The sequence below is a fragment of the Helobdella robusta genome, assembly GCF_000326865.2.
Source record: "Helobdella robusta unplaced genomic scaffold HELROscaffold_8, whole genome shotgun sequence".
Lineage (NCBI taxonomy): Eukaryota > Metazoa > Annelida > Clitellata > Rhynchobdellida > Glossiphoniidae > Helobdella > Helobdella robusta.
In genome coordinates, this window is record NW_008705459.1 from 3,431,799 (window position 1) to 3,494,223 (window position 62,425).

General features: G+C 32.8%; 3 protein-coding genes across 3 annotated transcripts; all 3 read left to right on the forward strand.

The window, feature by feature from the left end:
• Positions 1-24,715: 24,715 nt before the first annotated feature.
• On the forward strand, positions 24,716-36,282 carry HELRODRAFT_132264 (hypothetical protein; the record flags this gene model as incomplete). Its single annotated transcript, XM_009032183.1, has 4 exons — positions 24,716-24,840; positions 32,860-33,022; positions 33,511-33,662; positions 36,090-36,282. Coding segments are annotated over 4 exons (633 nt in total), but the record flags the coding sequence as incomplete, so codon positions are not given.
• Positions 36,283-45,002: 8,720 nt separating this feature from the next.
• Positions 45,003-49,531, forward strand: HELRODRAFT_165655 (hypothetical protein; the record flags this gene model as incomplete). Its single annotated transcript, XM_009032184.1, has 3 exons — positions 45,003-45,457; positions 46,004-46,180; positions 49,486-49,531. 3 exons carry the CDS (start codon positions 45,003-45,005, stop codon positions 49,529-49,531), a joined length of 678 nt encoding a protein of 225 aa, XP_009030432.1.
• A 3,859-nt stretch (positions 49,532-53,390) lies between these two features.
• HELRODRAFT_165656 (hypothetical protein) lies at positions 53,391-59,232 on the forward strand (the record flags this gene model as incomplete). Its single annotated transcript, XM_009032185.1, has 7 exons — positions 53,391-53,408; positions 55,040-55,111; positions 56,572-56,793; positions 57,954-58,346; positions 58,399-58,616; positions 58,705-58,907; positions 59,075-59,232. 7 exons carry the CDS (start codon positions 53,391-53,393, stop codon positions 59,230-59,232), a joined length of 1,284 nt encoding a protein of 427 aa, XP_009030433.1.
• Positions 59,233-62,425: the final 3,193 nt, after the last annotated feature.

Consider the following 62,425-nt stretch of genomic DNA (forward strand, 5'->3'; position numbering starts at 1 on the left):
TTCGCTTGTATTTCTTGTATGTTTTGTATTGGTGGTATGTTTTGTGTTTGTTTTATGCATGTTTGTATTTGTTGTATGTTTTGTATTGTTATGATTTTGTTGAAGGTTTGTTTTTGTTGTATGCGTTGTATTTGATTAAATTTGTTGTTTGCCTGCATCCTTTTCTATTTGTTTGTATGTTTTGTATTTGTTGTTGCTTGTTTGTTTTCATTTTTTGTTTTATTGTCTGATTTGAGATCTGTTTTGAAGTTTTCATTATTAAATTTTGTTGCATGTTGTTGTTGAATTTGTACGGGTGTTGTTTGAATTGCGTTGTTTAGTGCTGGTGAATAACAACATGTTGATATGTGGGTTATTGTTTGTATGTTTCTGTCAGTTCTTATGCACGTGTGCGTGTGTTTGTTTGTGTCTGTGCATCTGTGTGTGCATTGGACGTATATCTATGCGCGTTTGTATGTATTAGTATTAAATGTTTGTATGTGTGCCAGCGTGTGTATATGTATGTGTGTTTTTGTAGGTGTTTGAATTTGTGCGTGTGTGTGTGAATTTGTATGTACATACTTTAACGTGTATGTATTTTACTCTTAAAATGTTGCAGTTTTTAAAGCTTTATGTTGCCGTGTTCTGTAATTTTTATTTCTCCAACTGTTTTTCCACCTACTGTTAATTTGCATCCTTTTTAAATCCTCGCTTCTTCATTATATTTCCAGCTTCTGGTGATTTGCTTTTGCAAATTTAAAAATTTTAGTTTTTCCACTTGATTAATTTGTTGTTTTTGTTGTTTGGTAGTGTTGTTGTTGTTGTTGCTGTTGTTGTTGATGCTGTTGTTGTTGCTGTAATTGTTGTTGTTGTCGTTTGGTAGTATTGTTGTTGTTGTTGTTGCTGCTGCTGTTGTTGTTGTTGCTACTGCTGCTGTTGTTGTTGTTGCTGCTGTAGTTGTTGTTGTTGTCGTTTGGTAGTACTGTTGTTGTTGCTGCTGTTTTTGTTTTTTTCGTTGTTTGGTAGTCTTGTTGTTGTTAATTTTAATATTTTAATTTATTAATTTATTTTAATTGTATCATTGTTGTTTCTATAAAAATGATTTCATTTATTTAAAATCGATTTCAATTAATCAAAATAAATTAATTAAACATAAAAGTCTAACTCAATTAGTGATAGTTTTTCTTGAAACATTTTCAAACCAGCATTTTGACTGAGAAAAAAAAATTAATTTCCTTTAAAAATTTTCCATTTGACTGCCTTGATTCATCTTTGTTGTCATCAGAAAAAAAAAGAATCGCTTAAAATAGAATTTGTTTTGGAAGCATGTTTCAAATAAAATATTCAATAACAAAACGATAAATTAGTTATTTTAAATTTATCGTTGGTATCTACATGCTACATCATCTTCACAGTGATAAAATTAACAAAGCTGTGATGAAATATGATCATATTTTATTTTAAATGATAGCCGATGTTAACGATGAAAAAAAAACATAATCGCCAGTACACAATCAAATTTTAGTCATATTTACCAGTTATCGTTATCGCAATAACAATGTTATCAACATAGCCTCATTATCGCCATCACTACCATCATCACCCAGCGAGAATCACTATCATTAAATCAATTAAGCAATTATATCTGAGCAACAGCAAGCAAGCGACATAAAGCATGCCTTTCAAGACGATTGCCACAAAAAAAACGTAACTACTGCTGCTACTGCTGCTACTGCTATTACTGTTACTGCTGCTGCTACTGCTGATACTGCTGATACTTCATCATTGCTATAATCGCCATCTTTACTCACCAAATCGCTATCGAAATTATCGCCATTAGTATCATTGTCATCATTATCTTATGTTATCATCGTAATTTTAAATTCCTCATAGGTATCTATTGTTGCATTATCTTCACAGTGTTGTCATCATTTTTATCATCAATATCCTCACTATCTGATGTCATTCTCTGTATCATCGTCATCATTGTTATAATTGTGAGTATCCCTATCAGATCTGTTATCCGAAGTTTTTATCATTATTTCTACATTCTTTTCATAGTTGTTGGGTCGTTACACTTGCATTTTTATCATCTTCACAGTCCTTCTTGGTCATAATTTTGAAGATTATTTTTATAGCAATAATAACTATACTAAAAGTAATAATTACTATCATTGAAAATATTGTTGCGATCATCGTCATCATCATCATCCTTGTTGTGGTTGTCATCATCGTCGTCATCGCATTCACCACCACCAAATATATTACCAGCGCTTATTATCAATTTATTCGTCCAATCAAGAGTAACATCATTAACGCCATTTTGTTTTTCATCATCATCATCATCATAAACAAACCATATCATCATCATCGTCGTCGTCGTCTTCATCATCATCATCATAAACAACTACTTCATCATCATAAATAACCACATCATCATCATTATCGTCATCGTCACCAACAACAACAACATAAACAACATCATCACAATACCATCATCATCACCATCATCATTCAAAACCAAATCACCAATGTTACAATCATCATATTTTTGAAAATTATAAACCTCATCACAATCATCTTACGTCATTATTACGTCCTCATCCCTACCATCCTCATTTTCATCATCATCATGAACTTCATTGTCATCATATCATCATCATCGTCATCATATCATCATCATCATGAACTTCATCTTCAGTGACATCATCGTCATCACCGACTTCATCATTATTGCCATCATTTGGACATGCAATAGTCAAAACAAAACTAGAAAAATCTTCCATTCTCCTCTCTTGCTACAAATAACAACACAGAGAAACTTTTGCAACCGAAACAACGACAATGCATCAATTAACAATTTAATGGTATTTACATTAATGTTAACATAATCAGTCCTAACAACAACAAAATATGACATTTAACTTGATGTGGTTAGCAAAAAGATTAACACTAAATAGTGCAGATTAATATATGACATCAACAACAATCACAGCAATAACAAAATCACCGCAGAACTTGTCATAAAAATGACATTAACTAATCGAAATGGATGTCGACTAACAACAATTACATCAACATCTACAAAGCTGACAGCAGAACGTTGCCATGACAGTAACACAGCCAAGACATTGACACAAATGACAGCAATAATTGTTGCAAAAACAAAAGCAGCAACAACATAACATTACATCAACAACATGTCATTAGCACGCAACAACAATACAAACATCACCTCGTCGTTAAAACAACAATTTATTATTTATAACAACTATAATCATTTGTTCTTCCTTTCGCTACAAGAAAAAATTTATTGTTTTGTTGTCACCAAAGTTTTTGGTGATGTTATTAATATCATTGCTATTGTTGTTGTTGTTGGTTTTCTGTCAATTGACGATTTTATTGTCGTTAATGTCATATTTATGGAAGTTGTTGCTATTGTTTGTGATGTTGTTGTTATAACTTAGTTGTCGTTGTTATTGCTGTTGTAAATGTAAACGTTTTAGATGATAATGACGTTTCTGCTGTTGTTATTTTTGTTGTTGTTGTTAATATTATTTTCAACCTTGTATACGTTTTTCGCTATGGTTAATGTAATTTTTTTAATGTCAGTGAGAAGCCTATTGTAGTTGTAACTTTATAAAATCTTTTTCTCATTAATATATATTTATGGAGTTTTATTATTGTTATTATTATTGACGTCATTGTCTGTGGTGAAGTTGTTATTGTTGTCATCAATGATGGTTTTAATGACTTCATTTATTATTTTTTGTTGTGCACCATGCTAGTACTGAAGAAAACCGTTATTTTTTTTAAAAATGGAAATTGATGACGATGGTTTGGTGATAATGATGACGTCATAATGAAAATGATGATGATGATGATGATGATGAGGAAGAAAAGAGGAAGAGAAGGAGGATGATAATAGTGATGAGGAGAACGTTAATGGCGACCTTGATGATGACGATGAAGGAAAGAAGATGATGATGATGAAGAAGAAGACAAAGAAAAAAAAGATGATGATGATGATGATGAATGATAATGATGATGTAGATAATTTTGATAATGATGTACTTCTTGTTGTTTTTATTTCAACGATGATGATGATGATGATAACGATGATTTATTAGCATTATCAGACGAAGTTATCAGCAGGCAAGAATGATGACGTCACGATAATGATTCAACTGATGATGACGATGACGATGTTAAACAATTTTGAAAAGAAAAGATAATGATAGTGATGTTGACGACAATTATGCGAATGGTAACAGTGTTTTTGAAAATGAGGACGACGATGATGATGATGATAAGGGTGACGAGGATTATGATGATAATAACAACGTTGATGATGAGGACGGTGATGATAATATTGATGATGACGACGATGATGATATGGCAATATTGATGGCAGTGATGAGAACGATAATGGTTATTCAGCGATGATAATGATGTTATTGATGGAGGTATTATTTTTATTATTAATCTTCTGGAGACAGATTTGCCATGTGCAGTGACGACAACCATAATGTTGTAGTAGTTGTTGTTGTTACTGCTGCTGTTGTTGTTATTGATGTCACGATGTTTGTTGATGTTATGGATGTTGTTGTTGTTGCTGTAATTGTTGATGTAGTAGCTACGAAGCAAGGTTATGCTATTCTATGATTTATAATGTCGTTGTTGTTGATGTGATACTCTGTTGTCACAAAATTAAAAAAAAACTGTGTAACTCTGAACCAACACAATAATTTTACCTATGTTGATACTATTAATGTAACTTCATTGATGTCAAAAACATGATAATTAATATGGCAATAATAATCATAGCATTAATGAAAAAACAGCCTAGTTAATGCAGTTGATGTCATTGAGATTGATGTTGTTACAACTGCTACATCATTGAACTAGATCACAGCAGGCAGAAAATAAATGTCTTTCTTAATCCTGTTTTAACAAATTAAAGGCCCTACAATTCTTCTCAATAAATTTGTGTTGTTGGTGCCAATTCTGTTGTTGTTGTAGTTAATGGTGGTGTTGTTAGCTTTATTAATGTGTTGTTGTTTTTGTTTAATGTTATTTTATCTGCTGTTGATGTTTTTAATGTTATTATCAACTTTGTTATTGCCATTGTCCAGTTTGGATGTAGTTGTTTTATTGTTAGTGTTTTTTACGATGTTGTTGATGATGTTGTTGTTGTTTTTGTTGTTGTCGTTGTTGCAATTTGGTTTTGGTTTTATTAAAATTGAAAATTATTTCATAGTTATGTGACCAAATGAAGTATTATATTTTTTCCGGTTGTTTTGTCTTTAATTAATTTTCAGTGCTAAAAAAATCTAGAAATGATGAATTCTAAATTCGAAAAATATTTAATTGTATTATTAATTAGTTTATAATTAAATTTTTAAATGTTACAATTAAACAAAATTGTAGTTTTTTCTTACAATTTAAAATTAAAAACACTACTAAATTTTTTGGAAGTCAGTACTAACAACTGCTGTGGATAGAACTTTGTTGTAAAAATCAACGCTAAACTGCACAAATACTGTACCCATCACGCGATAATGGAAAATACATCACATCCATTTTTTTAGCACTTCTACTACTTTTGCCACTACTTCATTCATAATTATACTGAATTAATTAACAATAATGAACGACCATACATGTTACAACTGTCATTATGAATTTCATTACGTTTACATGATATAACAAAAATGTAATTGGAGCATTTTTTGCTTGCAAAAAAAAATTGATCGTTACTGAATCAAGCGCTACATTAATACTTCTGTACTTCAATGGCAACTATTACCACCAGCACCTGTCATAAACTCTGAAAATTCCCCGAGTCTAAAAATAGCCTGTCCTCAACGATGCAATGATGTCAAACGTTAATTCGTACACGTCATCACGCTCTGATTGACTGGACGGGATGAAAATGCATTCTTCCGCCACGTCCTTCCACTTCCGGCCAATTTAGATCACGTGACAAGCTGTTTGATGCATCGCCATTGGTCCGAGCATAATGGATCATATTTTTATTTCTACTATGTTTTAGAAAAAAGCGAAAATTATTCTGTTAGACAGAGAAGTAAAAAATGGAAGAATTACAAAAAAATGGAAAGAAGAAGAGTAAAAACTTTAGACAAAATTTGAAAGTGGAAAAATTTGCGATGTGGTCCATGTGAAAAATGAACGCGTGTGTCTTGTCTATGAAGCTAGATCCTAAATTTTGTGAACGTGTTTGTGTGTGTGCGTGTGTGTGTGTGTGTGTGTGAACGTACGTTTGCATGTATCTTTGCGTGCGTATATGTAAAAGTTTGTGTATGTACGACTTGAACGTATGTATATATATATATATATATGTGTGTGTGTAAAAAAAATTATGTATGTGTGTGTGAGACAAAAGTGTGCATACATATTGTGAATTGTGTGCTTTTGCATTTGTGTGTGTGTGTGTGTGTGTGTGTGTGTGTGTGTGTGTGTGGCTGTATGTGTGTATGGTGATAATCATTATTATGATATTAATGAGAATATATGGTGATATCATTTAGAATTGGAAGTTATAGACCCAAAAAAATATTATTATCAAAAATAAAATACCCAAAAATATTAATAGCGATGGACATTCCAATAACAAAAATTTAAAAATAATAGTAATAATAAAAAAATTTGCCATCCAATGAATAAATAACGCGTTTTTGGTTTTTTTTATATGTCTCTATCTCTCTTTCTCTCTCTCTCTTTCTTTCTCTTTTTCTTTCTTCCTTTATTCTTTTTTTTTCTATTTATCACTCTCTCATTTCTCCTTTTTACGATGAGGATGATGATGTTTTTGTAATGATGAAGATGATGACGACGTTGGTACAGAACAAATGTGATCAAGACATTTTTTGAATGATGCTGATGATGATAATAATGATGATAAAAGGTGATGATGATGAAAATGATGATGATGGTTCTGGTAATGAATTTTTCAAATGATGATTGAGATTTGAACTATAAGACAACATTTAATGGTAATAATTCAAATCGTCACAGTCATATAATGGTAATGGGCAGAGTGATAAAAAAGTATATGGACACAAATAATCACAAAACTGATGATGAAAATGAGATATTTATTGTAAAAGTAGTAGAAGTAGTTGTATTAATATTAGTATTAGTAGTAGTATAATAGTAGTAGCGGCAGTAGTAACAGCAGCTACGATGCAAGTGAAAAAATTTATTTTTCAGCAATTTGACGAAAAAACAATCAGCTATAATGATAATAACGATAAAAAAAATATTGATAACGATGATGATAACGACGATGATGATGGTGTCAGTGATAATGGTGATGATGACGATGTATTTGATGATGGTGAAGATGATGACGTAGATGATGATGGTGAGGACGATGACGTAAACAAGGGCGACAAAAGTTGTATAAACAACGATCAGCATCTTTCGCCTTAGTAGCGAAAAAATGTTTGAATGCTGCAGTTTTCTTTTAGCATATAATACAACTATTTCAATTGCTATCATTGATATAAGTATAATACTGTTGCTACTACTTTTACTGGTTCTACTACTATTATTATTACCTTTACTGCTGCTTTAACTAGCTTCTAGTCTACTAATACTATAGCTAAAACTACTTATTACAACAAAAAATTCCATAAATTTGTCGGTACTACTTTTAACATTATTAATTTTACTGCTATTATAACTACTATTACCTTTTTTGAAACAATTAATACTATTATTGATACATAAAATACTGCAATATTTACTAAAAAAGTGGAACCGGGATTGTCATGCTTCCAGTTGGGAGCAGTTTTGTTATTATATGTCAGTAAAAGTCAGTTTTTTATCAGGAATATTATCATTTTTAGTTTTCAGAATTTAGACACGAGCTACTATCATTAAAATCTTTGATTATTTTTAGGAATGTGGCGCTGATACAATTAAGTTATGCGGTTTGTTACTAGATTCTCAATCGACTGAGAAAAAAATGTATAATATAGTAAAGACAATCTAGACGTCCTAACCCTAACCCAACACAACCAAACAACAAACAGCATTACATCGCAATAACGTTAATAAAAATACTAAATTTTATTCAAGAGAAGCTAATGGTGTTGACACAAATTTCACAATAACGTTTCAATAAAATGGTTGACAACAACATTAGCATAGAGCAGTTTTTTACAACATTGGCAACGGCAACTACATTATCAACAAAACAACAGCAACAATACTAAGAACAGCAACGACAACAGCAACTACAGCCGCTACAACTACCACAACTGCCACAAAGTCATCAACAACGATATCAGTAATATCAACAATTATATCATTGATCTTGTTATCATCATGTGCAACATCAAAAACAACAAAAACAACAACAGTTACATCATTTTCTAGAGCAAAAACATCATCAACAAAAACAACAGCAACAGCAACAACTCCGTCGTAAGAAAGAACCCTTAGTTACGAGACAATTTAATCCAATTGAAAACAATTTATTAATGTTATTATTATCCACATGTTGAAACCGTTGTTGTTGTTATTGTTGTTGGACGTTGTTGTTGTTGTTGTTGTGTTGATGTTTATGTAGTTATATTTTTTGTTATTCATGTACTTGTTTGTATGCGTTGTTGTTTATTGTTGTTTATGTCGATGTTTATATAGTTGTTTGTGTTGTATAAATTGTGTTTTTTTCTACAATTGAAATGTTTGTTGTTTATGATACATTAAAATTAATGTTTTGTAATTGATATTACAGTTGTTGTTGGCCTTGTTGTTGTCATTTGATGTAATGTTATAACTTGTTGCTGTAAGGTAATGTTATGCTGTTGTTTGTGTGGTTACAGACAAATATATCGCATTGCAACCAATTAAATTTAATCAAAAAGATGAATTCGCAAACATATACACGTTTTGATTATGTGTGTTTGTGTGTGTGTGTGTTTATGTGTGTATATGTAAATATGCGAGAAAAAGTCTTTGTGTGTGAGAGTAAGTGTGTGTGTGTGTGTGAGTAAGTGTGTGTGTGTGTGTGAAAGAGGGAAAAAGTGTGTGTGAGTGTGGGTGGGTTGGCATGTGCAACTATATCCACCTCTATCTATAACTAAGTGTAATACGGATGTATTGTATCTATAAACAAAGACACTGAGATATAAACATAAGAAAGGGAGAGAGTGAGGAAAAAGAAAAAGAGAAAAAAAAGAGAATAAGAGAGAAAAAGAGAGAGAGAGGAGAGAGAGAGAGGGAGTGGAAGAGACATGGACACAAACAATCTGATCACTGAGGTGTGTGATACGAAACGATTATGCCATGCCAGTCTTCGATCGGCATAATTATATATGAGAATAACATTTTATAATATTTATAAATATATTTTAATGAGAATTTAAAAAAATATCGCTAAAACCTAATAAAAATTATTGATGTTTAAAAAGTTTTCCCCGAAAATACAAACAAATATATGAGAAACGCAGAACGCACGGAAGAAAATTATATTTTCAAGAAGAAAAATTTAATTTGTTTGTACTGACATTTACATGCGAGTATACATACACACACACACACCACACACAGACAAACAAACACACACACATACATATATATATATATATATATATATATATATATATATATACACACAAAAACATTTTGCGATGCAAATGTAAGCAGTAAAACAGTCAACTCATTGTTTTTTATTATCTTTTTTTTGTATTTTCTTAAAAATACAAAACAAGATTTTGTTTGTACATTTACACCTGCACATACAACAACCATACATTCAATGAAGTGTGCGACGTCGTACAACTACACAGAACAACAACAACAAAACATACAAGTACCAAATAATTTACTATCGAATAACACTTTATACACTCACATGCAAATAAATAAGTTATCATACTAGACCAGCAGTTCAAAGCATGCACGTGATACAAACACGCAGACGTAAACGCAAACACAGATACGCAAACGTATAAGCAAACACGATTATGCAAAATTATTGTTCCACGCTCGAACGAAGAAAAACCATTTTATGACGAGGCGTAAAATCACCCGCTTCTGATCTATAAGTGTCTTCCACTCACTCACTCACTTTCTCATTCACTCACCCATTTTTTCAATCTCTTACTTCTTTTCATTTATCTCGTTCTTTCATTCACTCTTACATGCTCATTTGATCAGTATTATTCATTCATTCATTCATTCATTCCTTCATTCATTCATTCATTCATTCATTCATTCATTCATTCATTCATTCATTCATTCATTCATTCATTCATTCATTCATTCATTCATTCATTCATTCATTCATTCATTCATTCATTCATTCATTCATTCATTCATTCATTCATTCATTCATTCATTCATTCATTCATTCATTCATTCATTCATTCATTCATTCATTCATTTATTCATTCATTCATTCATTCATTCATTCATTCATTCATTCATTCATTCATTCATTCATTCATTCATTCATTCATTCATTCATTCATTCATTCATTCATTCATTCATTCATTCATTCATTCATTCATTCATTCATTCATTCATTCATTCATTCATTCATTCATTCATTCATTCATTCACTAACTTATTTTCTCACTCAGTCATTCTAATCTCCAACTTCGTTTTCATTGTCATAATATTTCATTTGCTGAAAATCCAGTGTGAAGACCATAAAAAGCCACAGCTTATCAAGATCATCAATTCTAAATAATTATAACAAAATGTAAAATGAACCAATGACAGTATGAAACCTTCAAATGAACATAATAGTTCTGATCATAGAAAGAAATTACTAAAAATTATCGAAACGTTTTTATAAAAATTTGAGGCTTAACTTGGAAACTTATTCATTCATGCTATTATTCATTCAATTGTTTGTTCATTTGTTCATATACGGTTCCTACGTTTATAAAATGTTCACTCGTTTGTTTGTGCGTGGCTCATACGTTCGCAAAATGTTTGCTCGTTCACAAATGACGGTATTAATTGTTGAATAATTTGAATGTAGATGAGATAGGAACAATATTGCGCGATGAACGACTGCCCTCCACCCATCCATCATATTTTTATCCTCATTTCAATTCTCATATTTACTATTCCAACTTTTTGTCGGTGTTTTTTTTTGTGTGTTTGTTTTCTCAATAATTTGGTTGTTCAATTTTTTTTCTGTTCTTTATCAATCAGTTTTTCGTCTTTTATTTAATCATTCACTCACTGTTGTTTTAGAAAATGGTGAAACTGTTGATGATGATCATGATAATAGTGATGAAGGTGACGATGAAAATGGTGATAATGATGATGACGATGGTGATGGTGATAGAGATGATGAATGATTGGTGATGGTGACAATGAAAATGATGACGTTGATGATGCAGACGATCTTTTTATGATGTTGGTGTTGATTTATGATGTAGATTTGTGTCTCTTGTTTCCAGTTTAGCGTGCATTTAATAATCTCAGAACAGAAAAAAATCAATTAAGTTAAATTCTTGTCTCAAATGTCTCTTTCAAATTTTTTGTAGAGCAACATTTAAAAAAGCAGCCCAAACTTTTCTAATTATCAATGATAAACCGCCGTGCCAAACAAAGCAGGAGTACAAAAGTTAAACCCAGACGGTAAAATATAATCTCAAACAATCATTTTTATTTTAAAATTTCATTATTGAATTGGAATTAAATAATTTTTTTTACAAAAAATAAAACAAAAACCAAAAAAAATTGAAAAAAAAATCAAACTACCGAACGGAAGATTTTATAAATAGTAAATTTTTGCTTATTACAATCAAGACACCTGTTTCTGTCATATATTATTGAAAGTAGTCGTAAGACGACGACGACGACGATGACGGTGGTTGTGATGATGATGGCGACGATGATGAGGATGATGAAGATGACGCTGATGTGGAAATGTTGTGATCGTATGCACTAAGAGACCTTTATTAACGTTGCTAATTCTGTCCGCTGCAAACTAGATTATTTTTATCATTATGTCAAAACCAACTGCAGCTATTATCGCAACCACAAACTACTACTTTTTTACTACAACAACTACTACTACTGTTACTACTGCTACTGCTGGTAATACTACTACAGCTGCTACTCCACTTTTACTACCATTACGATAGCTACTACTCCTACCACAATAACAACAGCCACAACAACATCGGCATAAAAATTACAATTTTTACCAGTTCTACTTCAAACGTTGTTGAAATTAGTGTGAGTGAAATTTTTTAGTGTCGCAGATGTTGTCAACTTTGTTGATGTTGTCGTTATGGTTTAATTGTTGCCATGACGTTGCTGACATTAATATTGTACGCGGATATGTATGCAGGTAGTGTTTGTTTGTTTGTATGCTTGTTTGTATGTATGTTTATATTTGTATACACGTATATTTGCGTGTATGCTTGTGTGTGTGCATGTATATATGTAGGTTTAAACAATTTTATACTATATATATATATATATATATATATATATATATATATGTTTATGTTCATGTTTATGCATAAAACGTGAGTAGATTTTTACATTGTTGCTCTGTATTCTGAGGACTTCCATCGCATTTTTTATCCAACTTCGTCGCTGCATTATTTATCGAGCGCACGCGCATACGCAAATACAAACAAACAAACATGCAAACGCACGTACAAACACGCAAACATACAAACATACAGACATACCAACAGACATGCAAACGTTTATAAAAACAAACAATCAAACATACACTAGCAATCATCATACATACAAAGAGAAGCACATATACACATTAGACATTTAATGGCCTATATGCAAAGCACAAAAACATAAAAGTGAACATGTATACAAACATTTGTATAATGCAGACATACATTTATGAACATATTTATAGTACAAACATACATACATAAACACATAAAAACACACACCCACACTTACACAAATACATACAAATGTATCCGCATACAAAATAAAAATACACAACATATTGTGCTATGATATAGAAAGCTACAAAGAAGATGAACAGAAGATATTGACTACAGTGATAATTTCATAAGACCGACCTTAATGTTTCCTTGACAACAATCATCACAGTGACGGATGATGACATTAATATCATTCCGAAACTGAAAATCACAAGATGATACTAACGCGATTCACTGATAAATTGATACTAATGCTGATATTAATATGATGATACAAAAGATGACGATAAAAACATCATGGTAATAATAATATCTTAATATAATTAATAATCTATGATACTCGTCGCATTTTTTCGCTATGTAAGTGACAACGATGATTCAGAACAACATTAACGACGACATCAACATTGATGCTGTCATTAATGTTTCTATCTTTTCATATTTTCCACCATTTTTTCACATTTTTGTCTACTACTTTTAGTAAAAATACTAAAAAGCATTATTGTGCAGACGAGCTCAAAATTTAGGGATTTTGTAGCACAGGTGATGGTTGTGAACATAATTTAACCGCGGCTAGTTTTGCTTACATATCTATACCAGTATTGTATCAGCGTTGTATGTAAATAGTATCTTGTTAGTATCTAGTTAGTATCTAGTTAGTATCTGGTTAGTATCTACATCAAATTAATACATTTTTAATGTGTGTGCGTATTAATACTACAATTTCTGTTGCTTCACAACTATTTTTTGCTAATTCATTACTACCTAGTTACAAAAGACTTTTTTAAAGTTGATGCACCGTAATGCAAATGCATTGCACATTGGCGTTGAGAAGCTGATGTTGCCACTATCACTGCTCGCACATTCACTGACGTTAATATTTGAAGTAGTATTCTTGTCGATAACAACTTTGAAGTCGATACTGATGATGCTGCATGTTAGAACAGAAGACAAACATTCATTCGTAATTCATTAGTAATCGTCAAAGTTGTGATATCTCAACTCAATGATGAATCTTCTTTCAAGGCAGTTACAACTTTATGGAAATTATATTTCTCCACAAAAACGTCGATGTAGAGCACGATGCATACTCGTTCATAAATATCGCGCGTATGCTGGACCAGCATAAATAACAACGAGCCACACACACACCCAACCAGCTGCATAGACGCTAGGGCAATAATAAATAAAATCACACAAAGAAGGTACACATAATGAAAGCAGATATCTTACAATACGTAACGCCATTAACGCTCGTGTAAACCGTACAGACGCACTTTAATACAGAAATACACACTGCGCATCATTATTTATGAAAATATTTGCCGAAATATTTTGCCATATTGCGCGCAGAGTTGCGCTTGTGCTCACTGGCATGAGACATGCTTCCACGCGGAGCACACATCTATGTACACTACATGCAATACGCATACGCATCTGTACAAAACATAAAAAAAAACATGTACAACAGTGTACGTAGCCTGCAAACATGAACTTAATCGTAAAGAAGCGTGCACACATGTTTGTGCACTCTTGTGGAACCCTCAAACAGAGGATTGTACATCTTGAATCCAAGCTGAATAAAGGCAGAATTTAAAAAACTAAAAATCAAGCATACCGAACAACATAAACGAAACACACACACACACATAAACATACGCACACATAGATGGACACTTAAACACAAGTACATTCATAACAACGTACATCCAAACAAACTTATTTGCATATATACGCAAATATATTTTCTTACACGCATACAAAAATCTTCATACATACACGCGTGCAAACTCGCACGCACGCACACACAAGCAAACACACTCGCGAACGGATTTTATGACGTCACGATAATGGAGGCTTGTTTGTCTAAACTTCATTCCCCTAAGGTTCACTTGTCAAAACATCTTCAATCCGAATTTGTCAGACGTGCTAGTGGATTAGTGGATAGGCGGATGAATGAAAGAAACGATGGATTGATGGATGGCTGGATGAATAAATGGTTCGTTGGTTGGATGGATGGATGGATGGATGGATGGACGGACGGACGGACGGACGGACGGACGGACGGACGGATGGATGGATGGATGGATGGATGGATGGATGGATGGATGGATGGATGGATTATTATTATTTTTTTTCGATTAATTGAGATGAAATAAATTTAAATACATACTTGGCTACCTATGACAATTAAACAAATTTTTAAAACATTTCTCAATTGTACCCACCAAGGATGAAGTGTAAGAATTAATTCCACTAGCTACAAAAAAAAATTGAAAATTTGAATGAATGAAAAAAGAAATGAATGAATGATTAAATGAGTGAGTGAGTGATTGAGTGAGTAGAAGAAAGATAGAAAGAATGAATGAATGAATTGCTAGATTACTGAAAGGAATGAAGACTTAAAAAAGAAACACTAAATTAGGTAAAAAAGAGTTAAAATAATGGAAAGATAGATGGATGGATGAATAGATTGATTGATCGATATGAGGATGGAAATGCTGAAATTATGGAGGTTATTTAGAAAAAACTGAACAATAGAACGTAAACAACAACAAAATTTTTCGGCAAAAATAAAAAAATAAAGCTGATAAACAATTAAGAATGAAAGCATAAAAAAGAAAAATTAGATGAGTGTGTGTGTTTGTGTGTGTGTTTGTGTGTATGTATGTGCGTGTGTTTGTGTGTGTGTGTATGTCTGTGCGTGTGTGTGTGTGTTTTAGTTTTAGAAATTGGATGACATGAAAAAAAAATTTTATATAAACATTGTGTTTGTGCTGTTGGATCGCATAGTTTTTAAAAAAAATTGTGTATTTGTGCACGTGAATGTATGTCTTTGTGTGTTTGTTTATATGTGTGCGTGCGTGTGTGTGTGTGTTTGCGCGCGCACGTATTGTGTGCAGATATATTTTCGTTCCAAGTTCTGTTCTCGTTCTCAAATTGAATGATCCGACAAGGATTAGGTTGTCGTTGTAGCAGGTTGTAGTAGTAGTAGTAGAAGTAGTAGTAGTAGTAAATAAGGATAGTAGTAGTAGTAGTAGTAGTAGTAGTAGTAGTAGTAGTAGTAGTAGTAGTAGTAGTAGTAGTAGTAGTAGTAGTAGTAGCAGTAGTAGGTATATATTTACATTGTGGGTTAGTAAAAGTGGTGATAAATGGTAATTAACTGTAATATTAGTTGATAAATTGGAAGATAACGAAATGATTAGAAACTGTTTTTGCAGTAAAAATCAGCGTTTAGAAATTAATTTTTTAGGAGAATAATAAATGTAATAAAATGATTAATCGAAAAATAAAATTATGAAAAAATCTGTCAATGATGTAAAATTGTTCTATCTTTAGTTTTCCTTCTTTCGTCGATAATCTAAAAAGATAAAAAATGTTTATTTTTTTGTCATTATTTATTTATCATAATAATTTTTTTTACAAGAATAATTAAATAAAGTTATATACCGTGGAACATTGCAAAACTTATTGGTATGGAATGATAAGCGCCGTTAAGATGCTTGCTTTCTACGATCATATTTTCATCTCGTTTTGATGGGATTGTTTTTACATCATTTAAAGAAGTAAAACATATATAAAAAGTATGCTTATAATACATATATATATATATATATATATATATATATATATATAATGTGTGTGTGTATATATATATATATATATAATGTGTGTGTGTGTATGTGTGTGTGTGTTGTGTGTGTTCAATGTTTAAAATTGAAGTCTTTTTTAGTGGGGCTTAATGTTGAAATTCATCATAGACTTACATATACGCACAACATATAAATGGGCATCTATACATTATTTCTATACACGCACACACACTCACACATAAACACACATACACACAAGCAAATACACACACACACACACACGAACACATTTAGCATTACTTGTGTGTCTTCACAGGGATAGATTGATTAATTGATTGATTGGTTGATTGGTTGATTGATTGATGGAGACGATTTACTTTTTCAATTTCTTCCCAGGTAGTCATTTGTGGCCGGCAAACGAACGAACGGACGAACGAACGATCGATAGATCGAACGAACGAACGAACAAATGTGAACAAACGTGTTGTCTCGTACGTGAGCGTGTTGTGTGAAACTCCTGCATACGCGTGTACGTGTTTATACATAAATATGATTCCAAATTATTATTATATTTATATTTACATATATCTATAAACGATGAATAAATTAAAATATGTTTAGGAGTGTATTAGTGTTTGTAGGTTTGTCAAGGTGTTTGTGTGCGAAATACGATTTGTAGAATTCAATCACCATTTTATTTTTTTTATGATAGAAAATTAGTTCAGTTTCCAACTAACAATTCAGAATATCACCAAATTATTCAATCAACAAAAGTCAAAGAGATAATCAATAATCAAAATTGGTTGTTTATGATAATTAACACTAGTTCTATGCATACGCCAATCTGAATAACATAAAAATTAGCTCAAGTTCTCTAAATGAAATTGTTCGAATTCAATCCAAAGATTTAGAATTCTCCTACCATGTTTTAAACTAACAAACTTAAAATTATCGAAAACGACAAAAAAATTTTTATTTTAAAGTTTAAAATTTTTAATTTAAATTAGCAAGCACATCCGTACGTATTAACGATTTTAGTGGTTCAATTATAAAAAATATTTACTACTCTTCCATTTTAAAAACTGCCTGCTAAAAAATTATTTTTAAAAATATGAATAAGTTTTTAAAAAAGGGTCTTCAACAGCAAAAGTGCTTCAAACGTCAATTTATGAAGAGCTGGACAATTTACTTAACATTTCAAACCACATACAAACAGACAAACACACGCAAATCCATGAGCAAATTTCTTTTCAAATGCAACAGAAAATTTTGGGAAAAATGTCTTTCCAGCCAAGTTGTTCATTCGCTCAAGTCTTAAAAATTATTTTTCTTGTCGTCATAATTTTGATGAGTGTGGCTTAAGTAGTAATATGTCTTATACATATCAGATGTGTGTCTCTCTTTCTTTTTCTTTCTCTCTCTTCTTTTCTTCTTTCTCTATCTCTCATTTTGTGTGTATGTGTGTGTGTCCGTCTGTCTGTGTTTGTGCGTGTCTGTGTATATGTCAGTCTGTTTGTGTTAGTGTGTGTGTTTTTCTTTGTCTGTCTGTCTGTATATGTGTCTGTGTGTGTGTGTGTGTGTGTGTGTGTGTGTGTGGTGTTCCCCTCAAACATAACAAATTTCTAAGTGTGTTTTTAAGTAAGTGAGTGAATTTATTTAATTATGTCTTTCCTTGATTATTTCCATATTGTTTTTTTTTGCTGTATTTACTTAGGAAATGGAGAAAAAATGTGTGCAGTTCATAACGAAAGAAGATTTTTTTGTCATTTTATCTTTTCTTCTTTATCATATTATTATTATTGTAATTAGGTTATAATCAAACAATCTACACTATCATCATTATTTGAGTAACATTATTTTGTTGCTTCATCATTGTCATAATCATGCAATCATCCGATTATCATCATTGTAATCATTCTATTCCCCGATTGTCATCATCTACCTCAGGGGTAGACAAACTTTTTGCTCTGAGGGCCGCATTGAGAACTATTTTACCCTTGAAGAGCCGCATATGCACTTAAATAGCAAATTTTTTCGACTCGGGAGAGAATTTTTTTAAGGTTTGTGGTTCCTTTTTTGGTCTAAATGTCTGGTTGACGACCTTTTTCGGCGAACAAGGCCTCGCGGCCCGCATAAAATAGCTTTGCGGAGGCCGTAGTTTGCCCACCCCTGATCACCTTATCACTATCACCAAAATTACAGACCTTTTTTTCATAAAATTTTTTCATTCCAAGTCAACCTTTTTTTTATTTTAATATAATCATTTCTTAGTTGTCGCAGATTCTGATTATTTTTTTGTTGTTGTTATCATTATTATTATTAATATTTTCATTATTAATTTTATTATTGTTCATTTTGTTTATTTTTATTAAAATTTCTTTTTTCAATTGAAATATGCGGCAAGTTCGTGATTGTTTTCAGCAAAATTTTCACTCGAAATGTAAATATAGTTGTATTGGATTGTAAGGCTAGTAAATCTTCTCTGAAACAATGTTGCTGTTGTTGTTGTCGTTGTTGATGTTGTTATTGTTGTTGCTGATGTCGTTGTCGTTGTTGCTGTTGTCGTTGCTGTTTAGTATATTATTATTAGTTGTATTAGAGGCAACCCTCTGGATTATTATGTTTATAACTTTATTACAAATAGAAATAGTAGTTTTAGCAGTAAAGTTATTTTGCGTAGTGTTTGTAATGAAATAATGATTCAATGACATTGAAGAAGGTGTAGTAGGAATCCATTTTTAAAACATTTTGGAAACCATTAACAGTAAAAATGCTAAAAAGGCCAAACAGTCAAAAAGTTACCAACCTATACAAATGTGGCTAGGCAGGAAAGGAAATTTAAAAAAAAGTCCAAATCGCTTTTTGTCATGTCCGTTCCTCACACTTCTTAATTCTCGGATTATCACGGGACCCGCGTTAAAGTTGCTTACGTCACCGTCGCTATCTTTTTAATCGATTAATCCTTGAAGGAGCGGATCTACGTTCAATTACGTTTGTGCAGTTGTCGCACTTCATGTTCTCATTTCTGTCGCGTTCGTGTTTATATTTTGTTGTCTATGTTTTCATTTTTTCGTTTGCATTTTGTTGTTTATGTTTAAATTTTATTGTCTTGTATTTTGTTGTTTATGTTTAAATTTTGTTGTTTTGTATTTTGTTGTTTATGTTTCAATTTTGTTGTTTTATGTTTTGTTGTTTATGTTTCAATTTTGTTGTTTTGTTTATATTTTGCTGTTTATGTCGCTTTTGTTTTTGTTGTTTATGTTATGATATGCAGTTGTTGGTGATATAATGTCTGATGTTAGTACTTTGAAGTTTGTTGCTGATATAATTTTGATGTTGTGTTGGTATTTTGTTGGGTTTTTTATGTTTACATTTTTTGTTGTTGTCGAGAATTTTTTCGTTTTGAAAAATATCTGTTGATGTTATGGTTTTGCTATTTTTTATGTTTATTTTACGTTGTTTTGTTGTTGTTGTGGTTGTGGTTGTCGTTCGTTGTTGATTTTTCAGTGTTGATATTGCTTGCGGCGCCATCTGAATGCAAATTCTTCATCAAATGTTTAATTAAATTATGGTAAAAATTAAATTTTTCATCCGTTCAAAAGGCGCCAAATTACGACTCGAGGCGGGACAATTACCGAACGTACAAGGAATTGAAATATGCCACTTCATTGTCGACGTCGCCATCTTGGTTTTAATGATAGTGTCATCATTGTCGTCGTTGTCAGATTTGCTCAATGGTGATATCTTCAATGTCCTTATCATCATCATTGTTTCTTATTTGTCCTTATCATCATCATTGTTTCTTATTTGTCCTTATCACCATCATTGTAAACTCGCCAGTTTGTTATCGTCCTTGCTCAATGATTGCATTGTATACTATCATTTTAGTTTTGCACGTTTAGTTGATGATATCTGTATCATTTTGAGTAGGTTTCAATCATTGTTGTAGTTGTTTTTTAATGATGATATTTTAATATGAGAAGCTATCCTAATTTGATGATGAAGAAGGTGATCATCATTATTATGAATAATTTTCATCACCTTTGGGGATTTTAATATCACCTCTGCTTATAAAATTATACGATATGTAGGCTACGAGGAGTTTTGATTTATGAACCGAACAACTAGATCAAAATACGTAGAATTCTCTTCAAATCAATACGCTGCATCAACTCGTCAGCGTAAATTTTCCACCTCAACTAACATTAAATTTTTTGTTTTCTTCAAAAAGTTGGTGTCCTCAAAATAAGTTCACAATGTTATTTTTTTGTAGACCATTATTTAACTTAAGACTTTTTTTTAAATGCTTTTCTGTTTTGTTTGGTTAGAACTAGTTCTATTCTTGCTTATTTTGTGATTCCCATATAATTTCAAGTCGTCGTGCTGCCGAAAATTTTTTTTAATTCTTTTTTTTTAATAATTTTTATTTATTTTATTGATATTTTCATTAATTCTTGGTCTAAAAATTTTATATGTTTTTAATTTAATTATATTACATGGTTTTTATCGCTTTGTAACATAATACAAAATTCAAAACACTTAATGCATTGAAAATCAACTCTCATTTTTCAGTTTACTCTTGAGAAAAAAGTTTAACATTTATTCATTTCTGGATGTAACGATAAAGTGCTTGGTACTGCAGTTGTAGTGACCAGACTCAAGTGCAAAAAAATCCCCGCCTATAACATGCAACTAGTTACTAACAACTACTGCTACTGCTTTTCTTACTAAATCTGATTTTATTTCAATGACTTCTACTACTGTTACCACAATTACTACAACTACTACAATTATTATTACTACTACTCCATTTACAACTACAATAACTGCTGCTGCTACTACTACTGCTATTAGTGCCACTACTACTACTACTACTACTACTGCTACTTTTATTTTGGGTGCATTCGTGGCCTAAAATATGTACCTTATGTAACCATAATGATGATGCATGTTTGCGCATTTATATGTAATAATTAAATGTATGTATGTATGTATGCGGATGCATTTGTTTATGTTTTCGTATGTATGTATGTTTGTGTGTGTGTGTGTTTGTTTGTTTGTGTGTGTATTAGTATACGTACGTGTGTTTTTTTATGTCTGTTTATATGAAAATTACACAAATACGTTTTCATGCGTATACTAGCCGTAAGATTTTGTATTGTTTACATGGTTATTTTGTACATTCTATATTTTGTACGTTGTATTTAGTATATTTGTGTACCTACAGTGAAAATTTGTGTATATACGTGTACATTGTATACGTTTGAACATTGTATATATGTATACCATCTGTTTGTATACTTGTATACTTTGGGTACTTGTATAATGTACACTATATCGTTGTTTGTATGTATGAACATTGTACTCACCTGTTGTACTAATGATGATCTAAGGTGTACTAATGTTATTTTATACGTGAGGTGATGCATCATACTGCATTTCAACGTTCGTTTTTATCTATTTGCTCTTAGGTATGTATGTACTTTGTGTCGTCTGCTTGTGCGTGTCTTTGTATGTGTGTATGTATGTATATGTATGTATGTATGTATATGTATGTATGTATGTATGTATGTGTATGTATGTATGTATGTATGTATGTATGTATGTATGCATGTATATATGTATGTATGTATGTAAATCTCGTAAAACTTGATTACAAAAATGTATGTATGTATATATGTATGTATGTATGTATGTATGTATGTATGTATGTATGTATGTATGTATGTATGTATGTATGTATGTATGTATGTATGTATGTATGTATGTATGTATGTATGTATGTATGTATGTATGTATGTATGTATGTATGTATGTATGTATGTATGTATGTATGTATGTATGTATGTATTATTGTGAAAAGCGATAATATTTTTACGTGAAAAATGGCGGTATGAATGTATAAAAATTAGTTGACGATATCTTGATGAAGAAACAAACGAATAAATATTCATTACATTTCCATTCAGTAACCATGGCTACGATGACAGCGTCTGTGGGAGTCATTTCATAGGAAGACATCAACACAACAAAAACAACAACAAGTACAACATTTGAATCAACGACAAACAACGTCAACAACAACAAACAACAACAACAGCAATAGTAACAACAGCAACAACATCAACAACAACATTAATAACATCAACAAACAACAACAAACAGCAACAACAGTATAACATCAATAACAAACATCAATATAACAAACATCAACAACATCAACAACAACATTAAAAACAACAACATCAAAAACAACAGCAATAACAAAAAAAAATGGACTCGCCAAGACGAGGAGCACCATCAAACAAAATTATGATAAATTCATAATATAATATTTAATTTTCTCCGATGAGATTAATCAAAAAATTCTTGCGATCAAGTTTTTTTGCCCTTCGGCAGCGTTTAATGGCTCAACTGCAACGTGTTGAAAATAAAAATGAGCCCAAAAGCTCCATGTTGAATTCATGAAGCCATATATTCACACCTAAAACAACCAAAATAACAACAACAGCTGCAAACAACAACAACAACAGTAACAGCAACAAAAAGATCGACAATAATAAATAATATAAAATTAGCTGCAACTCCATTACTAACACATCAACCAGTACATCAACAGCATCAATAACAACACATCAACTACCACAACAACAACAATGCAACATTATTGCAACAGCCAAACAACAACAAAACTCATCGCCGTGCTCATCATCCTATCTCTGCAACACCCGACAAGCAATGCTACAAAAGTTCTATCATCATCACACAACAACAACATCAACAAAAACATTAACAAACAACTCAGCATCAACAGCAGAAAACAAGCAAACAACAACAACAACATCAAAGACATCCCACCAATCACATACACCATCACGGAGAACAAGTACTACAATGACGTCATTGGAGACATCCTCATCGATTCGGATATCAGGCGCAAGTACGATGAACATGAAATTAACGTTGGTATTGTTTGAGCTGCAGTTTCAAATTATTATTATCATTAATGTTATTAATATTATTACTAATGTTGTTGTTTTTGTTGTTGCTGTCGTCGTCATCGTCGTTGTTGTTGTTGCTAATGTTGTTGTTGTGATTCGTTTCCTTTTTCTTCTATCTTTATTATTCTCCTATCTAATATTTAGCTCTTCTTCAGTTACAATAATTTATTTATGTTCATTCAAGGCATATTTTAAGAATTATTAATTAATTACTTTTATCATTATATTATTTTGTTTTAACATCAAAATACAACACATCAACAACCAAAACAACAACAATGCAACATTATTGCAACAGCCAAACAACAACAAACGTTTTCCTACGAACGATTTTAGTATTCAGTTTAATGCCAAGATATATTTCAAGTAATAATTATAAAATTGAATAAAATTTCTAACAAAGACGATGGAATTTCAATTACCGTACGATCCGGTTATACCGGTTTCAATCGGTAACTCCGGTCGGATGTGGGTGCGGGGAAATATTGATAGGGAGGACATAGAACAGTGTCGCGGAAGGTCCAAGTGTGAAGTTGGCGTTGATGTTACTGTTCAGCCTGTTAACTACTTCCATATATTTAAGGTTAGTTGGTTGGTTGATTGATTGGTTGGTGTATTGGTTGGTTTATTGGTTGGTTGATTGATTGGTTGGTTGGTTGGTTGGTTGATTAGTTGATTAGTTAGTTAATCAATGGATAGCGTTGGTTTGTTAATTTGCAAAGCTTATTGTTTGTGAAGAAATTAATTTTTTTTAAATTAATTCCATTCTCTCATCCCTCAAAACTTCTACAAACTCAGATAAACATTGAAATAATTGACGTGAACGATAACGAGCCGAACTTCCTGAACCGAACTTACTACCTGAACATCAGCGAGTCTTCGGCCATCAACAGCACATTCCTCCTTCCCACAGCGATCGACTTCGACCAACCAGAGAACGGAGTCATCCATTACGAGCTGGCGGAAACTTCGGGTTTGATCAACAACATCAAGCCCAACAAAACCCACAAGAATCTAACCAACAATTACAACAACCCGAGTAAGAACAAACCAAATACTTACAACCATGAAAAGAACCAGAAAAATGTACATAATTACAAGCAACAAGCAAAACAAATTGGAGAAGAGAAAAAGGAAGAAAAAAAGTTTTGCAAGACAGTTGACAGCAGCAGAAACAAGTCACACCGACCACTTAAACTTCAGGTTACAGATTCTGGCATATTCGGTTTGCTGACTACCAAAGAACCAGACGGAACGCTGGTCTCAAAGTTGATCCTCCTCAAAAAATTAGATCGGGAGCAGAAAGACAAGTACTTTCTCATCCTCACTGCTTGTGATCCGGACAAGTTAGTCCACACACTTTTTTTATTTTTCATTTTTATACAAATTAAATTTTTCAGGTTACAAATAATTCGTATAATGGTCAACATTCTGTTCTAATGTTGACAAAACTTGTCACACACCTGTAAAGTAAATGGTCGTGAACATACATATGTGGTTTTATAGTTTATCGTTAGTCAAAATATAGTTGTTGAAAAATTGTCTTTGTAGTAGAAACTCAACAAAATAAATGTCGCCTTCTCAGTTTTAGCAAGGAAAGTAGCACCAGGTACGAGAACGACGGCTCACTGATCTAGACTTCAATTTATGGGACTGGCGTAGAGTTCTGGGTGATGATGACGACGACGGTGATACGATGATATAATATAATGCCGCTACAAAAAAAAAATAAGAAAATCAATTTTTCAGTATTTATATTAGCAGTTACTAGCTAGCATTAATACTATTATTATCATTAGTACTACGATTATACCAGAAATGGTAGTACTATTGTAGTAGTAAGAAAAGTAGCAGTAGTGTAGTGGCAGTAGTGGAGGTAGTAGCAGTAGCAGCAGCAGTAGTAATATGTGTGCAGTTGAAATATGATAGTGTTGATTAATAGGAATCGACATCTGCTTTTCTTTGTCATTACTTTTGTTAGCACCGTGCAAATATTTGTTTTCCAATACAAACATGTGTACACGAATGTTTATCTCCTTTATAACTATCTTCACGTATGTTCCTTTAACATATAAATATTTGTACATAGATTTGTATGTTTGTTTTTACATAATCAAATTAACTTTGATGCATACCAATATAATGTTTTATTAAACAAACACAACCATAACAGTCCTAACATACACAAACATCTGTAAAGTATTTGAAAATCGGAAAATATTGACCGTCTGTAACGCAAGCGTTCAAATTTTTAATTATTCAGTAAGTGTTGGTAAACACATAAATTTCTTTAAAAATACGAAATTGAAATAAATGTTTAATATGTGTACCTGTGTGTGCATTTATGTGTGTGTATGTGTGTCTTTTGTGTGTGTACACTTACGTTAACATGCATCTACAAATGCATACATTACATATGCACACGTTTTCATAAACGTTTTGTTCATTGAAATATCTGACCCGAATACATATCAATCAAAGATATATTTGCCATTACAATATGTCCGTTGAATGATTGGTTGCTTGATTGGTCAGTTGTTTGATTGATTGCCGGTTTGTTGATTGATTGGCTTGTTAATTGGTGGCTGTATTAATGTTGGGTTGTCTTAATTGATAGATTGGTTGCTCATTTCTTTGGTCATTTGATTGCTGTTTTATTAGTTGTTGGATTAATTAATAATAATTGACGGCTTGATTGGATGGCTGTAGCGTGGAATTTTTTTTACAAAATTTAAGTTTTATTTTCTCTTAGCAAACGTTTGTTTTAGTTTCCACTTTTGTTTCAAAAATTGTATTTTCAGTTTCAATTTCAATGTTTACTTTACAGTTTGAAAATTAAAAGTTTAACTTTACAAATTAAAACAGTTTCCTTTCAGCAATTTACAATTCAATATTTTGTTTCTAGACGGGCTTGACAAAAAGTCGGTCACAATTTAACAAGGTGGAAACTTCACATTCCTTTTCCTTTTAAGTTGAGTCGTCGGTCCACTATCTAGTCTTTCAAAATTATTGAAATAATTCCATACGAAAATTCTCTCTCTCTCTTTCTCTCTCTCTTTACTTTTCGTAAAATCTTGTTGATATTTATCATTCTTGGTTCTTTTTTCAGCCACCTTCTTTTGAATATTTGGCTTCCATGTGCATTTTCAACTCTCACAATTTACATCCTACCACATTCATCATGCCATCATCGCCTAGTCACGTGCTTGCGTCATTTCTGACTCGATAATTGGAATAATCTGACGTGGCACCACTTGGAAGAAGCAAGCTGTCACCTCATTCCTTTGTTAGTTTAATTATAATTATCTTAATTTCATCATATCTTAATCAGACTTCATTATTTTAAATATTAATATAATTATCAGAAAATGCGTAGTAATTTTTTAGATCGTCATCATTGCAATCACGTATAAACATCATCATCTTCATCATCACCACCACACATAAACATCATCATCTTCATCATCACCACCACACATAAACATCATCATCTTCATCATCGTCATCACAAACTCATCGTCGTTGCCATGGAAACGTTCAGTGTGTCATCATCCTCAATGTTAACTGGCGGTTGTTTTGTTTATTTGAGTTTGCCGTTGCGCGTGTGTGTGTTTGTTTGTTTGTGTGTGCGCCCATTTGCATATGTGTGTGTGTCTGTGTGTGTGTGTGTGTGTGTGTATGTATGTGTATGTGTGTGTGTTTGTGTGGGTGTAGATGTGATGTGTAATTGTTTTGTCTAATTAGCTAGAGCTCGCATTACACACGTTCTACCTCTAGGTTAGTTTGTTGGTGATGGTGATGGTGATGATGATGGTGATGATGATGAGGACGATGATGATGGTGATGAAGATAATGATGATAATGCTAAAATCAACATCACCTTGAAGATATTATGATACTGATCGTAAATTTGATGATACTGATGAAAATGATATTAATTTGGACGATGATACCATAATTAATGATACATCGTTTGTATATTGATCAATATTGTCAACTCATTTTGACCATTTATTTCGACCTTAATTATTTACCCACACATCAATAATCATTAACTCTCTCTTCATAAATTTTAATCATCGTCATCGTCTTCATCATCATCAGCATCGTCTGCATCGTCATCATCATCCTCATCATCATCACCATCATCACTGTTATCGTCACCACCATTATTGTCATCGTTATAATCACATTCAAAATTGTTGGCACACTTCAAATTAAGTTTTCAAAATATAAATTTAGATATCATAGTTTAAACCATGCAGTTACACTGATTAGAAATTAATTATCATCGGCACATCCTCAAAAACATTGTTTTCATCATTATTTTCACCAACTTTCGTCTTTGTAATCATCATCGTCATCTTCTTCATCATTGTCATCATCATTATCGTCGTCATCATCTTCGTTGTCGTCGTCATCGTCATCATCATCATCGTCATCGTCGTCGCCATCATCATTATCATCATCGTCATCATCATCATCATTATAGTTTACTTTTGCTATTGTAATCACATTATATTATATTGTCATTTAACATTTCATATTCATTCCATTCACAGAGACCTAACGTCATTATCATCTTCAACATCAAAAAACCTCATTACCATCATCATCACCAGAACCATCACCATCACCAAAGGACATCACCAAAGAACACCATCATCATCATCATAACCAAAGTACATCATCATCATAGCCAAAGAATTTTACCATCATCATCATCACCAAGAACCTCATCGCCATAACAATCATCATCGTCATAACAAAAGAACATCATCATCATCACCAAGAACATCATCACCATAACCAAAAAACATCACCATCATCCTCATCATCGTCGTCGTCATCATCTCAGCTGACAGATGCGAAATGACGCCTGTCAAATTCGCGTTAATTAAACGACTGCAGCATTTGCTCGCATGAAGTAATGATCGGACCATCCTGCCTTATTAATACGCAACACATACAAACATACATACATACATCCATACATACATACATCCATACATACAAACATACATACATACATACATACATACATACATACATACATACATACATACATACATACATACATACATACATACATACATACATACATACATACATACATACATGCTGCTTTGGACAAACAACATGTGGCTCTAGTCGCGTTTTTAGATATGAGTGCGGCATTTGATTGTGTAGACCATCAGATTCTCTTGGAAAAATTGGTTCATGATTATGGTATTTCCGGTACTGTTATCAAGTGGTTCAGATCATATCTGTTTGACAGAAAGCAACAAGTAGTCTTCAATAATGTGTTATCTAATGAAACGGTTTTGACATCAGGAGTGCCACAAGGTTCAGTGCTTGAGCCTATTCTTTTTATCATGTATACCGCTGAAGTTTTTAAAGTAATTGGTAATTTCGGTTTTAAATATCATGCTTATGCTGATGATATTCAGATTATAGTTAGTAATAAGCCAGAATTACTGCAATCTGAAATCAACAAACTTGTAACCTGCCTAAATAACATAGATAATTGGATGTCAAACAATGGTCTTAGATTAAATCAGCAGAAGTAAAAATTTGTTCCAATAGGTACATGGCAGCAGCTGATGGAACTTAATATCAATTCAGTGAAAATAGGAGATGTTATAATAGAATTTAGTGACAAAGCAACTAATCTGGGTTTCATTCTTGATTCTAGATTATAGATGCATGATCATATAAAGATGATAACAAATTCTTGCTCCGGACAGATTCGAGAACTCTATAAACTCGTAAGTCATTAGATAAATCTGCTATTCATACCTTGGTGCATGCATTGGTTCATTCACGATTGGACTATTGCAATGGTCTGTTTTACGGTTTGCCAGATAGGTCTATTTCTGCAATTCAATCTATTCAAAATAGAGCAGCCAAATTGATTGTCGGAGATCTCAAATTTAACCATGTTACTCCAATTCTTAAGAGCCTTCATTGGCTTACTATAAAGAAAAAAATTAAATATAAAATATGTGTTTTAATGTATAAAACTGTGCATGGCTTGTTATCAAGTTATTTGATAGATAAAATAAAAGAAAAGTCTATAATGATGAGTGGCATGAACCTTAGATCAGATGATGGCATTTTGCTGGTGTCAATCTGCAGATAGCATCAAGAGATTTTGCAGAGTCTGGACCAATGGTTTGGAACAGCTTACCAAGATCTTTTAGAACTAAAGATTTGAACTTGATGATTTTAAAAAGAAACTTAAAACTTACTTATTTTCGCTTTGATTTTGTTGTTAAGTGAATAATTATTTGTTTGTTACTACCGCCATTGACTGTACTTTTTTCTTTTTTGACTTTGTTTGATTATAGATAGCGCTTTTGAGAACTTTTTGATTTTAATTAGCGCTTATAAATGTTTCATTAATAATAATAATAATACATACATACATACATACATACATACATACATACATACATACATACATACATACATACATACATACATACATACATACATACATACATACATACATACATACATACATACACACACACATACACACACACACACACAAACATACATACATACATACATACATACATACATACATACATACATACATACATACATACATACATACATACAAACAAACAGTAATAAACGAACAACGAGAAACAAGCGCGAACGCAAACAAACAAAACAGACACACGTGAGGCCACCACTCTGGTAAAAATTGATTTAATCAAACAAGAAATCAAACTCACAATTAATTAATAATAAAACGTGGCACAAACAAACAAACATACAAAGACAAACAAAACACACACACAAACATACAAAGACAAACAAACACACGCACACGAACACTTACAAACTTTGTCTCGTTTATTTAATAATTTGTCTCTGTGATTCTTACAAATGTTTTTGTAAAATGAATTTTTGTGTGATAATAAACCACTGTACATGTTTGAGATAAACTAACAAACATTTACATCAAAACAAAAACTGTATGTTTGAGATTGAAGCTAATTCAGAACTTTTGTTACAAACAAAATCCTACAAACATAAAGTTAAAAAGAGATATGCACGGACAAAAAAATAACACGTGAACAAATAGTTTCCTCTTTGGATTTTACGAATCAACCACACAAAACCCGTCGCCCCTACCATTTAAATCACAAATTATTTATTCTAAAGAACAAATGAGAAATGACTTTCCCGTGTGTTTGGCACATTGAAATGAAATTGTGAAGACGCTTGGATAGCTAATATGTGCAGAGGTTTGGTGCGGCCAGACAAGATGGTTGTTTGGCCCGTGGTCATATTTCGCAAACGAATACAAAGTTTCACGCTCATGTTTGCAAACAATCATAAGCATGGTTGAGATTGAGCTTTAGATGTTTCGCTTGTTTATGATGTCATAATGATGATTATTGCTAGATGCCTTGATGAGTATTTGTACGTGTGTTTCTGTTAGTGTTTGTCTGTATGCGTAGATGTTTATGCTTATGTATGTATGTAAGTGCAATTATGAAAACGCTCTGCATAAAGTTCACGTGTGTGTGTGTGTGTGTATGTGCGTGTGTGTGCGTGTGGATGTGTGCATGTGGATGATGTGTGTGTTGGGAGGTGTGAGTGGGTGTAGTAGTTTGCGTTACCATGTGAACTCCGCCTATAAATATTTTAGTTTCGTTTTTTAAAAAAAAATGGCGGTTGACTGAAGCCATCCGTGCTGTTGTGCATACAAAACATTTTTGTATGCGAGGAACATATTTTTGTATGCGAAAAACATATTTTTGTATGCGAGAAACACATTTTTGTATGCGAGAAACACATACAATCATGTTTGTATGCGAGAAATAAATGCAACCATGTTTGTATGCGAGAAATACATACAACCATGTTTGTATGCGTGAAATACATACAACCATGTTTGTGTGCGAGAAACATACAACCATGTTTGTATGTGAAAATCACATACAACCATGTTTGTATGCGAGAAACATACAACCATGTTTGTATGCGAAAATCACATACAACCATGTTTGTATGCGGTAACACATACATGCACACAATTTATGTTTATAGTCACGAATACAAGTGCACTTATGATTTGTACAAACTTTTGTTAACATAACAATGTAAAAAAATTTGTTTCCATTTGTTTGTGTATCTGTTTGTTGGTATCTATTTATTGTATACGTTTGTTTGTATCGGTTTGTTTAGGTGTGTGTGTTTCTATCTTTTAACGTTCTTTTTCAATTTCATAATTAAGTTCATTAAATTACTCGAAAATTTTGATTGCTTTTTTTGTGTGACTGACTGTGACTCATGTGTGTCTGTGTATGGGGTTTGTTTGAAATTTCAAAAATTCTTAATTTAAATGTAATTGTTGCTGTTAATTCGAGTTTTAATATCCTCGTTCAAGCATGTATTTCGGAAATTCTGGGTAAGACATTTTTATGCGTTGGTGTAATTGAGATGTGTTTAACTGTCTGTCACTTTATTTTCACTTAGTTATTTTTTTCTCAAATTAACTCAACAGTTCATTCTATACATGCAGCTAAAAGTTACAATATTTTTTTTGCTTATTTCCGCCAGTTTTTGTTCGTTTAATACATATTTATTTGCGTTATGTTCTGCGCGTTGTTATAGCGGATTCTACGTTTGTCGAAGTCTGATTATTTTGAAGAATAAAAATTTATTTAGTTTTTTGAAATTAAACTCGTGTGCTTTTATGTGTCTGTGCGTGCCTGTGTGTATATACATAAAATATATGAACGTGTTGTATGTGTGCATATGCTTACATAAGTTTATACATGTTTATATATGTTTGTATGCGTTTAAATATGTTTGAATGTGTTTAAATATGTTTGTACATGTTTGTATGTATCTAAATATGTTTGTATATGTTTAAACACGCGTGCACGAGTGGCATTATCTTGCACTTCAATCGTAAATAAGCGCACGTTCTACATGGTCCTCGGAAAATATTGAGCAAACAACATCTCTTTATAAACTGCCACTGCTGCTGTTTTCGTTGCTACAGCCGCCCTTGTCGTAGCTGCCAGTGCGCTGATACACACAGTCACTTCTTTTTAACTGTACACGTCCACACGTGCACATATCTGTGCTATACCTGTATATAAATTCTTACTAGTGAACGCGCGCATTTATCAAAGCAAATTTTTTTTCATATTTATATACCTACACGCATGCACACACTTAAACATACTCGTACACAAAACCTCACACACACCCCACACACACAAACATTTACGCTCAGATACAAACACTGACACACACACGCGCACACATATACATAAAAATAAACTCACATACACATACACACAGACAACAACAACAACAACACAACATGGCAGTTCGGACACGGTCAACATTGTGGTGCAGGTGCAGGACTCGAACGACAACAAACCTCGATTCGAGAGGGACAGCTATGAAGTGGACATCCCTGAAAATTCACCGCCAGGAACTCACGTCCTTCAAGTTAAGGCTACTGATGCTGACCTTGGAATCAATGCCAAGGTCAGATGTGGATAATGATGATGATGGTGATGATGATGATGATGTGGATGATGATGATGATGTGGATGTGGATGATGATGGCAATGAGGTTGACGATGATGATGGCGATGATGATAGTAATGATTTGAATTTTGAATTTATTTTAAGGATGACTAAAAAAGATAAAATGAAGAGGATGATAATGATGACGATGATGATGGTGACGATGAAGTAAATAAATAACCGTGACAACGCTTTTCACCGAAACCGTGATTTTTTTACTAAAATGATTGCAAACGCTGCCTTATTGGGGATAAAATTTAAATTGTTATAATTGATAAATTTCGTTAATTGATGAATATTTTGGTAGATATAAATAAGACGATGATAGTTCTGATAAGCCTGACAAATGTAATGACGAATGTAGAGATAACAACAAAAACGTCATCATAACTATATTAACAACAGTTTTGTCTGCAAAAAGATTATCACAATTATATCCACATTAGGTTCGTTATGGATTGACCGCGCAGTCCCACTTGATGTATGGGCACATATTCAAGATGGATAGGGAATCAGGAATCCTGTACGTCGTCGGATTGGTTGACAGAGAAACAAGTCCAGTGTATCAACTCGGAGTTACTGCTGAAGATATGGGTTGGTTTGTTGGTTGGTTGGTTTGTTGGTTGATTGGTTGTGTGGTTAGTTATCTGATAGACTACTTGGTTGGTCAATCAGTTGGTTTGTCTGGCTGTCAGTCGGTTGGTGGTTTGGTTAATCGGTTGGCTGGTTAATAAAACAAGCGTTTTGTTTGATAATACTGTAGTGCCTGTTATATTTATATTTTATTTTATGTTTAACCAATCGCACCAATAATAATTCTAAATGTTCAAATGAAAAGCTATGATATTTTTTCACACAAACACTCACCAATTTGACGCTAGTTAAACTTAAAAGCATAGAATATTTTATTTTATAAAAATTAATTAATTATTCTTATTATTTTCCTAACAGGCTGTTTTTTTATAAAATCATAGTAATACAACCATTTATTCATTTTATTTTTCAATTTTTCTAGTTTTTCAGAATTTTATTCACAATATTAACATAAAATATTTTGTTATAAATTGACATAAAATGCAATAAGTAAAAAATCAGCTTTAGTATTAAAAAAGAAAAATTGTTAAAACCGCTTAAAAATGAGAAAATTAAAATATAGAACGTTGGAAGCATTGACAAAGTGCTAACAAAGTTAAAGCATGAATTAAATTAGAAAAAACATTTTTGAAAAACTGTCATTATTAAGCTAAATTCTTTAAAATTTAATTCCATCTATCAAATTTTAACATTAACTTTCTGTTATATTTCATTTTTTAAGATTGTTCATTTTTCTTCTTCACTCATATCATACATTAGCTATCGATTTTTGAACATTCATTCGAATGAATTTCACATTAATTTCATTCATTTATCAATTTCTTTTCAGTTAAGTACAAAGGTATCACATTTTCAATGTATTTGTCTATTTCCAAAAAATATATTACTATTACTTTTCTATCATATTCATTCATTCATCCATTTAAACTATCTTTCTATTATGTTTATCCCTTCATTCATTCATTCAAACGATCTATATGTCCATCAATCTATCCAAACCATCTTTCCATCCATACTTTCTGTCTATCAGATTCATTCATCCATCTGTTTGATGAGCCGTGGTCGTTCAATTCGTTACATTTTCTAATTATTTTCATGTTCCTGCACGCTTCATTGCTCCAACTCTGCAACAAGTGAGCGAATGATTATGTAGGCAAAAAAAAATACGAAGATTATATCAGAAAAATGGAAGAAAAATTTAAAAAGTATAGATAAAACAGAATTCATTTACTTCGCTATTTTAAAAAATATCGAGTTATAAAATTTTTTTATCTTATATAAGATTTATAATGATCATGCTACATATAGGTGAATGAATAAAAAACGAATTATTAAAAAAATTGGCAAACATATTTAAATGCATCTGAATGAAGCATTATTGGACGATTTGGTTCATTGGTATGTAAAATTATTTATTTAAGAAAATCATTTGAGTCGCATGAAGTATGAAAATTTTTATTTGTTATAGTGTTTAAAACGAGCTAGCAAATGATAATTAAGAGATATTAAATCAATCAATTACGAACCAAACACTTCAAACAACAACAACGGCTAAAACTTAAACAACAAAAACATCAACAATCAATTTTAATAATGACATCAAAAACCAAAACATCAGCAAAAATATAAAAACAGTTACATGGCTACAAAAAACAACAGGACCAGACTCCCACCCAGTAGATGTGGCAGCGGCAATCCGTGTGCTGGACGAGAACGACAACGATCCGGAAATAACTATAAACTCACTTCCGTCAATCTCCGAACTGATGGAAAACTTTGATCGACCACTGACGGCGGCTAAAGACAAACTTGACGTTGCGGTCATCGCGGAGAATAGTCCAAAGGGAACGTTCGTGGCGCAAGTTACAGCTGCTGATAGTGACAGAGGAAAGAATGGATCGGTGAACTGCAGCATCTCTGAGCAATTTGTACTTGCTGAAGAAATGAAACCCGTTGGCGCCGAAAATAATTTTAATTATTATGATAACTACAACTTTAATAATAAAAATTTTGTAAACAATATGTTTGGAGACAGAAGTGCTAAAAGTAAAGTTCCAACAAAATCTCGTTTAGAAAGGAGTGGACATGAAAAACGAATGGAGAGAAATAATGAGCCGTTGGAGTATTTAGCACTGTATGAGAATTTGAATGAAAATCTAACAGTTGACAACGAAATATCTCGCAATAATGTTTCTAAAACGAAAAACAAAAAGAGGGCAATGCAATCAAATTCAGAACAGTCGCCTCTTAACGTCAGATCATCAACCGAACTTACAAAAATAAACGACCATCCTGATCCATTCGTTATATTACGCAGAGATACGCAACATTTCGGTGAAGTTGAATACCAAATAATAACCAACGGGAACTTGGACCGCGAGAAAGCACCGAACGGTTACCGACTAACCGTTGAATGTTCCGATTTCGGCAGTCCGTCGAGAACAACTCGAAAGCAGTTAATCGTCAATTTATCCGACGATAACGATAACAGTCCCAAGTTCAACAAATCAACGTACGCCATTCGAATAGTTGAAAACACACCAGCCCCCACCAAAGTTCTGCTTCATGTCACAGCCACCGATTTGGACGACGGAGCGAACGGAGATGTGCGCTATCGCATCGACGAGTGGAGTTGGATTCCCGCTGAGTACAGAAACTCCTTCGCAGTCGACAGTGAAACTGGAAGTGTCATTGCCTTGATCTCCTTTGATAGAGAAATTTTGAGCGAAGTCCAATTCAAGGTTTAATTAAATGTTAACAATTTTTTAGTCAAATTTTCGTTAAATTCAATTGTAAAATATGAATTGGTATAAAAAAAGATGGTAATTAGAATAAAATGATAAAAAACTCTGATGAATATTTCTTCATCCACCACCCGACCCGAAGGTACTTGCCAGCGACAACGGAGACCCGATAAGAACCGGCATATCGACAGTTGTGGTGTCCATCGAGGACGAAAACGATCAGACACCAATGTTCAACGAGAGTAAATATTCTTTCTCCATTTTTGAAAATCAACTTCCGTCAACTTTTGTAGGTCACGTGGTGGCAACAGACTTCGACATGGCCCCATTAAACAACCAATTATATTATGCCTTAGAAGAAGTAAGCATGAGCATTCGTATGAAATAAATGTGAGATGGCTGTGAATTTAAACTATAATCAAATAATGAATGCTGAAAAAATTTTGTTTGTCATAATTTTTATTTTAATAAAATGATACTACATTTGTGATATTGCAAGTATTTGCAGTAATTAAAATTGCGTGAAATAATTTTTTTAAGTATTAAAATTTATACCTTGAAAACAAATTTTTTGTCGCTAGAAATCAATAACATCCAAACTCTCGCAACCGTCATCGGCAACCAAAACAACACTCGACAACTTCAATTTGTCGGATTTGGTAACAACAAAATCCGACAACAACAACAACAACAACAACAACAACAACAACAACAACAAAGACGACGACGACGATCTCAACAACAACAATCATTTTGCCATAAACGAGTACAACGGTACCATCTACACCCTTACTTCACTGGACCGAGAAACTCGACCGATATACTACTTCAAGGTAACCGCAACAGACAAGGGCAATCCATCTCTCGTCGGCACAGCCGATGTTGTGGTGTTTGTTAACGACATCAACGACAACTCACCATTCTTCACCCACCCACCTTCGTTCGATTTCCCCATCCACATTTCGCCAACTTCTCCCGTTGGACAACCGCTGCTGGTGGTTTCTGCCACTGACAACGACCTCGGTTCAAATGCACGCGTGTCGTATCGTGTGTCTAGCTGTCTTTTGATTGATAACGAAAAAAATAATAATGACGACGAGTTTGGTTTTAGAGAAAACGTTGATGATATCAACAATAATGGTGGTGCAGAGGTTAGTGATGATCCAAACAGTAGGAGGAAGAACATTGATGACGACAATTACAAACACAATTCATTGGAAGGTCAACATTTGGATGAAAATATCTCAAATGACACCAACAAAAACTTTAAAGATAATAGTGGCAGTAGTATCAAAAGTAATATGACAATTCGCTCGTTGTCCTCTCTGTCCTCCACAACTCTCTTATCACCAACATCAGCACGAGTAACACAATCATTTCAAACATCGTCGTCTACACTTTCATTGCTAACATCACCAACGACATTTTCATTGTTTCCAACAACATTGACAACAACAACAACAACAAAACCATGTTCGACTTTCTTCATGGATCACTCGCTTGGCATCCTTTATACGAATCTCGATCTAACTCCACACACTGGAAGGACGTGGGTAGTTCGTTTGATTGCTGAAGATGCCGGCGAACCATCCCTGAAAACTGACGCAATTCTTCAACTAATAGTAAACCAGTCAACGGTCTGGAAATGGCCTGAAAATTTGAGTTTAGATCAAGATAAAACGAACGCAAGGCACTTCATTGAGAAAAAACCATTGCTGGTTGTGTTAGTTGCCTGCGCAGGTTTAGCCTGCGTTTTAATTGTTTGCGGATCTGTGGCTTTAATGATGGTGGTCGTTCGTCGGTTAAAATGCAATCGTGGTCAAATAGTTGCTTGCGGCTACACAAACACTGGTGCTTCAAATCGTAGCGTCGGTAGCAGCTGTGGTTCCAGCGTCGGTCAAGTGGCAAACAGCAATCACAACTATGTGACGTCGTCGTGCTTTCAAACAAAAGCAAATCGAAAAAAGATATCGAATAAAAATGGACGATCGAAAGTTGCATCGTCCTTGTCGCCCGTTTCGACACCGCCATTATTATTGCCACCGTCCCAGCAACTGCAACCGCAACCGCAACAGCAACCGCAACAACAAAAAATGACAAATGTAAATGCTAAATGCCCTGCTTTCGAATCGCATTACATGACCGATGAAAAACCGCTAGCGATCGACTCAGCAATGCATCCCTGTTATGTTGAGAATCAATCCTCTTCGTCTTCGTCCTCACCCTCTCTCGGCACCGCAACGTTGTCTGTCGATGCCGATGTTAAATCGAGAAATGACGTCACGTCTGACACAAAGGTTGGTTCGTTGTTTGCTCTTTGTTTGCGGGTTTGTTTGTTTGTTCGTTGATGGTTTGTTGTTTGTTTGCTTGCATGTTTTTTTGTTTGTTTTTTGACGGTTTGTTGTTTGTTTTAAGATGGTTTGTTGCTTTTTTGTTTGCTTTTTATTTGTTTTGTTTATGTTTTTGCTTGTTTCGTGATTTTCGCCGTCAAATCGCGGTTGGTTTGTAATCAGTAGTTTCGGGCTATTTTTTTGCACGATTCGTTGTTAGTTATTAGTTATAAGCCTATAATCCTTATTAATTAGTATTTTAGATTTGATAATCTCGACACGTACATTTGCAAGCAACATGTTCAAAATTTACTTAATAGGCATCAGTCAAATGTCAGTATGCCAGGCGCATAAAACACGGATACCAAAATTTACATCTATCTAAACACACCACACACACACACAAACTTACAGAGAGAGAGGGAAAAAGAGAGAGAAAGAGAGACAGACAGAGTCAGAGACACACACACACACACAGGCACATGCAAGTACACTCACTCCCAAGAGCTTGAACGTGAAAAAACGCACACACAAACTCATGTACCACAACGTCAGGTATGCACCAGTACAAGCGCAAAAACAGAGGCACTCGGTCAGTAGTAGAGGCACTGTGGTCCAGTAACACTCAAACTCCATTCATTACACTCATCCATTATCGTTCATTCATTCGTGTCTCTTCATTATACAACCAGAAACGAACAGACATTAAACAAGAAGGTAGGTTAATAAAGACACACACGCGCGCGCGCACATGAGCACACATTCACATTTGAACGCTATATACAATGACAATACCATGCGCGTTACTGACTGAGCAAACACAGAAACAATCGTAGGTGCAGATCATTTAAAAACACAAACACAGACCTATGAAAACATTGAGCAACAACTCAAGTGACAAATAACTCTAATGTATAATACGCTGGCTTGTACACATAAACATACCACCAAACTCACACAACCGTATATACTTGCACACATATAAACATACACACCCATAAACATATATATACAAACATACACACTTACATACACACATACATACGTATACACGCACATACGCGCACACACTACAGCATAATAACAAACAACTGGACAGACAGGAGACTTTAAACTATAAGAACTTAATGTGGCTCCTGTGCCCCCGCTTTAGTGCAACGTTAAGATGAAATCACTCAACTATGAATGGATGGATGATTGAATGCATGAATGAATAGACAGATGGATGAATGGATGGGTGGATAGATAGATTGATGAACTAGTAGGTGGATGGATTGACAAACAAAAGAATGGATTAGTAGATAGATGGAAAGACGAAAAGATAGCCAATCGCAGATAAAGAGACGAAGACAAACAGACAATGATATAATTCAATAGGGATAGTGTTTTATATATTATTGTGTGCAAACACTTAAAAAATTATATTTAATCACACACAAAAAAATCATGCTTTATAAATGAAGACACCCAAACAAAACAAACATTCCACTTTTATAGAGTATTAAATAAACAAATCAACACTAACCAGTGCCAACAAGTACACAAACATACAAACCAAGTTGGCATACAGTAACAGCACAGTAAAATTTCTGAATATAAGATGGCGAGGCTAATACAAATACCGCAAATACCGTAAAATCAAATTACTCGCTAATGTAATACCAAACACTCTCAATTACTGCGGACAAAACTAAAGTAATGGAGTTACAAATTGATAGTGTCAAGCTTGTAGAAATGTAAATATGCAAGGGTACGTTTGCGTTTCTCTGTGTATTTCTTTGCTGGTCTGCGTGTGACGTTTCAGTGTGAAATTAACTGTGTGTGTTTGTGTGAATGTGTTTGCGAGTAGTGTGCCTGCTTATGTATGTGTTTGTCAGATGTATCATTTGTTTTAAAGTATACAAGTTTGAAGTCTGTGTTTTTGTTGTTTGTGTGTAGAGGCCATAGTGAACAAAATAGCGTGCACTTGTATGTTTTCTCTTGGAGTTATACAACATCCTTGTCAATAAATTCATTAAGTATGATGTTATTTTTTGTTATCTTTAAAAATAATTTTTTTCTTATCGTCTCAGCTATCGAGATAAATACTGCTCGTAAAATCCCAAACATTCCATGCATTATGAAATGATGTAGTTAGAAGCAGGGAATTAATTGAAGCAAATGCGATGCAAACATCAGAAATGTTTACAATCAATTTTGTATGTACGAGCCAAATGTCATATCCACTTTCATTCGTATGTTTGTAACTCCAGATAAAAAATCGGCTAAAACATGAAAACGTACTTTTGCGTGTACGAACGTGTTTGTGTTTCAGGTTAGTTTAATGTTTTTTTGTTATTACTAACTTAATATTTTTTATTAATAGAGTGTTACGGTAGCACTGTTTTTCTTATTAATTTATGTTAATGTTTCACAGATTTTAGATCTCAGTGTAAAATATACAGTCTGGTATATTTAACTGCCGTGCTTTCAAAATAACATCTGGAGATTCAATTGTTTTTCAGCTGGCTTAATAAACGTCGTAAACATCCAAATGCAAAAAATAAAATAATTAACTTTTTTCAATCTTAAGCTATAAAAAAATTTAACCTTCATTTGCATTTTTTAAGTATTAAATTAATAAATTTGTCAAATCAAAATTTTTCATAAAAATAAAACATATTCTCAATGAAGTGATGGTTAACGTTACAAGTTTGATAGGAGTTAAGATCATACCATTTAAATACTCATCCTATACATCACCATTAAACATTTTTATGTTTTACAGTAGTACATTAAAAAAATTTATTTTTTAAAATATTTTATTACCAAATAGTGAAATGTAAAATAACTGCTGATTGAAACGCACAAATAATCATTACTGATTACGTGAACAATTCGAGATTAGCGTTATCTTTACAATTTTCATTTATACAGGATGGCACAATCCATATGAAAACAAGGAAGCAAACTGCCGAACAAAAAATACAATGTCATTCAATCATCATTTCGTGATCACACTAGAAAATAGTTGTCAACCTACACTAGCAAATCATCACGGAGTCATGCACAACCAAATTATCCGCTAAGATTTATAGGAAAATAATAGATTAAGACTAGTTCAATTGGTGGTTGATTAATAAATGTTAATTACTAAGTGTCGTGTGGGATGCTGGAAATCACGCAATGGTTGCACTTTAAATTTGTCTATTGACTGAGGTGGAAAATGTTAAGTGTTAATTTCATTCCAATTTTTTAATTATATCAGATTCAAACCTGGAAACTGCTGTCCTATAGCAAAAATGTTTCAAAAAGTTATTAACCTTTTTTTAATACAATTCAAAAATTATTTTATGTTTGAACGTACAAGCGAGTGTTTGTGAGTGTCAGATTCAGAACATCGTATGGTGAATTTCAAATTGTAAACTCGCAATGTTTCAATAAGATTCGCTTTTACAAATGATGTTAGAAAGGTAAAATTGTATTTTTCCGTCTTTTGTGAAGGTTGTTTTTTTTACAAAAAAAGAATTTCATCTTTCAAAAATTTTTAAAGCGTCCTCAAACGTCACTCACACACACACACACACACACACGCACGCACGCACACACACACACACACACACATAAACAAACACAAACACACACCCATTTTTTCGAACTGTGTCTTTGCGTGGTGTGCGTGCACGCATCTGTTTGCGCACGCAAGAAAGTAGAGAAATGAACATACATATTCAGTGATAGAAATACATAAACATAAATAAAGGACAAATACTCTTAAGCACACTTCATAATCCAGCTTGTAATTCATGCTAAACAATGATTTATCCAACACACGCACGCACAGGCACACACACGCACACACATACACACACACAGATACCTAAACAAAGTAAACGTACACACTCTAAATTCGACAAACTTATAAATTTTTTGCTGTACACGCATACCTGAAAACGTTAACTTTAATAAAAACGCATTAACAAGCACTAACAAATCAATAATCTTGTAAAAACACGCAGACACGCAATGAATCAGCGATACAAACGCGTGCACGCATTCAATACGTAAGAGTTTGGCGTAAGATGTGGTACATGAAGCACATGAATACCCGACAATAAGGAACTGCTAGTTTTTCTTCTACTTTTCAACCTATATAACTATTTTATGGTTTGAATACTCAGAAGGTAGATGGAAAAAAGAAAAATGGAGATAGAGCAAAAATGAAAACAAGATTAAAAGGAAACCAAAAAGAAAGTGAAAAACAAAAAAAAATATAACATAGATAGTTAGAGGGGCTTGGTGTAGACTTGTTCATCAACATTTGGCGTACAAACATGCCTGATGATTGTTTACTTCTCTGTTATTTCTTCTCGGACCGGTTCAGTTTCTGTTCAGGTGTTAGCTGAAGATACGAAATGCAAGTGCTGTAAATCGTGTTGATCCTTTTTTAGTCAGTTACTAAACTGCTATCATTGTCGCCTGCGTTTGGTCTGCCAGAATTTTTCTAAATATAATAAATTTAATATGATCATTAATATTTTTTCATTATTCAGAACATTTAGATTTAGGCTATACAGTGACAGTGGTTTTTAAAAATTCAAAAACTTTCAAATGAAAGCGTTTAAGAATGCGTTTTACACACACACACACACACACACACACACATATTATTATATATGTATACAACAAATTTATAACACATATATATATATGTCTTGATGTCTTGTCTTGACGCATGTAATCATTTTCTGGTAGACAATTGTATTGACGGCGGTATTGACAGAGAGGTACTCAGTGCAGTCTTCACGATGTTGCCTGGTCGGTCGGTCGGTTGGTTGGTTGGTATTTGTGTATGTGTTGTGAGGCGAAGAAAATTAAGTTTATCGAATGAATCAAAACTTTATTACAGAGTCTCATCCTTGATTGACTTGTATTGTGTTCCATCTGAGGTTTTATACTGCGTTATGGTGCTGTCGTGTTTTGTGTGTGCGTGTGTAGGTTATCATTTTCTGTAAATGTCACTTCGATGCAAGTGTTTCTTGGCATGTTTTCGCAACTACATTCGTACCTACCATTCTGTTTATTTCTGTCCGTACTCACGTGTGCTGTTGTGTTTTGTGGAAATATTTCGCACGTTTCTTCGGCATCGTCTGTATTGCTGGCTTGCGGAGCTTATTGTGATGTCACATTCTATTTCACGAACCAATCTGCATTGCATTTTCTAAATTTCTAAAATAAAAACTATGTTCGGGTAGAATAAACTTTCAGTCGATATCTTTTTTTGTATTTCAACTTTCATTCAAGTCCTGTTGGTTCTCTCCCACATTCTGTCTAAATCTAGTTTTTATTCGAAAGTTCTACAAAGCAAATAACAATTGTGAATTGGATGGAACATGTGTTTATCCATATTTATCGAAGGATAGATTGAGGCAGCGAGGAATCCCTTCAATTTATGCAGGTCTGCTCCAGTTTATGTCCTCATAATCTCCATGTCTATATCAGCCATATGTACATTTCCACTAAATACTTTGCAAGTGTTTACAAATATATGTAATGTAGATATCTAGATATATGTAAAAATAGAAAAGTTGAAAGAGAAAGAAAGAGAGAAAGAGGGAGAGCGAGAGAGAGGGCGAGAGAAGAAATGGAGATTTTGTAGGCTGAAGATTTAACAAATAAGGTAACGATCGTAAATTTATATTAAAATAGCTGCCTGCACATGTTTGCATGGTATCCATCTGACTGTTTGCTCAAATATTTATACACACACCCTCATCATTCACATCAACACGTGTTTGCGGAAAAAAATTTTTCTGTTTTTTTTTGAACTTAAATAGCTATTAATTTTCATTTTTTAATTTTTTTATTAAATTTTTTTTCTTCGCGAAAAACAAACATTATTTAATATTAGTGGTAGGCATTTTATAGCGCACACAGTACAATGTGCATGAACGTTTGTTTGTATGTATGTATGTATGTATGTATGTATGTATGTATGTATGTATGTATGTATGTATGTATGTATGTATGTATGTATGTTTGTATGTATGTATGTATGTATGTATGTATGTATGTATGTATGTATGTATGTATGTATGTATGTATGTATGTATGTATGTATGTATGTTTGTATGTATGTATGTATGTATGTATGTATGTATGTATGTATGTATGTATGTATGTATGTATGTATGTATGTATGTATGTTAAACCAAAACATGATGAGTGACACTGAACCGTCAAACATCAAGTAACAAATGGATTAACACTTTGATTTGTCGTTAATTGCACATGTCGGCATTCAGTTGGATATTTTCAAGCACACAGACACGCAGGAACCGCTGCAACAAGCACGAAATAAGGTTAGTTGCGAAAAACAGTTCCCTGCTGTCGCCTGATCTTACGCTAATCATTTTGCATATTGCCTTAAGAAATTTAAGGGTGTTGGGGTCCATCGGGCCGAGAACCTCGATACATATTGGCAAGAATTCCATCGAGGGGAGGGCGTTCCCATATTTTTTCATTTTCTCGTCCGCTGCCCTGGCCGCGGCCAAACCGCATTCTTTACTTGTCAGGTTTACGTATCGTTCGGCGAGGGTGCCAGGAACCGTAACATCCCACGCCAAACATCTGCTGGCTCTCCAAGGTATTAGTGTGCATCCGTCCGGGCGCCTACCATCATGCGCAGAAATGCCGGATGGTTCCTTGAGAACCGGGATTGAAGCCTTGGAGAAGAGCCGACAAATGTATTCGTTTAGCGCTGAGTGACGTAGTTGACGGCCCCCACCCAGGCGACAAACCAAACCGTGGTGCCCAAACTCGTCCGACCCTGCGCCACATTGGCACGTGTATTTATTCTGAATGACCAGGCCAAGTCTGAAGCCAATGGCAAATCTCACAGACTCGTCGTCAAGCCTGGTGCCCACAGAGGTGTTGGGCCACGATCTCAACCACCCGCAGCTGGCAACGCTGGACATGGCCAACAAACGAGCGGTGGAAAAGTCGTCGCCGCATGAAGACAGCAAATTTTGAAAGATTTTTTTAGATTCTTCGTTCAAAATTTGGACGTGCGTACGGTCCCCCGGGTCGGACGCTAGGGGAAGAATGTCGCGGCAACGAAAAAACCGGTGAAGCAGGGAAGACTGCAGGTTGAGAATGGCAGCGGCAGAAGAATTATAAACAACGGGAGCCAGCTGAACCACGCTAAGCAACCCCAGCCCACCAAATCGCACCGGCAGCTGAGCTTGGGACCAACCACTGTCGGTCACTTGAACATTGCAAATCGACGACAGGGCGGTGCGCAGGGCTCCGTCAAATTCGCCCAATTTAGAAGGGTCAATGTGTTTGGATGTACGCAGGAAGTACATCAATTTGGGCAAACTGAGGGCATTGCGGATAATAGTCAAGGCATCATGGGCCGAAAGACAGGAAACACGACCCAGGGCGAATTTAAGCTCAGAGAGCTTTTGGTCAAAAAACTTTATTTGATAATCGCCCTCGACCAAGGGTGTGCCTAAAAAACTCAGTTCTGATGCACCAACTCTGGGTATTCCAGCCAGCGCATGGGGCACCTGAAATAAACTTTGGCAGTAAAGTTCGCATTTTTTAATGTTTAACTCTAAACCAATTGCAGCGGAGTTATGCTTCAAATATTCGTAGCTATCGGCCAGAGTTGGGCCGATATGTATGTATGTATGTATGTATGTATGTATGTATGTATGTATGTATGTATGTATGTATGTATGTATGTATGTATGTATGTATGTATGTATGTATGTATGTATGTATGTATGTATGTATGTATGCATGCATTTATTTATTTTTAATATTATTGGTATGTTTGTAAGCGCTCTTTAAAAAGATCTCAGAGGCGCTAACGATTATTACAGTACATTGCGTAGCACTTTACTAAGCGATGTAATGAATGTATAGAAATAGACATTAGCATGGGTAAGCTTGGACAAAAAGATAGTGTTTCAGCCTTTTACAAAAATAAATAGCAGACAACGCAGGAGAACGAAGGTCCCTAGGCAAACCATTCCAGACAGTAGGACCTATTACGGAAAAATTCCTTCGACCAAAAGTCAAGTTTGTGTCAGGTACAAACAATAAACCTGAATTGTCAGAGCGCAATGTTTGACTCAGCAGTGGCATTGTTCTAGGAATGACTTAGTCAGTTAATTATTTTACATTTAAAAACTGTTAATCATATCTTGAAAATAACTTTTTGATATACCGGAAGCCAGTGAAGAGCAAAAAGAATTGGCTTAACGTGATGGTATTTAAGGCCATCTGAAACCAACCTTGCAGCCCAATGCCGTAACGAACAAGAAATGAACAAGGACAATGTATGCATGTATGTGTGTTTGTGCGTATGTATTTATTTAAGTTTGTTTGTTTGTATGTGTATGTATGTATGTTATGTACAAGTGTAGATGTTTTATTAATTTTAAACATTGAAAAGTTTGTCAAGTTCTTAGTTACATTAGTTGATGTTGATGTTTTTATGTTGATGCTTAATGTTTCTCTTAGTTTTATATTTTTGCTGTTGTTATTATTTGTTTTGGTGATGTTGTGTTGTTAATAATGTTAGTGCTACATTGTTTTTTGTAAAATTTTATGAGGTAATTTTTATTCTTGGTATGATATAATGTTATGTGTTATCTCTTAATGTTTCCAACAACATTTCATAAATATATATGTACAGTTGAAATCTTACTTAATGTTAATACCATCATGATATCAATTCAAGTGCCTCCTCTTTATGTTGATGTCATATGCAACTCAACTCTACTTTAATTTAATGAATTTTGTTGCTGTGCCGATGTGTTTTATGTTGGTTTCTGTTCGTTTGATTTGTTTTTTTCATGAATTGTAAGTTGAAATGTGTCGTTTGGTTCTGATGGTTTGGTGGAGATCATTTGTTTATTATTTGTATTATTTTATGGTATGTTTATTATTGTTGCATTTGTGGATGTTGTCGTTGTTGTTTGTTTGTTTTTGTTGTTTCTACTGTTTATACTTGTCGTTGATTTGTTGTTGTTATTGTTGTTGCTTGTTTGTTCTTGTTGTTTCTACTGGTTATACTTATCGTTGATTATGTTGTTGTTGTTTGCTTGTTTGTTTATGTTTTGTTGTTGTTTTTTTTTTTGTTCGTTCGTTTGTTTGTTTGTTTGTTTTTTGTTGTTGTTGTTAGTGTCGTTGTTGTTGATTGTGTTTTTTTATAACTCCCTTCATGCTGGATACTTTAATCAGTCTAATTGGCTTTAATAGATCTGACCAACCATCATAAGCACACTGACTACAATAGCTGCTGCTGGGGTGACAACGACGACGACGACGATGATGTGATGTTTTTTATGATGATAATGATGACCATTAAGATGTTAACGATGATGCTGTGTTAAGGATGATGATGATGAGAAGGATGATGACGATATTAAAATAAAAAAATTATGAAGTGGTAAGAAATGTAAACAATAAAGTGAGATTGTGTCAATGTCACTGATGACGATGACGAATAAGATGATGACGACGACGACAATGACGATGGCGATGATGATAAAAGCTTCACAGCCGCACTAAAATTTGTTTACTTACATGTAACAATGATGACGACATTTGTGACGTCATTATACACGACGAGGAAGCTGTAAACGTGAACAAACATGTAAAAAAATATGTGTTCAAAAAAAAATAGACAAACACGCAACCAAACAAACATAAAAATTTACAAACAAATACACAAACATGCATACAAACAAACATTTAAACACAAACAAATACACGCACAAACAATCATATACTATATGCATATAAACACATTAAAAAACATACAGAAACAGACATATACAAAAACATACATATACAAACGCATACAAAAATATACAAACACATACAAATGCATACAGAAACATACAAACACGGACAAGCATTAGATAATAATAAAACAGAAGACAAGCAATAAATGCAATGAAGGAAACAAAACAAAAGATGTCGTCAGGGCGATAAATCATAGGAATAAACGACACGACCTTAATTCAACTTTATCAGCCAAGTCGTCCAAATTCATCATCACCTTCTTTTTCACAATCATTTTATCATCATCGCCATTGTCATCAATGCTTTGATCTTCATCATTATCATCATCGTCGTCACCATCATCATCATCGTTGACCTCCTACTCTTTTTTTTTCTCCTCCTTTTCTTCTTCATCGTCATTGCCCTCATCATCGTCATCATCATCGTCATCATCATCGTCATCATCATCGTCATCATCATCGTCATCATCATCGTCATCATCATCGTCATCATCATCGTCATCGTCCTCATCATCATCGTTGTCGTTATTATCTATTTCGTCATCTTCATAATTTTCATCTTCATCTTTTTCATCGGTGAATTATTCATCAGCATCCATCATCTTCAACATAGTCATCATTTTATCTTCATCACCACATATCAACATTTTAATTATCATCATTACATATAGTATCATTATCATCACTATAGATATTTTATCATTACCATCATTATAGATATCTTTTTATCATTATCACCATTATAGATAGTAGCCTTATCATCGTCACAGTAAGCAGCATCATCATCAGCATAAAAAGCAGCACCCTCATTTTAAAATTCAACGTCACATCGATATTTTTATCATCATAATCATCATCTTCTTCATCATAGTCATTATCATAACCATCATCATCATCATCTCCATCATCAGAATCGTCATCATCATCATCATCACCACCATCATCATTACCAGGAGCAGCATAGTTTTTATTGACTCATTATATGGCGCGAAGCATTAGAAGATGCAACAATAAAAGTGTTGTTTGGTGAACCAGCGTTATTTGAAAAAATGTATTATATGTAAGCTGCTTTTTCTCCAAGTCTGTGTACGTGTACATGTATGTGTGTATGTGTCTTTGTGTGTGTGGTTGTGTGTATGTCTGCGTATGTTTCTCTATATTTTGTATGTTCTGTGTATGATTATTGTTCGTGTAATTGTGTACTTGATTTTGTATGTTTGCCACTTTGTATGTTTTGATACTTTTTTATAACGTTTTTTTTTATGCTGTTTTCTATCTGTCGTTTTGTATTTTTTTGTTTTCTTTGTCTTTATTGTTTTTTTAATGATGCGTTTTTGCGTATGCGTATACACAAGTTTGGCTGTATCATTGTGTGTGTGTGTGTGTGCGTATTTGTGCGTGTGTAATTGTGTGAGTGAGAGTATGCATGTTCTGTACATTTTCTTTAAAAAAAATCTTATATGTGTATGTGATGGTTTATGCTGTAACTATCCATATGTTCGTTATTTCAACATTAAACAACATCATCAACATTAAGCAACAACATAAACATTAAACAACAACATCAACATTAAACAACAACATCAACATCAAGTAACAATATCAACATTAAACAACAACATCAACATTAAGCAACAACATCAACATTAAGCAACAACATCAACATTTAGCAGCAACATCAACATTAAACAACATCAACATTAAACCATCAACAGTAAACAACAACATCAACATCAAGTAACAATATCAATATTGAACAACAATAACAACATTAAACAACAGTATCAAAATCAACAATGTATCACTTTTTTCTGTATGTATATCTTACAAACACTTTTTCCTTATTTTTGAATTGAAAGCGAGAGAGCGAATTTTTTGTTGAGTAGCATACAGGAAGGAGGCAAGCATCATGGGATGCATCGTTCAATTGTGAACCGGCACCAACTAACTAAACCAGGCCGCAGTTGGCGGTCCTTGGTTATTGCGTTATTGTTGTTTGTGTTGTTGTCTGTGTTGTTGTTTGTGTTGTTGTTGTTTGTGTTGCTGTATGTGTTGTTGTTGTCTGCGTCGCTTTTTGTGTTTGTTTTTGTTTATTTGTGTTATCGTTGTTGTTGTTTGTGTTGCTGTTTGTGTTTGTTTGGTTTGCAGTTGTTGTTTCTGTTGCTCTTTTTTCTTTTCTCTCTTTTCTTTTCCCTTTACTCTTTCTCTCTCTCTTTTTTTCTCTTTTTTCCTCACTGTCTCCATTTCTGTCTCTCTCTCTGTCTCTTTCTTTCTCCTCCATTTCTCACTCATCCAACGCTTGACAAATGATTCATAGAAAGTATTTTGTCTTACTGAAGTTTATCGAGGGAACGTCAAGTCGACACGCACATTCATACATATCTCCATTCACGCACATTCATACATATCTCCATTCACGTACACTAGCATGCACCGTACAAACACATACGTGTATATAAACGTACATATACACATACATATACAAAAACTTGCACATGTATTTTTGTATATGTGTAAATATATACACAAATACATTTACAATACATACATGCGTGTGTTTTACATACATACATTTAAGATGGGCATAGTATCTTCAAATGCAATAATATTTGCACATTCGCGTTTTGACGTGTAAATTTTGTTTTTGGGTTTTGATTGCTTTTTTTCACAACTATATATGCGTGTACGTGTATACATGCATTTGCATAACATGTCATTCATGTATTGTATCATATGTATCTCTGTATGATACACCTTCTTGTAATGCATATAAATGGTAAATGCATTATAACGTTGGTTGTTATATTTAACAAAGTACTAGGACGTCATTTTATCTTGCGGAAACAAATTATTGGGATTCAGTAAATTAATAAATTAGTAAATTCAACAGAGTTTTATATGTATAAATTTTTACCAGGTTTTTTTTTTACAAAACTTAGACACGTAAAAAAATGTGGCTATCAAACTTTAAACTGAAAAACTATGATTATTTTCAAAAAATTACAGAGGAGTTTGTAAAAATGCAGTCGTAAACTTAGGAAATTATATTTATAGTTTGAGAGATTTCCATTCGAGCAAGCAGCATTTGGGAAAATGCGTTTGGAAAATTAAAATTTAAATATATAATATCGGATATGTATATATTTGAAAATCGTTCGCGATTTTTATGAGTATATACACGCGTAGGTATGAATTTCCACATCAAAATACGCACATACATTCATACATTTATACACACATATTTCAAATCTACTGACACGCACGCACGCACACACACACACACACAAAACTCCAGTAGTGGATCTTAACAACTTTGACGGGGGATAAATTTTGAAAAATTTTCAAATTTTCAAATTTCACGATGAGCCAAAAATTTGCCAAACAAATATTTGCTTTATTTTCTGCTCATCACGCTAATTTTTGGTTGATTTTGAACTTGAAAACGATATTTTCTCCTCCAAAAACTGAGTTCTACTGACTTTTAATGAAGCAATCTCACAGCAAGGGGCCCCAAGTCCTAGATACGCCATTGTAAAATTAAGGTATACAATGGTAGTAATGGCCCCATGGTAGTACATACCCCTCGTAGTTGTTGTTGTTGTACGTTTGTATATCTGATAGTATGTTTGTATATAGGTTTGTATATTTGCAAACATGTCTCATGTTTGCAGTGTAGAAACAATACAGATGTTGTATATCAATAAAGATAAATACACACACAAATATATGTACATATTTCAAATTTTTCTAGTAGTTGTATATATGCACGCATACGCATACATATACATACGCACATCCATACACACACGTTCACAAAAATTTTGATGTACAACATGAAAGAAAAATTATTTTTTAAAATAATACACAACACGCTTCAAATATTTATCATTTTCCAGGGAGAATACAGAAATAAAAAGTATACAAAACCTCTGTAATGAAATGAAACAAAAAATCCAAGGCATAAATTATTGTTCTTGTATGTTTTTGTGTGTTTGTATATGTGTTGGCATGTTTGTTTATATGTTCGTATACATTTTAAAGTGTCTTTGTATGTTTGTATATATGATTGTATGCTTGTATTTGGTTGATTTTGAACTTGAAATTTCTATGAACTTGAAGTTTCTATGTTTGTGTATGTGTCTGTATGTTTGTATGTTTGTTGTTTATTTTTTTTATTTCTTTATATCGCACGTTTGTTTACTTGTTTTAAAGTATTTGTATTTTTTTTCATTTGCGTTTTTGTTTGTATACATGTTAAAGTGTTGTTGTTGTTGTACGTTTGTATATCTGATAGTATGTTTGTATATAGGTTTGTATATTTGCAAACATGTCTCATGTTTGCAGTGTAGAAACAATACAGATGTTGTATGCACTATTTGAAAAAAATTATGAAAACAAGCAGGAACCGTGTTAAAAAATTAATTAAAAAATTCAATTGTGAAAGAAAAAAAACAATTTAAACATGCGAAAGTTTGAGAAAAAGAAATAATTGCAAATGAGATTTGTAAAGAAACTAACAAACAATGAACTACACACACACACATACTACTGCCAGCAAAACTGATTGGAGAGAAGAAAAGTTGTGTTTGTTTTTATTGTTGTTGTATTGTTGATGTTGTTGGTACGTTGTTGGTGGTGTTGTTCTTTTAATGTTGTTGTTGGTATGTTGATGTTGTTGCTTGTCGTTAATGTTTTTTGATTTTGTTGTTGCTTGTTGACATTGTTGGTGTTGGTATTGTAGTAACCCAAGACAAATAACTCATACATGTGTCTTGTGTCTCTATATAACAATCATAAACACACACACATACACACGCATACGCTTAGAAACAAACAAACACATCCACACACACATACAATGCCCGTACCATCAATGGTGTGTTTTTTATTCAATACATTTCTATGGTTTTTCTCTGTAATTGTTTTTACCCGTATTTAAATTATTTTACTTTTTTTACTTTCAAACATTTTTTTGTTAGTTTCTTCATCTATATGTATGTACGTACGTACGTACGTACGTACGTATGTATGTATGTATGTATGTATGTATGTATGTATGTATGTATGTATGTATGTATGTATGTATGTATGTATGTATGTATGTATGTATGTATGTATGTATGTATGTATGTATGTATCTATGTATGTATGTATGTATGTGCGTATGTATGTATGTATGTATGTATGTATGTATGTATGTATGTATGTATGTATGTATTTATGTATGTATGTATGTATTTATGTATGTATGTATGTATGTATGTATCGTATCGTATCGTATCGTACGTTTGTGTGCATATATTTATATACATGGGCATTCTTATGATTAATATCGGTGTATGCCTCTTCTGTTTCTCTCCATATATGTCTCTCTGTTTTAAATTATAAGCATGCATGCATGTTAATATATTGCTAACTTAAATTTATTTTTAACAGAGAAAAAACATAGTGTTCTGGGCGTCAGTTTACATGTTTGTGTTTGTGAGTGTGTGTGTGTGTGTGTGTACGTTTGTTTGCTTGTTTGCGTATGTATTTTTGTGTGTGTATGTATGCGTGCGTGTGTTTATTTTTTTACTGAGTTTTGTGTGTTGTATTTGTACATCTGTGAGTTTATGTAATTAGGTATCTGTGTTTGTTTTAGATATATGGGTTTATCTGTTTATTTAAGATACGTGTGGTCTTGTATGTACGTATGTATATGATTTTTGGTTCATGTACCTATTGTTAAATGCCTGAATTATGCATCTATTGTTATGTGAATAAATTATGTTTTATGTATAATTATTTGCATTTACTAAACACATGTGTAAAAAATGTATTTATAGATTTCGCTAATTGCAAATGTTTAAGTTTGACTGATTACACGTTAAACAAATGCTCTTTAATGTTTTTTTTAGTAACATTTAGTAATTGTTTTTTGTTTGTGTTATCAATTAAATTATTATCTGTATATAGCAATGTATGTTTTTTGTATTAAATTTGTATTTTCCTTGTACTTTTTGTATGTTTTTGTATTTTTCTATCATTGACACCTCTAGTATATCTTACTACAATGCAATAAATAAATATATTACTTTCTTCCCAAACATATGTGCACTGAGATCCGAATGTCCTGAAAATATGAAAAACTATGCATGTTCGTTTGTTCGAAATATGTTTGTATGTTTGTTTGTATGCGTGAGTATGTGTGTTTGTATGTATTTTATATGTGTTTGTACCTATGTTTATATATATATTTGTTTGTATGTATGTTGTTACTAATGTATCTTCTGTGTCTTTGTTGTTTGTTGGTTCAAACACCGTCATGTAAATTTTCTATGCCAATGAATATGTTGTGTATGTGTAATGTTTGTAGAATATATGTACATATCTACATAAGTCTAATTATACATTTTAGTTAGCAAGTAATTTGTAATTAAGTTATTTGGAGCGATCGAGTTGAATGCAGAAGATATCTATACTTTATCAAATTTAAAATAAATAATAAATTATAACTACCTACGTCAGGGGTGGGCCAACTTTTTGCCACCAAGGTCGCTGCGGGCCTTAGTTTGCCCATACCAGCACTACGTGGAAACTGTAAGGTGTATTGATTCAAATATTTGCGTTACATTTGTTCTTTGTGAGTAATTTGGAAGAGGTTTTTAATACTGTTGCATGAATCATTAACATTGTTTTCGTCAATATCGCGTCTTTTGTTTTTATATTTGTATGTATACTATATATATATATATATATATATATATATATGTGTGTGTGTGTGTGTGTGTGTTTATAATATATATATATATATATATATATATATATATATACAAACTTGTCGTAGAAATACAAAATCAATAGTTATTAATCATTTTATTGTGATTTTCTTATTCATGGTAACGTATATTTTAAACATTTAATAGTTATTCATAATCAAATAATAATGAAAATGATTTTTACATGTAGATTTATTGTTGTTGTTGGTGGTGGTGTTATTGTTGTTTATGTTGTTGTTGTAATTGTTGTTTATGTTGTTGTTGTTGTAATTGTTGTTGTTTTTTTACCCGCCAACCTCCAAACAATAGGTTATCAAGATGGTGAGATGAATTTGTCTACATAAAAAAACTCAACATCACTGATATACATAGCATATTATAAATGATAACAGCAACTTTTGTCGATGTTTTTGTTGTTGTTGTTGCTGTTGTTGTTGTTATTGTTATTATTATTGTTGTTGTCGAAGATGTGTTGTAGCTTATTTGTTGTTGTTTAGTTGTTGTTACCATCGTCGTCATCGTTGTTGTTACATACTATTGTTGATTTGTTGATGTTGTCTCGTTATTGTTTAACGTGGTAACTGCTGTTTTGTTTTTGTTATTTAGTTCTTTGATGTTGTTGCACATCATTTTGTCATTTTTTGTTGGCTTCTTTGGCACTAAACGTTTTTTAAGTATTTGTTATTTAGTATATTGATCTATTTTTTATTTTGTCAGTGTTTATTATTTTAACGATGATGTTGTTGTTGTTGATGTAGTAGCTGTTAATTTTTTTTGTGTTGTTGTTATTGATGAAGTTGTTGTTGGTGGTTTTTATTTGCGAGCTGTTAAGATTAATGTCATGTTAATCTCGATGTATCATGTTTTAGATGATGTTGACGCTGATGTGCATGTTTCTTCCTTTTTCGTAGTGGCTTTTGATGTTTTTATTTTTTCGTTTTTATAATTATTTTAGTTGTTGTTGTTGCTGCTGCTGCTGTTGTTGTGGTTGTTATTCGTGTTGTTGCGGTTGTTGCTTTTGTTGCAATTCAGTTTTTTTCAAGTTTTTTGAGGACTCAGTGAGAACCAATTTTTTAAATCATCCGTCAAGTTAGCATTGTCTATAATGACTCTCATTGTTTTCATCATCAACAGCATCATCGTCACCACTATACCCTTTATAATTACCATCATATCATCATCATTGTTATTATTATTATTATTATCTATTAGTATTATTTTATTATGATTATTACTTTTATTTTCAATATTATTGATATTTATTTAATTATTTCACCACAGCATTTGCAACCGGTTTCTAATGAAAGCCCGTGGCTGTCGCAACAAGGACAGCAGCAGCCACATCAACTACAACAACCACATCAACCATATCAGTCACAACAACCGCAACAACCGCAAAATCAACAACTATCACAGCCACATCAACAACATAAACAACCGGACGAACAGTCAACTACGTCATTTCCGTTTCCGACCAGCTCGGCTTGCACTGTACCACCGCAAGTACGTATTTTGTATTTATTTTATCTTTGTATATATATAAAAATTTTGTATTTTTGCGTTCTGTGTATGTAGTTTGTATTTGTTGAATATGTTACAATTTTGTATTTTTGTATAGGTTTGAATATTTGTATTTTTTATATTTGCTAAGTTTTGTATGTATATAATATACATATATATATATATTGCCTTGGTTGTATGTATATGTTTGTGAGTGTTTATACGATATGTATATATATATATATGATAATGATGATGATGATGATGGTGATAATAGTGATAGTGTGGACGAGGGTGATGAGGAAGACGACGACGACGATGATGATGCTTGATGCATAATTTCAGTTTCTACGAAATCTGTGATCGCCTATTAAAATAAGAACGATGTTTTGAAATGATGACACCATGTGATGTAATGGTTTAATGGGATGCTTCGTTGTAAATGATGAAGGCCTGGTGACAGTACTGATTGTGTTCGGAGAGGTTGATGATGTTTCTGGCTTCAAAAAGGAAAAAAATGATTTTTGATCATAAAAAAAAAATATAATTTTTTTCCCTGTCCACTCTCTCAACAAAAACCACGTTTAAAACTGTCTGAATATTTCATATGGGCCATAAAATTTTACGATTATACGTAATAACGTGGTCAAAAGTTGAATAATAACAACATTAACAACAACAACAATAATAATAATAATAATAATAACAAATGAAAATAATATTATAAATAATAATAATAATAGTAATAATAGCAACACCTAAAACGGAAATGCCTGCGATATCGAATGCTTAACAATAATTACAAAGTGATGCAAGATATGACTGCTATCATATATGAGTATAAATTATGGTGACGGTGATGGTGATAATATGGTGATGATGGAATGGCGTATTTTTGATGGTGATGACGTAACAATGATGGGGATGATGATGATGATGATGATGGCAGTGGTGATGTTGGTGATGATGATGACGTAACGATGATGATGATGATGATAATAATGATGATGATGACGCTGACAGTGATGACGGTGTTGATGATAATGATGACATAACAATGATGATAATGATGTTGGTTATGATGACATTTGAAGAATGAGGATAATGGTGATGAATAGGTGAGATTGCAAATCCTAAATAGAGAAATTTTGAAATGACTTCAGACAAAACCAAAGACACTGAAAAGTATTCTCCGTCCATCCGTCTGCCAAACCGTTTCCGCAATGCCCATTCCTCTGACATCAGAAGGACCCAACCAATCAAACGCCACCAAGTGGGATGACGTCATCAATAGACAGCAGTTCGACCAATCATATTACTGCACGCTGCGCCAGCAAAACGAATTGACAGCTGCTCTTTTCTCGCAGCACTACATCAACCAAAACACAAACAACAACATCAACGACAACAACAGAAACAGTTGCAGCAACGACATCAACAACAGCAACAACAACAATTTCAGTATTTACAGCAATTTCCCGCCAAATCCGCCCCCACCTTATCAACCAAAACCCCAAACAAATCCAAAAACCGTTTCGAAGAGAAAGGCGTCAATGGTTAAATTCGACAACCCGCCAACAGTTCAACCAACAACAACCACAACAACAGCCACAACAACAGCCACAACAACTACAACAGCAACAACCACAACAACACGTCCAGCAACCTCGTCAACATCAACAACAATTCATGCTTGGTAACACTGGGTTGACAAATTTTAACACTGTACCAAAAAATTTGAATTGTTCACGGCAGCAAAAAATAGTGAAGCAGCAACAAATGCAGCCACAACCACTACAACAACCACACCAGCAACAACCACAAATGTTGCCATCTCAACAGCAGCCACTTTTGCATCATCAACAACAACATGTAAAACCTCAACAACCACAAACAAAACCACAATTTCAACAGCATTCATACATTCAACTGCAACAACAGCATTTTCAGCAACCACCGCTACAAAAACTGCCACAGCCACATCAACCGCAACAACAACCACAACAGTCACAAAAGTTGCGTTTTCAAGCACCTCAACAGATCAGTCACCATCAACCAAATTCACCACCAATCCCACAACAATTGCAACAACAACAACAGCGTCAACAACATCCACAGTTATTTCAACAGCAGCAACACATACAACAGCAGCTACAGCAGCGACAACAGCAGCCACAGCAGCGACAACAGCAGCAAAGAAATGGTGTACTGGTCACTGCGATTTTGTGATCATCATTCTTTTTATCTTTGTTCGTTATTGCAACACTTCTGTTATTATCGCCAGCTATACCATTGACAATGACCAAAAATAATCATTTTCATCTTCACCATCATCCTTATTACGTCATCGTAATCTGCGTCATGACCATCGTGACGTCATTGAACACGTCACAAGAAGACTCGCCATTTGTTAGTGCGCGCTTTCGAACGATTGCTTTATGAGTGAGCGTGTTCGAGTTGGCGAATGAAACATGCATGGAGCTATTCTTACTCGTTCTCGCTTTTTATTTGTATATTTGTATGCTTGTTTGTATATGTGAATTGTATGTAAATATGTATGTTTGACTGTATGATTTGTATCATTTTGTATGAATAATTGTTTGATTAAAAGCGTCTTTGAATCAGTGCAAGTTTAAATTTTTATATTTGTATGTGTGAGCGTTTGTATGTAAATATTTACGTTTGTATGTTTGTATTTACGTTTGAATGTTTCAACTTACTTTTGTATGCTTGTTTGTATTTGTCTATAGCATTTCATTGTTTTTTAGTTATTTTCCATTTTTTTATTGAAACGGTTCTTGTATGTTCTTTTTTTTATAGGAGCTTACAGAAATGCGTGTATATTTTTAGCCTGGTTCATGCATATATTTATGTATTTTTATTTCATTTCGGTATGTTTGTTTATGGCATTTTGTTTATACAGTTAGTTTATTGTTGTAGGGATAATGAAAGAAAAAGAGAGAGGGGAGAGAGAAAGATAAATGGAGAGATAGAGAGAAAAAAGTCTGCTTGTACTCTGGTATTTATGTACATGGGTATTTCTGTTTACACGTTTAATATAATGGTGGTTGTATTTGAAGAGAAAATACACTGGATTATTGCTAGCGTGCATGTGTTTATGTGTGAACATGTTAACGAATGTATTCGTAATTATTTCGTTAGCGTGTGTGTGTGTACAATGTGTGTGTGTTTCTGTGTGTGTTTGTGTGTGTGTGGGAGTATTATGTATGTGTTTGTTTGATTGTGTGTGTGCGCGTGTGTGGGTGTGTGTGTAATTTTCTTTTTCGTCATTGAACTTAAGGTGTAATTAATTCGGCTGACAATAAGAAATGTTTATACTCTAGAAATGTTTTTCAGAGTTTCTTGAAGATATTTTAGTTTCTCCGTTAGTTTTTGTTGCCAGTTAGTTAATTTTGCAAAATAGTAAGGCGAGCTTGATAACAGTATCTATGGAAAAATATTTATGTTTAAATTCATTTTTAAAAATTCATTTTTCAATATATATTTGGCTGTATATGTATATATAAATAGAGAGAGAGAAAAAGAAAGAAAGAGAGAATGAAAGAGGGAGAATAAGAGAGAGAGAAAGTATTTTCGATTGTATTTTGTTTGAATACCCATCTGGTATATTTACGTATTTGTATTTTGTATTTGTTTTATGTAAGGTGTATTTAATATACACCAACGTAATAATACCTTTTTTTTAATTTTGGACGGGATGAATGGATAAATAAAAAAGAAAAGGAGAAATTAAAGAAAAAAAGGTATAAAAAGGAATGAAGAAATGAAAGAAGATGAAAATGAGACAAAAAAAAATAAAAATGAGATCGGGATGAATGAAGCGAGTAGAGCAAAAAAAATTAGCGTGATATGGTTTAAACAGGGTTCACTAGCTTTCTTGATCTCCGTGCGTGTATATATGTGTGTGAGTGTGTATATGTGTGTGTGCGTGTGTTTGCGTGGTAGTTTTATGAATGGATATATAAGATTGAGTGTATATAGTAGATATATATATATATATATATATATATATATATATATATATAAGCGCCATGGATTTACATGGGTACGTCAATTTAAAAAACTTTCAAGTTTCCCCCTTTGTTGACCATTTAATTGAGATGCGAACGGACGTGGTCATTAAACGGAAATGAAACTTCTGAGAAGTTGAATTGAGTGTTTTGTAAAAAATAATTTAAGACCTAATTTGTGTAGTTGAAAATGAAAAAAGTTGGCATCATGTTCAGAGCATGATTCTTCAATAAATTTTATCCAAGTCACGGGACAAACATTTTGCTCTTGGCAAAAAGTTTTTCGATTTTGAACTGATTTTTGTTAATTTACATACATTATCAAAATTTAAATTTATTTTTTATTCGTTCATTTCATTTGTTCATAAAAAATTTGATTATTAAAATTTAGTTTAGTCACAAACTATACTTCAAGCCAGCAAAGCTTAATTTTAAATCTTCAGATATCCAATTGTTTGTCATTGATGTTAATCTGTTATTGTTGTTGTTGTTTCGATGTTAATGTTGTTGAAACTGTTGCTGTTGTCAACATTAATGTCATGGCTGTTGTGGCTACTAATAAAAGCTCGTTCAACATAAAAAGACCAAATTTTTTTACAGTTAGTTTTTGTCATTCATTGATTTAAACAAGGAATTTTTGCGGATGTAACTTTGCTAACTCATGAAACAGACACACACACACCACAGACACACACACACACGTATATATATATATATATATATATATATATATATATATATATATATATACATTTATATTCATTTTTGTACATATATAGTCCTATCAACGATTTCGTTTTGCTTATTCTTTAATATCATTAAAAACCAAATCGAAACTGACCCTTCAAAATTTTTTAAATGTCACAATAGCCAACTAGACCTTTTTACACATTTTGACCATATTTTTATTTTTTAAAATTTTCAACCTGCTGACGATACTGCTGCGATTTTCGTATAATTATAATCATGATAAAAATAATTTTATATAATTATAACTATAATAAAAATAATAATTATTATTATGATTATTATTTTGTTTTTATGAAAATGACTTTAATATCACAGCAATTTTAACATTGACAAACGTCGTTCATCTTTCAACACAAATATGTAGATAACCTTTATAATCGTCATCATCATCTTTATTATTATTATTATTATTACTATTATTATTATTATTATTATTACTGTTATGAATAATATTATATATACATATGTATTTGTGTTTTTTTATTTTTAACTTCAAAGTTTGTTTTTTAATTCTGCCATTCATTCAAACTTAATAAGTTTTTTCTAAAAGAAACTAAAAAAAAATAAATGTGGCTCTGATTTTATAAAATTACTCCACAAAAAATAACATTTTCAATAATAAAAAAAAACATTTTGTATTTATTAATTTTCAAAATTAATTTTAAATCACGATTTCAGTATTAAAAATTACGAAACTTTATTCATGTCAACATTGTTAATGATCACACTTATTTAGGTTTCCAATTAATGTTAGAATTCCATTTGATTTTTAAACTGTAATATATATATATATATATATATATATATATATATATATATATATATATATATATATATATATAATATGAAAACCT